This window comes from Schistocerca cancellata, chromosome 9 (assembly GCF_023864275.1).
Source record: "Schistocerca cancellata isolate TAMUIC-IGC-003103 chromosome 9, iqSchCanc2.1, whole genome shotgun sequence".
Classification (NCBI taxonomy): domain Eukaryota; kingdom Metazoa; phylum Arthropoda; class Insecta; order Orthoptera; family Acrididae; genus Schistocerca; species Schistocerca cancellata.
The window spans coordinates 412,435,253-412,507,341 of record NC_064634.1 but is presented as its reverse complement, the minus strand read 5'-3'; the positions used below and the strand labels follow the sequence as shown (position 1 = coordinate 412,507,341).

General features: G+C 42.9%; 1 protein-coding gene and 1 pseudogene across 1 annotated transcript; one reads left to right on the top strand and one right to left on the bottom strand.

Annotated features, from left to right (window-relative positions):
- The first annotated feature begins 26,567 nt into the window (after positions 1-26,567).
- Positions 26,568-64,606, top strand: LOC126100893 (uncharacterized protein CG3556-like). The gene is made up of 5 exons (XM_049911560.1): positions 26,568-26,723; positions 33,658-33,727; positions 52,417-52,606; positions 55,370-55,524; positions 64,476-64,606. The coding sequence occupies exons 1-5, from the start codon at positions 26,652-26,654 to the stop codon at positions 64,535-64,537; spliced, it is 549 nt and encodes a 182-aa protein (XP_049767517.1). The 5' UTR covers positions 26,568-26,651; the 3' UTR covers positions 64,538-64,606.
- Positions 64,607-69,128: 4,522 nt separating this feature from the next.
- LOC126102451 (5S ribosomal RNA) lies at positions 69,129-69,246 on the bottom strand (annotated as a pseudogene).
- Positions 69,247-72,089: the final 2,843 nt, after the last annotated feature.

The following is a 72,089-nucleotide window of genomic DNA, read 5'->3' as shown; positions in this document are numbered from 1 at the left end:
AAGGGTTGTTGTTGTTGTGGTTGTGGTCTTCAGTCCTGAGACTGGTTTGATGCAGCTCTCCATGCTACTGTATCCTGTGCAAACTTCTTCATCTCCCAGTACCTACTGCAACCTACATCCTTCTGAATCTGCTTAGTGTATTCATCTCTTGGTCTCCCTCTACGATTTTTACCCTCCACACTGCCCTCCAGTGCTAAATTTGTGATTCCCTGATGCCTCAGAACGTGTCCTACCAACCGGTCCCTTCTTCTTGTCAAGTTGTGCCACAAACTCCTCTTCTTCCCAATTCTATTCAATACCTCCTCATTAGTTATGTGATCTACCCATCTAATCTTCAGCATTCTTCTGTAGCACCACATTTCGAAAGCTTCTATTCTCTTCTTGTCCAAACTATTTATCGTCCATGTTTCACTTCCATACATGGCTACACTCCATACAAATACTTTCAGAAACGACTTCCTGACACTTAAGTCTATACTCGATGTTAACAAATTTTTCTTCTTCAGAAACGCTTTCCTTGTCATTGCCAGTCTACATTTTATATCCTCTCTACTTCGACTATCATCAGTTATTTTGCTCCCCAAATAGCAAAACTCCTTTACTACTTTAAGTGTCTCATTTCCTAATCTAATTCCGTCAGCATCACCCGACTTAATTCGACTACATTCCATTATTCTCATTTTGCTTTTGTTGATGTTCATCTTATATCTTCCTTTCAAGACACTGACCATTCCGTTCAACTGCTCTCCCAAGTCCTTTGCTGTCTGTGACAGAATTACAATGTCATCAGCAAACCTCAAAGTTTTTATTTCTTCTCCATGGGTATTAATACCTACACCAAATTTTTCTTTGTTTCCTTTACTGCTTGCTGAATATACAGATTGAATAACATCGGGGAGAGGCTACAACCGTGTCTCACTCCCGTCCCAACCACTGTCCTTTTCGTGCCCCTCGACACTTATAACTGCCATCTGGTTTCTGTACAAATTGTAAATAGACTTTCGCTCCCTGTATTTTACCCCTGCCACCTTTAGAATTTGAAAGATAGTATTCCAGTCAACTTTGTCAAAAGCTTTCTCTAAGTCTACAAATGCTAGAAACGAAGGTTTGCCTTTCCTTAATCTTTCTTCTAAGATAAGTCGTAAGGTCAGTATTGCCTCACGTGTTCCAACATTTCTACGGAATCCAAACTGATCTTCCCCAAGGTCAGCTTCTACCAGTTTTTCCATTCGTCTGCAAAGAATTCGCGTTAGTAGTTTGCAGCTGTGACTTATTAAACTGATAGTTCGGTAATTTTCACATCTGTCAACACCTGCTTTCTTTGGGATTGGAATTCTTATATTCTTCTTGAAGTCTAAGAGTATTTCGCCTGTCTTGCTCACCAGATGGTAGAGTTTTGTCAGGACTGGCTCTCCCAAGGCCGTCAGTCGTTCTAATGGAATGTTGTCTACTCCCGGGGCCTTGTTTCGACTCAGGTCTTTCAGTGCTCTGTCAAACTCTTCACGCAGTATTGCATCTTCATCTACATCCTCTTCCATTTCTATAATATTGTCCTCAAGTACATCGCCCTTGTATAGACCTTCTATATACTCCTTCCACCTTTCTGCTTTCCCTTCTTTGCTTAGAACTGGGTTTCCACCTGAGCTCTTGATATTCATACAAGTGGTTCTCTTTTCTCCAAAGGTCTCTCTAATTTTCCTGTAGGCAGTATCTATCTTACCCCCAGTGAGAGAAGCCTCTACATCCTTACATTTGTCCTCTAGCCATCCCTGCTTAGCCTTTTGCACTTCCTGTCGATCTCATTTTTGAGACGTTTGTATTTCTTTTTGCCTGTTTCATTTACTGCATTTTTATATTTTCTCCTTTCATCAATTAAATTCAGTATATCTTCTGTTACCCAAGGATTTCTACTAGCCCTCGTCTTTTTACCTACTTTATCCTCTGTTGCCTTCACTACTTCATCCCTCAGAGCTACCTATTCTTCTTCTACTATATTTCTTTCCCCCATTCCTGTCAATTGTTCCCTTATGGTCTCCCTGAAACTCTGTACAACTTGTGGTTTAGTCAGTTTATCCAGGTCCCATCTCCTCAAATTCCCACCTTTTTGCAGTTTCTTCAGTTTTAATCTACAGTTCATAACCAATAGATTGTGATCAGAGTCCACATCTGCCCCTGGAAATGTCTTACAATTTAAAACCTGGTTCCTAAATCTCTGTCTTACCATTATATAATCTATCTGATACCTACTAGTATATCCAGGATTCTTCCATGTATACTACCTTCTTTCATGATTCTTGAACCAAGTGTTAGCTAAGATTAAGTTTGCTCTGTGCAAAATTCTACCAGGCGGCTTCCTCTTTCATTTCTTAACCCCAATCCATATTCACCTACTACGTTTCCTTCTCTCCCTTTTCCTACTCTCGAATTCCAGTCACCCATGACTATTAAATTTTCGTCTCCCTTCACTACCTGAATAATTTCTTTTATCTCATCATACATTTCATCAATTTCTTCATCCTCTGCAGAGCTAGTTGGCATATAAACTTGTACTGCTGTAGTATGAATGGGCTTCGTGTCTATTTTAGCCACAATAATGCGTTCACTATGCTGTTTGTAGTAGCTTACCCGCACTCCTAGTTTTTTTATTCATTATTAAACCTACTACTGCATTACCTCTATTTGATTTTGTATTTATAACTCTGTATTCCATGAACCATGAACCATGGACCTTGCCGCTGGTGGGGAGGCTTGCGTGCCTCAGCGATACAGATGTCCGTACCGTAGATGCAACCACAACGGAGGGGTATCTGTTGAGAGGCCAGACAAACATGTGGTTCCTGAAGAGGGGCAGCAGCCTTTTCAGTAGTTGCAGGGGCAACAGTCTGGATGATTGACTGATCTGGCCTTGTAACATTAACCAAAACGGCCTTGCTGTGCTGGTTCTGCAAATGGCTGAAAGCAAGGGGAAACTACAGCCGTAATTTTTCCCGAGGACATGCAGCTCTACTGTATGATTAAATGATGATGGCGTCCTCTTGGGTAAAATATTCCGGAGGTAAAATAGTCCCCCATTCGGATCTCCGGGCGGGGACTACTCAGGAGGACGTCGTTATCAGGAGAAAGAAAACTGGCGTTCTACGGATCGGAGCGTGGAATGTCAGATCCCTTAATCGGGCAGGTAGGTTAGAAAATTTAAAAAGGGAAATGGATAGGTTAAAGTTAGATATAGTGGGAATTAGTGAAGTTCGGTGGCAGGAGGAACAAGACTTTTGGTCGGGTGATTACAGGGTTATAAATACAAAATCAAATAGGGGTAATGCAGGAGTAGGTTTAATAATGAATAAAAAAATAGGAGTGCGGGTTAGCTACTACAAACAGCATAGTGAACGCATTATTGTGGCCAAGATAGACACAAAGCCCATGCCTACTACAGTAGTACAAGTTTATATGCCAACTACCTCTGCAGATGATGAAGAAATAGATGAAATGTATGACGAGATAAAAGAAATTATTCAGGTAGTGAAAGGAGACGAAAATTTAATAGTCATGGGTGACTGGAATTCGTCAGTAGGAAAAGGGAGAGAAGGAAACATAGTAGGTGAATATGGATTGGGGGGAAGGAATGAAAGAGGAAGCCGCCTTGTAGAATTTTGCACAGAGCCTAACTTAATCATAGCCAACACTTGGTTCAAGAATCATAAAAGAAGGTTGTATACCTGGAAGAATCCTGGAGATACTAGTAGGTATCAGATAGATTATATAATGGTAAGACAGAGATTTAGGAACCAGGTTTTAAATTGTAAGACATTTCCTGGGGCAGATGTGGATTCTGACCACAATCTATTGGTTATGAACTGCAGATTGAAACTGAAGAAACTGCAAAAAGGTGGGAATTTAAGGAGATGGGACCTGGATAAACTTAAAGAACCAGAGGTTGTAGAGAGTTTCAGGGAGAGCATAAGGGAACAATTGACAGGAATGGGGGAAAGAAATACAGTAGAAGAAGAATGGGTAGCTCTGAGGGATGAAGTAGTGAAGGCAGCAGAGGATCAAGTAGGTAAAAAGACGAGGGCTAATAGAAATCCTTGGGTAACAGAAGAAATATTGAATTTAATTGATGAAAGGAGAAAATACAAAAATGCAGTAAATGAAGCAGGCAAAAAGGAATACAGACGCCTCAAAAATGATATCGACAGGAAGTGCAAAATGGCTAAGCAGGGATGGCTAGAGGACAAATGTAAGGATGTAGAGGCTTGTCTCACTAGGGGTAAGATAGATATTGCCTACAGGAAAATTAAAGAGACCTTTGGAGAGAAGAGAACCACTTGTATGAATATCAAGAGCTCAGATGGCAACCCAGTTCTAAGCAAAGAAGGGAAGGCAGAAAGGTGGAAGGAGTATATAGAGGGTTTATACAAGGGCGATGTACTTGAGGACAATATTATGAAAATGGAAGAGGATGTAGATGAAGACGAAATGGGAGATAAGATACTGTGTGAAGAGTTTGACAGAGCACTGAAAGACCTGAGTCGAAACAAGGCCCCGGGAGTAGACAACATTCCATTTGAACTACTGATGGCCTCGGGAGAGCCAGTCATGACAAAACTCTACCATCTGGTGAGCACGATGTATGAGACAGGCGAAATACCCTCAGACTTCAAGAAGAATATAATAATTCCAATCCCAAAGAAAGCAGGTGTTGACAGATGTGAAAATTACCGAACTATCAGTTTAATAAGTCACAGCTGCAAAATACTAACGCGAATTCTTTACAGACGAATGGAAAAACTGGTAGAAGCCGACCTCGGGGAAGATCAGTTTGGATTCCGTAGAAATGTTGGAACACGTGAGGCAATACTGACCTTTCGACTTATCTTAGAAGAAAGATTAAGAAAAGGCAAACCTACGTTTCTAGCATTTGTAGACTTAGAGAAAGCTTTTGACAATGTTGACTGGAATACTCTCTTTCAAATTCTGAAGGTGGCAGGGGTAAAATACAGGGAACGAAAGGCTATTTACAGTTTGTACAGAAACCAGATGGCAGTTATAAGAGTCGAGGGACATGAAAGGGAAGCAGTGGTTGGGAAAGGAGTAAGGCAGGGTTGTAGCCTCTCCCCGATGTTATTCAATCTGTATATTGAGCAAGCAGTAAAGGAAACAAAAGAAAAATTCGGAGTAGGTATTAAAATTCATGGAGAAGAAGTAAAAACTTTGAGGTTCGCCGATGACATTGTAATTCTGTCAGAGACAGCAAAGGACTTGGAAGAGCAGTTGAACGGAATGGACAGTGTCTTGAAAGGAGGATATAAGATGAACATCAACAAAAGCAAAACGAGGATAATGGAATGTAGTCAAATTAAGTCGGGTGATGCTGAGGGAATTAGATTAGGAAATGAGACACTTAAAGTAGTAAAGGAGTTTTGCTATTTAGGGAGTAAAATAACCGATGATGGTCGAAGTAGAGAGGATATAAAATGTAGACTAGCAATGGCAAGGAAAGCGTTTCTCAAGAAGAGGAATTTGTTAACATCGAGTATAGATTTAAGTGTCAGGAAGTCGTTTCTGAAAGTATTTGTATGGAGTGTAGCCATGTATGGAAGTGAAACATGGACGATAACTAGTTTGGACAAGAAGAGAATAGAAGCTTTCGAAATGTGGTGCTACAGAAGAATGCTGAAGATAAGGTGGGTAGATCACGTAACTAATGAGGAGGTTTCCAGAATGAGATTTTCACTCTGCAGCGGAGTGTGCGCTGATATGAAACTTCCTGGCAGATTAAAACTGTGTGCCCGACCGAGACTCGAACTCGGGACCTTTGCCTTTCGCGGGCAAGTGCTCTACCAACTGAGCTACCGAAGCACGACTCACGCCCGGTACTCACAGCTTTACTTCTGCCAGTACCTCGTCTCCTACCTTCCAAACTTTACAGAAGCTCTCCTGTGAAACTTGCAGAACTAGCACTCCTGAAAGAAAGGATATTGCGGAGACATGGCTTAGCCACAGCCTAGGGGATGTTTCCAGAATGAGATTTTCACTCTGCAGCGGAGTGTGCGCTGATATGAAACTTCCTGGCAGATTAAAACTGTGTGCCCGACCGAGACTCGAACTCGGGACCTTTGCCTTTCGCGGGCAAGTGCTCTACCAACTGAGCTACCGAAGCACGACTCACGCCCGGTACTCACAGCTTTACTTCTGCCAGTACCTCGTCTCCTACCTTCCAAACTTTACAGAAGCTCTCCTGTGAAACTTGCAGAACTAGCACTCCTGAAAGAAAGGATATTGCGGAGACATGGCTTAGCCACAGCCTAGGGGATGTTTCCAGAGTGAGATTTTCACTCTGCAGCGGAGTGTGCGCTGATATGAAACTTCCTGGCAGATTAAAACTGTGTGCCCGACCGAGACTCGAACTCGGGACCTTTGCCTTTCGCGGGCAAGTGCTCTACCAACTGAGCTACCGAAGCACGACTCACGCCCGGTACTCACAGCTTTACTTCTGCCAGTACCTCGTCTCCTACCTTCCAAACTTTACAGAAGCTCTCCTGCGAAACTTGCAGAACTAGCACTCCTGAAAGAAAGGATATTGCGGACACATGGCTTAGCCACAGCCTAGGGGATGTTTCCAGAATGAGATTTTCACTCTGCAGCGGAGTGTGCGCTGATATGAAACTTCCTGGCAGATTAAAACTGTGTGCCCGACCGAGACTCGAACTCGGGACCTTTGCCTTTCGCGGGCAAGTGCTCTACCAACTGAGCTACCGAAGCACGACTCACGCCCGGTACTCACAGCTTTACTTCTGCCAGTACCTCGTCTCCTACCTTCCAAACTTTACAGAAGCTCTCCTGCGAAACTTGCAGAACTAGCACTCCTGAAAGAAAGGATATTGCGGAGACATGGCTTAGCCACAGCCTAGGGGATGTTTCCAGAATGAGATTTTCACTCTGCAGCGGAGTGTGCGCTGATATGAAACTTCCTGGCAGATTAAAACTGTGTGCCCGACCGAGACTCGAACTCGGGACCTTTGCCTTTCGCGGGCAAGTGCTCTACCAACTGAGCTACCGAAGCACGACTCACGCCCGGTACTCACAGCTTTACTTCTGCCAGTACCTCGTCTCCTACCTTCCAAACTTTACAGAAGCTCTCCTGCGAAACTTGCAGAACTAGCACTCCTGAAAGAAAGGATATTGCGGAGACATGGCTTAGCCACAGCCTAGGGGATGTTTCCAGAATGAGATTTTCACTCTGCAGCGGAGTGTGCGCTGATATGAAACTTCCTGGCAGATTAAAACTGTGTGCCCGACCGAGACTCGAACTCGGGACCTTTGCCTTTCGCGGGCAAGTGCTCTACCAACTGAGCTACCGAAGCACGACTCACGCCCGGTACTCACAGCTTTACACAGTTTTAAACTGCCAGGAAGTTTCATATCAGCGCACACTCCGCTGCAGAGTGAAAATCTCATTCTGGAAACATCCCCTAGGCTGTGGCTAAGCCATGTCTCCGCAATATCCTTTCTTTCAGGAGTGCTAGTTCTGCAAGTTTCGCAGGAGAGCTTCTGTAAAGTTTGGAAGGTAGGAGACGAGGTACTGGCAGAAGTAAAGCTGTGAGTACCGGGCGTGAGTCGTGCTTCGGTAGCTCAGTTGGTAGAGCACTAACCCGCGAAAGGCAAAGGTCCCGAGTTCGAGTCTCGGTCGGGCACACAGTTTTAATCTGCCAGGAAGTTTCATATCAGCGCACACTCCGCTGCAGAGTGAAAATCTCATTCTGGAAACATCCCCTAGGCTGTGGCTAAGCCATGTCTCCGCAATATCCTTTCTTTCAGGAGTGCTAGTTCTGCAAGTTTCGCAGGAGAGCTTCTGTAAAGTTTGGAAGGTAGGAGACGAGGTACTGGCAGAAGTAAAGCTGTGAGTACCGGGCGTGAGTCTTGCTTCGGTAGCTCAGTTGGTAGAGCACTTGCCCGCGAAAGGCAAAGGTCCCGAGTTCGAGTCTCGGTCGGGCACACAGTTTTAATCTGCCAGGAAGTTTCATATCAGCGCACACTCCGCTGCAGAGTGAAAATCTCATTCTGGAAACATCTCCTAGGCTGTGGCTAAGCCATGTCTCCGCAATATCCTTTCTTTCAGGAGTGCTAGTTCTGCAAGTTTCGCAGGAGAGCTTCTGTAAAGTTTGGAAGGTAGGAGACGAGGTACTGGCAGAAGTAAAGCTGTGAGTACCGGGCGTGAGTCGTGCTTCGGTAGCTCAGTTGGTAGAGCACTTGCCCGCGAAAGGCAAAGGTCCCGAGTTCGAGTCTCGGTCGGGCACACAGTTTTAATCTGCCAGGAAGTTTCATATCAGCGCACACTCCGCTGCAGAGTGAAAATCTCATTCTGGAAACATCCCCTAGGCTGTGGCTAAGCCATGTCTCCGCAATATCCTTTCTTTCAGGAGTGCTAGTTCTGCAAGTTTCGCAGGAGAGCTTCTGTAAAGTTTGGAAGGTAGGAGACGAGGTACTGGCAGAAGTAAAGCTGTGAGTACCGGGCGTGAGTCGTGCTTCGGTAGCTCAGTTGGTAGAGCACTTGCCCGCGAAAGGCAAAGGTCCCGAGTTCGAGTCTCGGTCGGGCACACAGTTTTAATCTGCCAGGAAGTTTCAATGAGGAGGTATTGAATAGGATTGGGGAGAAGAGAAGTTGTGGCACAACTTGACTAGAAGAAGGGATCGGTTGGTAGGACATATTTTGAGGCATCAAGGGATCACAAATTTAGCATTGGAGGGCAGTGTGGAGGGTAAAAATCGTAGAGGGAGACCAAGAGATGAATACACTAAGCAGATTCAGAAGGATGTAGGTTGCAGTAGATACTGGGAGATGAAGAAGCTTGCACAGGATAGAGTAGCATGGAGAGCTGCATCAAACCAGTCTCAGGACTGAAGACCACAACAACAACAACAAACTCTGTATTCATCTGACCAAAAGTCTTGCTCTTCCTGCCACCAAACTTCACTAATTCTCACTATATCTAACTTTAACCTATCCATTTCCCTTTTTAAATTTTCTAACCTACCTGCCCAATTAAGGGATCTGACATTCCACCCTCCGATCCGTAGAACGCCAGTTTTCTTTCTCCTGATAACGACGTCCTCTTGAGTAGTCCCCGCCCGGAGATCCAAATCGGGGACTATTTTACCTCTGGAATATTTTACCCAAGAGGACGCCATCATCATTTAATCATACAGTAAAGCTGCATGCCCTCGGGAAAAATTACGGCTGTAGTTTCCCCTTGCTTTCAGCCGTTCGCAGTACCAGCACAGCAAGGCCGTTTTGGTTAGTGTTGCAAGGCCAGATCAGTCAATCATCCAGACTGTTACCCCTGCAACTACTGAAAAGGCTGCTGCCCCTCTTGAGGAACCACACGTTTGTCTGGCCTCTGAACAGATGCCCCTCCGTTGTGGTTGCACCTACGGTACGGCCATCTGTATCGCTGAGGCACGCAAGCCTCCCCACCAACGGCAAGGTCCATAGTTCATGGGGGGAGGTATTCATGTATTTTCGGTCCTCCTATTTCACGCCCTCCTGTGGTGTGATCATAGCAAACGGGAGGGGGGCGGAGGTGGGGCTGCGACATTAGCACGTGCATGAATAAAACAGTAAAAGGTCCTCTAAGACTCTCCAGTCAGGCTACCCTTGATCCCTAGGCGCCTGCAGGCACCAAATTCCTTCGACACTACTCAAGTTCCACATGCCCAAGCGCTAGAACAGCGGCATAGTGTATCATGGGGGTGCTTGCCCAAAGGCGCCTAGAAATTGATCAATGGTTGTCTTGAACCGGTACATTTTTAAAGTGCTCAAAAAAGGTCTGGGTGGCACTGAGGGTGTTGTCGAACTGGTCGGTGGCAGGAAGATATTTTTGCGGTTTTATTCGATCATGTGTCAATGTAGCCTCCCCCCCCCCCTCCCGTCACAGGGCGATGTGAAACAGGAAAGCTGAAAAAGTAACAACAGTCTTTGCTGCTTCGAATCACGTTAAAATTCCGTCGAATGGATTTAAGCGGTCCCTAATGGTTCCACCCTGCATACCAGAGCAAAAACTGAGGTTGTGCTACAAACCAAACATACCGGATCATGCTCAGTCGGGTTGCAGCCCCACAATGTCGTTACAGAAGGCTTGAATCGTCAAGGAGGTGTCAGCAGTGTCATAGGTTGTCAAAGAATGTCGTACAGTTTCATATCACACTGCAAACTGTCGTTTTCGATCGCCAAATGTTTGTAACTTAATGCACCAATCGTCGGAGTTGTTTCAATGACACCAATTTATCCTGCATCCTGAGGCCATTTCCAGTCAATTCTGAGCGGTGGTGTGTCTGAAATGTTTTAGTCAGCCACCATTAAGAAAACTGCGGAATTTCAACAGTGGGCGTCACGGTTGTGACCTCTGTTGCAGAAGCAACCAGAGTGGGTTGAAATTTGGACCTAAGTGGCCGTGCGGTTCTAGGCGCTGCAGTCTGGAACCGCGAGACCGCTACGGTCGCAGGTTCGAATCCTGCCTCGGGCATGGATGTGTGTGATGTCCTTAGGTTAGTTAGGTTTAACTAGTTCTAAGTTCTAGGGGACTAATGGGCTCAGAAGTTGAGTCCCATAGTGCTCAGAGCCATTGGAACTATTTTTTTTTTTTTAATTCGGGCAACTTGGTGTAGGACGACATTCCCAAGGTGTGTCATGTTCACTGTGGTACTGGGATAAAGCGGGTTCTGGGGCTCGTCTTTGTATCAAATTGAAATGCTAATTAATGAAATTCGTTAATTAAACCACTCACTCCCATTCCCTTAACCTATTGTTATGCTAATTGATTTATGACCCCCTGAGGGTTGATTTACGACCCCCTGTGGATTATCCGTCCTTCTGACAAACCCAGTACCCCTGTTCCTCCCGCCATCCATCCCACCGTCCCAGGGAAAGGGACATTTTTTTAATCGCCTCCTCCTCTGTCCAGTTTTAAGTAACTTTTTCCCCTTCTTGGAAATCCCCCAGCCCTCCCCTCCCTTTCTCCACTCCCCTCTTCCCCTACCTCATCTGAAATTGGTGGGAAAAAGGCTCAGTCTCTGCTGGAGAGGAAGAATCTCACGACACGAAATTCGAATCAACGTCAATAATATATTGTTCAATTTGCATATTCTTTATTTAATCAGTTTGCAGGAGTCAGAGGTCACCCATTTGGCTAGGGGTCACAACTGCACCCTCTCACCCCCACTTCACACTATGTAACAACTGTAGGCACCGAGGAATGAAATGAAGTGCAGAATATTAGCCGCCGTTTTGTGTCGCTCGCGTGTGTGCCTGTGATTCAGGCACTGGCATCGAGATCGAAAACAGTCCAATGTCTTAATTACAGATCGCGATACTAAATACAGCTGACCACGGACTGGGGAAATCACTTCCACTCTCTATCAAGTGGCTACTTGCTGTTGAAACAGCTGGAGCTCAAACCCATAGATCGAGGTGATGAAACTGTGCTGTCAGAACACGAAGAGATTTCGCGAGAATTAACAAGTGAACATCTCTTACTCGTCTAGATCAGGTGGATTCAAATGCTGTGTATCAAGGACTGAAGGATTCGTGCGAGTACGGCAGGTAAGCGGTATTCTGACGAAAGGGGTGTCGGTTGGTTGGTTGTTTTCGGGGAAGGAGACCAGACAGCGAGGTCATCGGTCTCATCGGATTAGGGAAGGACGGGAAGGAAGTCGGCCGTGCCCTTTGAAAGGAACCATCCCGGCATTTGCCTGGAGCTATTTAGGGAAATCACGGAAAACCTAAATCAGGATGGCCGGACGCGGGATTGAACCGTCGTCCTCCCGAATGCGTGTCCAGTGTCTATCCACTGCGCCACCTCGCTCGGTAAAGGGGTGTCGGGAGATGAGCTTTATACCCTTTCTTCTAAGTACTGTGGACAGACATTTACAACCTCACACATACGTCTTGCAAAGTGACTGCAACGAGAAAATTAAAGGCTACAACGGAGGTTTTTACCAACAGACAATCAGCAGCAGAAGTTTTCTATAAATAAGAGACAACATTCAAAAAAATGGTTGAAATGGCTGTGAACACTATGGGACTTAACACTGTGGTCATCAGTCCCCTAGAACTTAGAACTACTTAAACCTAACTAACCTAAGGACATCACACACATCCATGCCCGAGGTAGGATTCGAACCTGCGACCGTAGCGGTCACGCGGTTCCAGACTGAAGCGCCTAGAACCGCACGGCCACACCGGCTGGCAGACAACATTCTTCCATGAGTTGTGTGTGTCTATAAATTGATGGACTGACGTCTTAATAGGTGAACTAAATTTACAATTACATCTGTATGCATTTCTCGTAAACCATCGCACGGTACGTGGCGGACGGTACCCTGTACCGCTACAAGGCGTTTCCTTTTGTATTCCACTCGCAAATAGAGCGAGGGAGAAATGGAGTGTCTATATGCCTCTGTATGAGCACAACTTTTCGTATCTTATCTTTGTGGTCCTCACACGAAACGTATGTTGGCGGCAGAAGAATCCATCCGCAGTGAGCTTCAAATGTCAGATCTCAATAGTTCTTCTTAAGGAGAGCACTACGTTTCCTATAGGGCGTTGGTGACTACTTTTCGTATGCAGGCTGATGGTGGTGGTAAACTGAAACTGGAATTTGTGGTAAAGTCTTATGGGACCAAACTGCTGAGGTCATCAGTCCCTAAGCCTTAATCTAACTTAAACTGACTTACACTATGGACAACACACACACCCATGCCCGAGGAAAGACTCGAGCCTCCAACAGGGGGAGCCACACGGACTGTGCGGTGGGGGTGGTGACAGGAACAGGTTTGGATATGAGGAGGATATTAGTGTTTAACGTTCCATCGACAACAAGGTCATTAGAGACGGAGCACAAGCACGGATTAGGGAAGGACAGGGAGGGAAATCGGCCGTGCCCTTTAGGGTCAGAGACGTCGCAGGAGTTGAGAAGGGTGTGACACATCCCACCACCCCATAGACCAACAAGTGGGAGGTGGCTCTGAGCACTATAGGACTTAACTTCTGAGGTCATCAGTCCCCTAGAACTTAGAACTCCTTAAACCTGACCAACCTAAGGAAATCACACACATCCATGCCCGAGGCAGGGTTCGAACCTGCGACCGTAGCGGTCGCGCGGTTCCAGACTGTAGCGCCTAGAACCGCTCGGCCACCCTCGCCGGCGACCAACAAGTCTCAGCTGGATTAGTCTGGGGGCAATATACAGGAATTCTAAGATATTTACTTCCACCACCTTGACAAGGCAACTGACAGACAGAACTCAATTGCAGCTGGATAGCTTCAGTTATTTGACAACAGTTAACACCCGTTTTGTCGTTGGAGGAAATAACTACTTAGCCTGTGGGAGGGCCCCAGAGATGTCACAGAATCATTTGTAAAGGTTACTTGGCGACTGTAATCCGACTGCAGGAAAAAAAATTACTCGCCATGTAAAGGGAATCTCATGATCAATTTAATAAATTAGTCAATCAATCTGATATCAATTATGTGCTGCCGAGCAGAGGGAAGGAAGAGCGAGGATGCTGCTACCTTTAGAGACTTCATAGGAGACGAAGCATTTGACTGACTTAAGAAAGTTCGAAAGTGAAGAGGCATTGTGACAGAGATAGAGCATGCTGTTAGGATGCAGGAAGTAACAGATATTAAGCTAATAAGAACATTTTATTTTCAGCAGATGAGGGAATACTTAGACGAAATGTAGCCGATGTCATATTGTTGTATAGGTTTTTCACATCAAGAACGATACTTTAGCGATGTGAAAAGGCATGTATACTCCCAATTCCCGCTGTCTTCGAAAACAACTTGTATAAAAAGGAGGGATTTAGATTTTACATGAGCAAAGCCAGATGTATCGATAACATCATACCCATTTTTGACTGAGTAAAGTGGATTTTTTTAATGTGGGGAGTCTATGTCGGGGGGTGGAGTTGCTGTTAGAACTGTGTCTCCAAGCCACGTCTGCTTGTCTCACTATGTGCTAGGAGCTGTTAACGCCACTCTGCGGTAGGCGCAGTCACGAGGGGTCAGCCAACTGGAAGTCATAAATAACATTGTGCAACCGGTGGGTACAAAGAATGACCAGATCTGTCAGCTGTTGTCCACATCTGAGTACCTGGTACAGTTGACGCGTGGGTACTAGGTGTGCGTGCAGCTACCGGTGTGACGGATCCGTGTGTGAGTCTCTAATCCTCTCCTGACTGGCACAGCCGTAGCTCCCCAGCAGCGGCTGGCGGAGCATGCTTCACGATTATGAATGTGAGCTGTTGGAAGGTTTCTTTCGCGAGATATATTTAGTGTAAGGTATAAATGTTGTGGTGGAAGAGGGTGCTTGTTTTCTCAAAGGTCGGTGCATACAGGACCTCAGATATACGAGGGTTGCAACTTTGATAGTGGCAACTATTTATTTACAGCTCGCACAGAATAGATACGTGTTTCAAAGTTTTACTTCAAAGTAGTCACTAGCATTGTGTATAACCCGTTCCAGCGATGTGGAAGTCGTAGGATATTCTTAGCAGTGGCAGTTCGAGCGGCGAGGTCTATTGCCCGACGAACTTGTAGCAGTTCTGAAGCGAATATCGTGGAGTGTTTCCTTTAGTTTAGAAATCGAGTTGAACTTATAAGGGCTTAAGTCAGGGGAGTGCAGTAGGTAATATAGCACTTAGCAGCCCCATCAGTCAAACAAATCAGGAACAGCATGCACTGTACATGCTTGAGCATTGTCCTGCAAAATGATGGTTAAGTCCTGCAGAAAGTGTCATCACTTCTGCCTCTATGCTGTTAGTTTTTGGAACACAACCTACGAAGAGCTAATGGACAACGAGTGTATACTGCTAATGGACGGCGAGTATATCCTGCCATTTTTGATATAGCAGTTGTGTTAGCTCTCCCTTTGTGTCCAGCGTTAATGAATAGGAACACAGTATTCTGAGGAGAGATAAAAACCTCCATCTGCGTGTTTGGACAGATCAGTTCGTACATGTATTTACACAAACAGGAAGTAAGCACTTGAGAGAGAGAGAAAAAAGGAAGCGAGTCTGTAATTTCCCGATCACAGGAATGCCACCACATGATGTTTTTTGGGGCCGCAAAAACAAATGGAGGTTCCTTGGATGGGTGGGCATGTCACTATGTTCTACAGGTTTGAGGCATAGGTGTCACAACAGGAAGTAGCCATTTGAGAGAGAGTGGAGGTGGTTTCCCCAGTATAGAATATCAAAGGATGCCGACTTCCACGCCGAGGTCGCTGGTATTTAGTATCGTGATCTGTAATTAAGAGCCGGCCGGAGTGGCCGAGAGGTTCTAGACGTTATAGTCTGGAACTGCGCGACCGCTACGGTCGCAGGTTCGAATCCTGCCTCGGGCATGTATGTGTGTGATGTCCTTAGGTTAGTTAGGTTTAAGTAGTTCTAAGTTCTAGGGAACTGATGACATCAGAAGTTAAGACCCATAGTGCTCAGAGCCATTTGAACCATTTTGTAATTAAGACATTGGAAGGTTTTCGACCTCTGTGACGGCGCCTGGACGACAGACACACGTGCGCAAGACCCAAAATGGCGGCTAATATACCGCATTACATTCTATTCCTTGGTGCTTGCAGTTGTTACGTCATGGGAAGTGGAGGCAGGGGGCGCAGCTGTACCCCTCTGAAGTGGATCTCTGGCAAAATGATTAAATAAAGAATATGCAAATTGAATTGAACAATACATTATTGACATTGTTCAAATAACTTACGGGTTTGCAGCCGGGTGACGTCGTCGACCGCCGCCGATATTTCGACAGGAGCACACCCTGCCATTCTCAAGGCACAACTGCAAGGAGGAAGCAATGTGCAAGGGAATTTAATACCTCGGTTCACAGAACAAGTAACCGCAGAGTCAACATACAACCAAAGATAACCAACATCAGAAATATCGATAGTGACTATTAACCAACAGGTGAGGTAGCACTAATTCTGTCCCTCTGTTTTTTGATGAGAGACAGAGCCGGATTCCAAGCAGCATTTAAACAAAATCCACCATCTCTGTTCATAAAGTTGCTTGATAGTTTGATTTCAACCGCTTCCTTATTAACGCTATCCCAATAGGTGCACGTGCAAGCTAGAATCTCCGTGTTGTTGTATTCCATAGGATGACTGGTGTCAAGGCAATGTTCTGCAATAGCGGATTTGCTCGGCAGTTGTAAGCGTGTGTGACGCTTATGTTCAGTACACCGGTCTTCCACAGTCCTGATTGTTTGACCAATATATGACAAGCCACAACTGCAAGGAATACAATAGACACCAGCCTTACGGACGCCATCAGGGCCTTAATCTTAGAAGGTGGTCGAAAAACACATTTCACATCATATTTCCGCAAAATACTGCCAATCCTGTTGGAAATGCTTCCTGCATAAGGCAAAAAGGCCGTAGACTTAGGTGCCACTTCGTTGCTATCGTCACTTACCCGTTGCACAGATGGCTGATAGCGCAACGCACGTTTGATCTGCCTCTCACTATAACCATTCTGACGGAAGGTGACTTCGAGATGTGATAGCTCAGCTGCCAAACTTTCAGGGTCTGAGATAACGTGGGCCCTGTGAACCAAGGTACAAAGTACTCCTTCACGCTGAGCTGGATGATGACAACTATCAGCTTGCAGCTACAAGTCAGTGTGAGTAGGCTTCCTATAAATAGAATGTCCCAACGTACCATCAGTCTTGGGTTTGGGATTTCTCAGGAGGACGGATTACTCCCAAGGGGTCATAAATCAACCCCCAGGATTGCCTAACAGTATGTTAGGTTGAGGGGCAGAGGGTGGTTTAATTAATCAATTTCATTAATTAGCATATTAATTTGATATCAAAAGAGTTCCAAAACCCGTTTTATCCCTATATTCACGGTGGCATTGGGCAGAATTGTGGTGAAATTTGATGCCAATGATATATCATTATGCACTACACAAAGGAAGCGGCTACTCGGGTAGCAGAGTACTTGTGGCGTGCACATGGGGGTTTTTAGGCTAGGCAGTAGTGCGAGGTGTCCTGATGAACACTCACCAGTCGACGTGCAGGCAGGGAAATCAGGACGCGCTCAGTGTAAAGACACTTCAGCTATCAAGATATTAGAAGTAAATTTTCAGAGTGGTCGGAATAAAGTTCCTGAATTTACTGCCCTCCAGAAAGCGTGTGGCGTGCAAATTATTCTCGGACTGAGACCTGGCTGAACCCTGAGATAGCATGTTCTGAAATATTTAGTGAGGGTTGGAACGTGTATCGGAAAGACAGATTAGACACCGTAGGAGGTGGTGTCTTCATTGCAGTTGACAAAAATATTGTGTCTACTGAGGTCGAAGTAGAGTGTGATTGTGACGTTATCTGGACACGTTTAACAGGGCTAGGAGAAATAAAATTAATTGTTGGGTGTTATTATCGGCCACCAGGTTCCACCGTGACAGTTCTAGAATCTTTCAAAGGGAGTCTACACTCTGCATCGCCGAAGTACCCGGATCATGCTGTATTAGTCGGAGGCGACTTCAACCTACCTAGTATAGACTGGGATGTCTACGGATTCGTTACAGGTGGTTCAGACAAGCCGACGTGTGAATTACTTTTGAACACATTATCCGAAAACTGTCTTGAGCAGCTAAATCGACTGCCAACGCGTAATGGAAATATTTTAGATCTGGTAGCCACGAACAGACCAGACCTCATCGACGGTGTCAGTGTTGAGACAGGGATTAGTGATCATGATGTTGTCAGTACGACTTTGCAAAGGTACAGATAAAAACGTGAAAGTATTCACATCGCTAAATTCCTACTAAGGCTTTTTTTGTGAAATCAAATTACTTTTCAATCCCAAATCATTCACGCTCGTCCAGATTTTCAGATTTAAGAGCAAGTTAGCTAGGTACCTAACTACGTAGGTTGTCAGGTATGTTATTAATTTAATTACTGAAGTAGCTAATTTATTGTTTTTTTGTGTTAATTACTTGTGTTTATGATAATCATACGAAGATTATCTAACAAAAGGAAAGGAAGCGTGGAAAATTTCCAGGGAAAAACTTAAAGGACTTGCACACCCTGAGGAAGAACCATGTAGTGCCCACCAACGCGTCACCTCAGACGTTATGGACCCCAATGACACACCCGATAAGATAGCAGACGCAGGAGGAAGTTCACTGTGCCTTTGTACACGGGTGCCAGCTGCAAACATTTGCAGGAAAATCGTCTGCAGCTGCTCCACACAGCTTCATCGAAAAATAATAACTTCAGCTTGGCATGTTTGCCTCCCACCGAAGCCGCTGCTCGCCAGCAAGCCCTCAGTGTTTACTTACAGGTTCAGATCTGGAGCAACAATCAGCTGAATTTACTGAAACAGAAATGGAAGACTACAGAAAACGGTCTGATCCCCATAGCAAGTACACAGGCACGGCTCAATACAATATCCCGTGCGTGCAAAAAGGGAAGCCAAGCAGCTTGTTCCTGCAGAAATGCGTCTGTCAAGCTCACGGCTATATGCAGCGATTCCGAGGGGCTTCATGCTTTTACTCTCTAACAAAAGAGGACATCTTCCTTGATTAGACGCAGATCAACGATGAGATTTATATGGTCGAGGAGGAAATCAATTTAGATCCCATGCCAAAAGTAGACGCAGAATTAGACAGCGAAGTTTTCTCTCTGGGGCCATCTTCACCGTTATGCAGAAAAATAAATTAAAAAATAAATTTTAAGTGAAAGTAAATATAGAACAATAATTGCTTAAATAATGTTTGTAAAAAATTTATCTCTCGTAAGTTTTATATGGTAACTGAGGTACTTTCCCTTACATTTGACATGTCTTTTTTTGTTTCATTTTTAAACCAGTTTAACGTCAGCTTGGACTGGAACTGGAATTAATTAATTTTAATACATAGAGCTAACTATCTGCGTAGGTGGGTACCGAACTAAATTGCTCTTGAAACTGAATATTTGGGCGAATGTGGATGATTTGAAGTTCAAATGTAATTTTAGATCACAAAAAAAGTCCTATACCCAAACCTCTAGATGCCAGTCAGATCGGCACTAAACGTTGCATATCGATAGTGTATCAACCAAAGCATATATACATATCAAAACAAGTTTTGCATCACCCCGGTCCCCAGAACTCCTGAAGATAGACGTCGAACTTAATATCACAGACGCAGTCCCTGTGGCTCTTCAGAGATGTCACTGAACCCGCCCAAAGATGTAAACAACCATGCATGAGCAGCGCCTATTAGACAGAGGGTGTCCGACAGCCGATCAGTTCCAGTCATTCCACCAGGAAGGAAGTACACTGCTCGTGTTGTCTGTAGTTCAACCATGCCTAGACGGTCAATACCGCGGTTCGATCGCGTCCGCATTGTTACTTTGTGCCAGGAAGGGATCTCAACAAGGGAAGTGTCCAGGCGTCTCGGAGTGAACCAAAGCGATGTTGGTCGTAGATGGAGGAGATACAGAGAGACAGGAACTGTCGATGGCGTGCGTCGCTGAGCCCGCCCAAGGGCTACTACACAGGACGTCGTGTTACGACTTAAACTGTGCGCAAAAGGCTGCATGATATGCAACTTCACTCCCGACGTTCATGGCGAGGTCCATCTTCGCAACCATGACACCATGCAGCACGGTACAGATGGGCCCAACAACATGCCGAATGGGCCGCTCAGGATTGGCATCACATTCTCTTCACCGATGAGTGTGGCATATGCTTTCAACCAGACAATCGTCGGAGACGTGTTTGGAAGCAACCCGGTGAGGCTGAACGCCTTAGACACATTGTCCAGCGAATGCAGCAAGATGGAGGCTCCCTGCTGTTTTAGGGTGGCATTATGTGGTGCCGACATACGCCGCTGGTGGTCATGGAAGGCTCCGTACCGGCAAAACGATATGTGAGTGCCATCCTCCGACCGATAGTGCAATTGTATCGACAGCATATTGGCGAGGCATTCATCTTCATGGGTGACAAATTCGCACCCCCATCATTCACATCTTGTGAATGACTTTCTTCAGGATAACGCTAGACTAGAGTGGCCAGCGTGTTCTCCAGACATGAACCCTATCGAACATGCGTGTGATAGATTGAAAAGGGCTGTTTATGGACGACGTGGCCCACCAACCACTCTGAGGGATCTACGCCGAATCGCACTTGAGGCGTGGGACAATCTGGACCAACAGAGCCTTGATGAACTTGTGGATAGTATGCCACGACGAATACAGGCATGCATCATTGTAAGAGGACGGGTTACGGAGTATTAGAGGTACCGGTGTGTACAGCAATCTGGACCATCACCTTTGAAGGTCCCACTGTATGGTGGTACAAGATGCAGTGTGTGGTTTTCATGAGCAATAAAAAGGGCGGAAATGATGTTTATGTTGATCTCTATTCCAATTTTCTGTACAGGTTCCGGAATTCTCGGAACCGAGGTGATGCAAAACTTTTTTTTTGATGTGTGTGTATAGTTTGTGGCAACGGCCTTGCCGCAGTGGATACACCGGTTCCCGTGAAATTACCGAAGTTAAGCGCTGTCGGGCGTGGTCGGCACTTGGATGGGAGACTATCCAGGCCGCCATGCGCTGTTGCAATTTTTCGAGGTGCACTCAGCCTCGTGATGCCAGTTGAGGAGCTACTCGACCGAATAGTAGCGGCTCCGGTCAAGAATACCATCATAACGAGCAGGAGAGCGTTGTGCTGACCCCACACCCCTCCTATCCGCATACTCCACTGAGGATGACACGGCGGTCGGATGGTCCCGGTAGGCCACTAGTGAAGACGGAGTGCTTAGAGTATGTAGTTTGTACTATGCGCTGTTTTCCAGGAGTTTATTTGAAGGTAGCAAACCTATTAAGGATACATGTATTTTCAAAAGAGTAAACATAAGCAATAGGAACAGAAGGATGAAGAAGGAATTGCGTCACACTTAACGGAAATATTAACAGTGATAATAACAATAGCAACAACAACAATGATAATAATAATAATTTACTCATAGATAGCAGCACTTCCGTTCATCAGACGTACGTGCACACACGAACAAGTGGGTCTTAAATTGCTGCCCAGACCGCACACTACTGCTGCTTCTGCAGCTGACAGTGCTGTTCTGCGATATGAATCTGTGGAACGTGACTGATATTCTTGTTGAACTGTTACGTACTGTTGTGTACCTACGAGTGAAGATTAGAGAAATTGTGCGGCATTCCTACTGGACATAACTGATCAGTGGGAGACGTCGAACGTCACATTAAATACCGACGAGCACGCTCCATATGAAGCGGAATCGTTCGCTCGTGACCATCTGCATGAACAAAGACCAACGTCTTCGATTTCGTCGACAGAAGAGTCGTCAACTGATGGAAATGACAAAGTACCACGAAAGGAGAAAAAGGTGATGTTTTACCCAATTAACGAGAAAATCTAAATGCTCAAACATTGCTTTACGGTAAAGAAGCAGCCGAAGTCAGCCCAAACACTTGCACATCGCACGATGTCTGCAATGAAAAACAGATTTCACTCTAGATGATATCAACGATGTACGAGGGTGGTTTAAAAAGTTGTCAGTTGCAACTCAACTTTTATAGTTAAAATAAAATGTGGTTCACAAAGAAAAATTTATGTTCTGCTGTATATGGTCGGGAAAACGAAAGATGGATGGAATAGCATCATCTTTCAGCTTTCTGCGATTTACGTAATTTTCAAGGAAACAACTTTCTTCGAAATGATCGAAATATATAAAATGGTATTCTGTCGGTCGGAAATCTTGCCTCCTGACAGCGTGTAACCATTTTTGTAACAGCTGTGGTTTTGAGAAAGGAAACCTGCAAATATATGCACAGACATTATGCTAATACCGTGTTACAAAAACATTTACTAAGCATGTGCACTGACATACAAAACAACTTAAAATATCCACATACCTGTGAAATGTAATATTCGCTCCTTTCTCGAATTTATTTGTACAATTAATCGCTGCACAACTCTTCACCATAGTACTTCTTTTGATTGGAACGTACAGACAGTAGAATTACGAGTAACAAATACTGTATGTATGCCCCAACAAATATACAACGTTGAATCAGGGTCTTCATAAACCACAGTACTACACAACACATCAGACTACAACCACTATAACGGCGTCCAGCCGAAGGTTCAAATTATCCCGCGACTGCAGCGCCATCAGTGAGTCTAGTTATTTTTTACAAGGTCTTTGGTATCACCACAAGAGGCCAGCACTAACGCGAGTTGTTCACGTGATATTCATTGACTGTTGCCTGTGAACGAGTGCCACGTCAGTGCTCTTTGAAGAACGCTGTGGTGGTGACGTGGCTCCGTTGTTCTTCCCACGTAGTGCTTTGCGAAGATGGAAAAAATCGAGATTCGAGCAGTGATTAAGTATTCCGTAAAGAAAGGTATGAAAGCAATGGACATTCTTGCCGATTTCCAGAACACACTGGGGAACTCTGTTCCTTCATATTCAGCTGTTACCAAGTGAACAAATGAATTTAAATTTGTTCGGGAGAGTTTAAATGATGATCCGCGCAGCGGTCGGCCAAGATGTTTTACGACTCCAGAAGACATTGCAAAAGTGCACAAAATAATCATGGAGGATTGCCGACTGGAAGTGCGTGAAATTGCTCACGCTTGCCAGATGTCAAATGAAAGGGTATGTCACATTTTAACTGAAGAATTAGAAATGAAAAAATTATCTGTAAGATGGTAGCTGCGACTTTTGACGCTGGTCAATGCGCGCCCGCACACATGTGTCGTCGCCATGGCAAAATTACACGAACTTAGGTATGAATTGTTGCCACACCCGCCTTATTCACCTGATATGGCTCTGTCAGATTTCCATCTCTTCCGAAAACTGAAAATTTTTCTTATTGGACGAAGATTAACTTCAATTGATAGCCGGAGTTGACAACTATTTTGCAGGCCTGGAGGAAACTCATTTTCGAGATGGGATCAAGGCAATGGAACATTGTTGGACCAAGTGCATTAATCGACAACGAGACTACATTGAAAAATAAAAATAGTTTCAGTGATATAAGTACTTTTTTCTATTCTGTTCCGAGAACTTTTCAAACCGCCCTCGTATGTTGTATCAATGGAAACGGTGGTGGGAAAGTGGAGAGCTAATATGTATGAAAGAAAAGCACAAACAAATTACGATGGATGTGATGCAGGCCTCAACAGGAGGATTGCTGCGTCCACGATGTCGACATGAAAGTGTGGGCGAAAACAAAAGTAAGACACCTAAATTTTCCAAGCTTTGACACAAGTGACGGATGGGCCTTGCGCTGGAAGCGTGAAAACAATATTATAGGTCGTTAAGTCGTATCTTTTGTTACAGTACAGAAACAACATCCAAAAACCTTTAGAGCAGGGGTCTCCAAACTTTTTAGTCCGCGGGCCACTTTGACTCCTCCACGAAGTCATAAGGGCCAAGATCTACCTAGTGGGATTAAAGCACCCTAGCACTCCATGATCACCGTAATGTAAGGCTAAAGGAAAGATGAAATCGCAAAAATCTAAGGTTGTGGGAATAGCCAGCACTGAAACGAACTACGATTTTTATTTAATTACATAATTTTGATTGGTGGACGTACCTGACCGAAATTCTGGCGTATTTTATTCTAGCGAATTTCACCGACAAAAAAGTATGTCACTGGACATTCTTCATGAAAGCGCCCTGCAAAGTTAACGAAATCTCAAAATCATTGTTAACATCACTATTACTGCAAGACGTAACAGAGGTAGAGTATCTCAACGCATTGTTATTTCAAGCGGCGCAACAATAAGTTAGTTATGTAGTCTTGTAGCGAGTAGCAGAGCCAATGTCGCGGTGTATTGGTCGCGATAGGCCTCGAAACTCAATTGTTGGCAGTATAGGTACCACCTCAAATATTTGGCGGGCCGGATACCAGGGGATGTCCGGCCAGCTAACGCGGGGCGGTTTCGGCGGGCCGTAGTTTGGAGACCCCCTGCTTTAGAGGACTGGTAAGAAGCAGCTCGTGTACTCATGACACCCAACACAGATGCGAATATCTATAACGCGAACTAAAGTGGATTCAACGAGGAGGCGACTGTGGGCCGCACTATTGCAGCTAGAGGCTATACAGATATTACAGGGATTGTATGTTCAAGCTACAACCCATACGTATACAATTATTCCATTGCTTCCACAGACATGCAAACGCGCTCCAAAGCCGTTTGTAGTTCTTCTTTAAGTGCTCGTATACGTCAGTCCATGTTCGCAGCACCAAATTTGATTCTCCATTTTCACTCCTCCGGCAAAGTGGGCAAAGGACAGTTCAGAATACTCCTACAAGAAGCGGTAGTGGAACAAGTCAATGGAGAGAAACTTCTGTCAGTACTGCATTCTCAAGGGCCCCACGAAGACACCAGAGTTCTTCGTGACCTGCATGTACAAAATAGCCCACTAGAAAACAAACTCACTTTCACATATTTCCAGCAAACACAGCCTCCATTTGCCAAACGCTTGATCATTTCTTCAGACTGTACGAGCATGAGATTCGAATAAATCTACAATGCTGCTCGAGATTCTTCGTAAGAGATTTATCTGCAACAACGGATTAATCTTCTTAAGTTGCAGTCCTCACATACAATCAACTGCGTTCTCTACTTTTCTGTAATTCTTACCATCATGGTTAGATAATAGCTGAAGCTGCTGATGAACCCAGACCCTTTGAAACTTCGACACACGTCTGGTTCAGACACAAGCTTCCATTCTGCAATCCAGAGGTTGGATGGGCAAATATGGGATTCATCCTCTGTGCTTGGTGTGCGAAAGAAATTTGCTTCACACAATTCTTTGTACGGAACCACTGTTGTGAAACCTTTGTTCATGAATGAAGGATACTGTGTGCGTGTGGTGGTGTTTGTATTGATTCCTGAATGTTATGTACTTATTAATCTTATTGTTTTGTCTATTACTAGTATTATTATTTTATCATGCTTGTTATTATTATTGCTGCTGTTGTTATTACTATTATCACTTCCGCACTGTGATGCAACTGTTTCTTTATTCTTCCGTTCCAGTTGTTTATGTACAAAAACTGACATGACGAAGGCTCGAACTCGGGACTCTCGGTACAAGAAACGAAACCCTACCGACTTCCACGCTCAAGTTGTATACGAGGGTCATTCACAGTTATGCTTTTCCTATGCTCCGTACTTACTGTTTACGCACTTTGTCTTGGGCGATAGCGCATAGCACAAATTATATCGGAGTTTTGGTCGATACTCTGCCATGTACAACGTTTGGTGCCGATCTGTCTGACGTTTGGAGGTTTGGCTGTTTGCAGGAATTTAGCGCTACGAATACTTTCAAGTTTTTATTAATATATTTGCAAATTAGTGAGTCAGTTTTTAAATTTAGGAGCTCTTTCTCGATGGTCCCCAAATTTCATAAGTGACACATTTCATTTGGAGCATCCGTTTTTAAGTTACAGACATTGGAACATGAGCATAACTCCCTTTTCCGGCGAGTTGGTAAAAATTGTGGCTGTTTGGCGATCGATTGAGGCTAAACAGCTGAAGCGCTTTTAACTTCTAAATAGGGCACTCTACGCGTAATTTTATGCTCTTTCGTTGCGGTATTTTGAGAATTTTCTGTATGACGTATCGTTTTTGATGCATAAGCAAAAAATTGAAAAAGGTCCAAAGATTTCGTAGTTTCTCGTTCCACAAATGTTTAGCATAAGCCAGAAATCGTCGTAAACTCATCTATCTCTTATTTGGATCCATAACATCGACTGAAATTATTAATAAAAATGGCTCTGAGCACTATGGGACTTAACTTCTGAGGTCATCAGTCACCTAGAACTTAGAACTACTTAAACCTAACTAACCTAAGGACATCACACACATCCATGCCCGAGGCAGGACTGGAACCTGCGACCGTAGCGGTCGCGCGGTTCCAAACTGTAGCGCCTAGAAATTATTTCCAGTTTGTGCATATTTGTTGACCAGCAAAAGTCTAATTTGCCTACACTGCAGGGGTGTAGTACTCTTTTCATCAGAGAGTGTTGCGTTACCGTAACACTACCAGGCAGCACTATATCTCGCACTGAACAGTGCTCATAATGTTTTGTTTGATCAGTGTATTTCAAGCATACCCGACGTTGGGGTTGCAGTCTGTACTTTCTTCTGGTGGTATAACTAAGTCAGGTGCCTTGACAGCGTATTATAAGTGAAAAAATTCGTTTTACTTGTGATACTAAACGTCAGTCTTTGTATTTATTTCCTCAGAAATCGCCGAAATATGGACAGATAATCCGAAAACCACATAATCTGCAATTGGATAATCTACAGTACGAGTTAAACATTATTGTGCTACAAAGCTTAAAGCCACAGAAATGCGTTTACTGCGCAGCAAGAAAAGCACTGTAATATCTTGCAGCATAACAAGATGCGTGACAGATATAATACCAATAAACAGGAGTGACGCAGTATGGCTTTCACTCTGCTACGACGTTGCGACACGCGATCTTTATTTGTCTGAACTTCCTGTTCCACACTCCTTCACGTGCGCGGCTCCAGCCGCTGCGGTACCAGTTATCTGCGTGGTAGCGAAGCACACAGCTGCAGTAGTCGCAGATCATGTTGCTGGCGTCGATTTTGGTAATCAGCAGTTGCCTTCTCTCTGTCCGCGCCGGTCCGCCGGCAACAGAGGTGAGAAAGTCGCCGTCTTCTGGAAAATTCTCACACAGACTAGGCACACCGGGACACTCTTGTAAAATTTTTACTATTCGCATCCGTCTAGGATCGCAAAATTGGCATCATTATCGGTTTCGCCTCGTCGCCAGGAGATGATCTGTTTGAAAAGGAGGAAATGGGAGGAAGTAAAATATTAGGAAACTAAATTACCAATCAGACCTTCTATAAGCTACCATACATACGCAGGGACTTTGGAATGTAAGTTACACATGTCGTCCCACACTAACTAGGGGACCATCAGACCTGTTAATTACGGATCGGATCAGTCTAAGGTATGTTGTAAAGGGACCTGTACTGCGCATAAGGCAAACGGCTTTTCATTCGATTGCCCGTGGTTCCCCCTGCCGGCCGGAGTAGCCGAGCGGTTCTAGGCGCTACAGTCTGGAACCGCGCGACCGCTATGGTCGCAGGTTCGAATCCTCGGGCATGGATGTGTTGATGTCCTTAGGTTAGTTAGGTTTAAGTAGTTCTAAGGTCAAGGGGACTGATGACCTCAGAAGTGTGTGGCCGTGCGGTTAAAGGCACTTCAGTCTGGGACCGCGTGACCGCTACGGTCGCAGGTTCGAATCCTGCCTCGGGCATGGATGTGTGTGATGTCCTTAGGTTAGTTAGGTTTAATTAGTTCTAAGTTCTAGGCGACTGATGACCTCAGAAGTTGAGTCGCATAGTGCTCAGAGCCATTTGACCTCAGAAGTTAAGTCCCATAGTGCTCAGGGCCATTAGAACCAACCCGTAGTTCCCGACAGTATCAGTGTTGAAGTTTAATGCGTATCTCCTCTATCCGTAATTATAATTGTACTTCGAGCGACCGAGTGTGATGCAGGAGCTAAGGTTCACGGCAACGACCATTGGGTACGGTTTCAAACACTGCCCGTGGACCCTTTCACTTTCACTTTCATCGTACAGAATATCATTAAGTAGCATGCGGCATGCAAAATTATTTGAAAGTAGTACGTATTAAAAATTCCAAATAATTGTATAGCTGCCGGCCGCGGTGGCCGAGCGGTTCTAGGTGCTTCAGTTCGGAACCGCGCGACTGCTACGGTCGCAGGTTCGAATCCTGCCTCGGGCATGGATGTGTGTGATGTCCTTAGGTTAGTTAGGTTTAAGTAGTTCTGAGTTCTAGGGGACTGATGACCTCAGATGTGGTCAGAGCCATTTTGAACTGTATAGCTACGGAATGATTCCAAATACAGACGAAAGTACTCACCCCTAATTTTCACGTCGATTATGTAATCACTATCAATCAGTCCCTCTGCAAGTACCAGTCAACCTACAGAACAAGGAGCGAAAATAGATTTGAACAAGATCAGTCATTTCTTCACAGCACACCACACTGTAACTGTATCAGGAAAACACTCCAATACGTTCTCTTACGTATGCAGGAATCATTCGGAAAATTAAGTCGGATTGTTCAAAAAAGAGTTAACGACTTGGCTCATAAATTGAAAAAATGTAATTGTGACTTGTGCAAAATGAAGGAAGTTCACGAAAGTACTGCTGGAATAGTTTTTAAAGGCTGCAATTTTGTGTCAGATGGTCATTGTATTGGAGGCATCAATGAAACCTCTTTGTTTGGGTAATGGATTGAGAAACTTCTACAGGAAGCTTCCTGCAATAAATCAAGGCCCCACATTTGATAAATGTGTCAATGGTGTCAGGTGATACTCAGAACACTTTTATTTAGAAGCGAGGTCCATTATCTCTTTGAATATGGAGTGCCTGGCGCACATTGTTTCCTGGTTTCGAGTTGAGTTCGCTTTCGATCTCCTCGTCGGTGTATTCTAAGTTGATCTTTTTGATCACTGCTGTTGATGTGGGGGGGGGGGGGGGGGGTCGGCATGGAGGCTGGGATTGTTTAGGTGGAGAGTTTGTAAGGGTTGTAATGATAGAATTCCCTCCAAAAGAGGGAATAATTTCGACGATGGGTGAATGGGAATGAGGATCGTTAGTTTTAATGATGGAATTTCTCATAGGGATGAGTTGCTGTACTTGCATTGTTAGTATGTAGCGCTGAATGTGAGTTAGTAGGAGTGTCTTTGGATTGAGAAATTTGGGGTCAAATCTGCTCACCAAAAGCGGAAAGGAAGGTACTAGGTGTTGCTGTTGTGAGATGATTTCGACCTGCATGCCATCAGTACCTGGGAGTTTGACGTCCGCATCTCGTGGTCGTGCGGTAGCGTTCTCGCTTCCCACGCCCGGGTTCCCGGGTTCGATTCCCGGCGGGGTCAGGGATTTTCGCTACCTCGTGATGACTGGGTGTTGTGTGATGTCCTTTGGTTAGTTAGGTTTAAGTAGTTCTAAGTTCTAGGGCACTGATGACCATAGATGTTAAGTCCCATAGTGCTCAGAGCCATTTGAAACAATTTGGGAGTTTGACACTGATGATCGCTGGCACTCGGCCTTTTGTTAGTTTTAGTGCCAGTGTGAGGCTGGATGTGGAAGGGAGATTGCGGGATGACTGGGTGTAGGGTATGTTTACCTGCTGGTATCGGTATCTGCGGCGTTGCTAATGTTGTGGCCGGCAGTGTCGGGGCTGCTCCAGGTGATGCTGTGGCTGTGGCTGCTGCTCTTGCTGGTGTGCTGCGACTGATGGCGCTGCTGGCGATGATGTGGCTGGTGTTGCAGTGTTATTAACAGACTCTGCGTATGTTCGCAAGGTAGTTGTTGCCCATGTTGCTGACCAGGTAGCAGATGGTGTTGTGTAGACTGCGGCTGTTTTTGTTGTGACAGTGGTTACGGACCGGGTCATTCTGAAGCCTTGGTCGTCATATAGTAATCCGGGTATGGCGGTAGGGTCCGTCTGCGACAGAACAAGCTGACCTCACAGCCACACTGCTGGCAATCGGTGTCATGGTGGTGGTGACAGTCCAATGCGACAACAGAGCCGTTTTGACTAACAGATTCCAAATCTAGAACAGTAGCTTCTAGCGAGTCAGTTACTGCGAGTTAAGTGACTCCAACCCTTACTGTGAATGAGAAGAGCTTTGATTCCTGTACACTAGTGGAAGAAGCTGTTTTCGTGATCTGTTAGGGTATTGAGGATGAGGAGGAGGGCGTTAGACAACCTTTATTAGTGTTTGCTTTATTTCTTGTCATTTGTGAAGCTAGGCAAATGAGAAACGGGCAGCAGTTGTGACATAGCGCTGTTTACCTGATGTCTTATGGCGACTGAGGTGTGCCAGTACTCTGTGTACGTGCGACTGCTGTGGCCTCCAGGGCGCCTATAAGTCTTGCTATGTGAAAGCTGCTGTCCCATAGCACAATTAGAACCCTACCACACTGAGACGCCACGGCAGGTCTGCTGGTCGTTCTGCTGGTAGCGCTCAACACCTGGCAGCCAAGACGATGGAAGCCTGTAACCATCTTCTCTATTCAAGGTAGCAGGTCGCTTCGCTATTTATATAGCCTTTCTAATTTTCCTCGTCAATGTAAGTGGCTGTGTCACCAGTGTGCGGGGTTCTTGAAATACCTGTACTGTTTGTTTACTACACTGATCCTTGTGTTTCTCCACGGCTGGCTTGGGGAGTTGTCTTAGACGAATGTATTTTCATGTTCATCTGAACATGAAAATCCGTGTACTAGTCGGTCGCCCATCTTGCTTACACACACTAGTCCACACTCGCAGACGATTTCGTAGACTCCAGCAGTACAGGGTTTGTATAAAAAGTCATGAGACTGATTTTCTACTGACGTGACTGTACTTCGCAGTGCGCGCTCGCCTGGAGGGATTGATTGGAGATGGTGGAGGGGGGGGGGGGGGTGTCTGGCCGAAAACGAGCGCCTTGCCACTCGCCTGCGGGCTCTTGTCTCGGCAGCATCGTGTGTTGAGTGGACACGGCGCAAAGTTGTCGGTCATGGCGCAACATGCAGCATACGATCGAGCAACGTTACGCTATCAAGTTATGTGTGAAACTAGGAAAATCGGTTATGGAAACGTTGGATATGTGTGGGCAAGCCTACAGCGATGATTGCCTGTCAAAAGCCTAGGTTTTCAGATGAGTGAAGAGCTATTATTGTTATTGAACACCGACCGTGGGATGAGTGTCAGGATGATAAAAGACGACCTTAGACTTGATGAAATGACAATGCACAACATCATCACCAAAGAATTATCGATGAGGAAGATCTGCGCTAAGATGGTCCCGAAGATTTTGTCAGACGTTCAAAAACAAACACGTGTGGACGCATGCCAAGACCATCTCCAGAGCCTTGAAGCTGACCCGGAATTTTTAGATAATGTTATCACTGGACATGAAGCCTGGGTGTTTCAGTACGACCCGGAGACAAAAAGCATGAGTGCCTAATGGCCACTGCAGCATCCCCATGTCCAAAAAGGCTCACATAAGCAAATCGAAGGTGAAAGCCATGCTGATTGTGTTTTTCGACGTCAGGGGCGTACCCCATGGCCAAACTGTCAACGGTGCTTTTTATTGTGAGATGCTCAAGAGACTGAAAGCCAGCCATCGCCGATGATTGGAAGCTGCATCGTGACAACGCGCTGAGTCACACCTGCTTCATGGTGGCCAGTTACCTGGCCAAGAAAGGGATTCCAACGATTCCCCAGCCCCCCTACAGTCCCGATGTGGCTCCGCCAGCCTTTTTTTTTTTTTTTTTCGTTCCCCAAACTAGAAACTTCCTTAAGAGGACATAGTCATGGAACACTGGAGAACGTCCAAGCCGCCATAATGAGAGCTTTGTAGGCCATCCAGGACTCAGCGTTCGTAGCAGCGTTGGAAGCATGGAAATCTCGCATGCAGCGGGTTGTTGACTCTTAAGGGTGATACATTGAATACTAAGTTTGGAAATTTGTGTTAAGGTCTCATGGGACCAAACTGCTGAGGTCATCGGTCCCTAAGCTTACGCATTTCTTAATCTAACTTACGCTAAGGATAACACAAACGCACACACCCGTGCCCGAGGGAGGACTCGAACCTCTGACGGAGGGAGCCGTGCGGACCGTGACATGGCGCCTTAGACGGCTCGGCTACCCTGCGCGGCAGTATTAAGTGGGTGTAGCGATAGCTGCAATAAATTTTGATTCACAAGCTTAATCTCATTACTTTTTATACAAACCCTGTATGTAACATACCGATTGAATCTTTCGTTGAGCCAACAACATATTTTATTTTGTTGCTGTCTTGTAGAATTGCCTCGACTGTCATTATTATTCAGACTCACTTGAAAGTAGAAACACTACCGTACTGAGAAAACATTGTCTTTTGTAGAACACTAAGTTGCAAGGTAGAGCAAATAAACAGTAGCTCTGTAGTATCTTGTAGAATCTCTGCTACGACGTGTCATTGCAGTCGTCGGCGTGAAATACACTACTGGCCATTAAAATTGCTACACTACGAAGATGACGTGCTACAGACGCAAAATTTAACCGACAGGAAGAAGATGCTGTGATATGCAAATCAGAACATTCACACAAAGTTGGCGCCGGTGGCGACACCTACAACGTGCTGACATGAGGAAAGTTTCCAATCGATTCCTCACACACAAACAGTAGCTGACCGGTGTTGCCTGTTGAAACGTTGTTGTGATGCCTCGTGTAAGGAGGAGAAATGCGTACCATCACGTTTCCGACTTTGATAAAGGTCGGATTGTAGCCTATCGCGATTGCGGTTTATCGTACCGCGACATTGCTGCTCGCGTTGGTCGAGATCCAATGACTGTTAGCAGAATATGGAATCGGTGGGTTCAGGAGGGTAATACGGAACGCCGTGGTGGATCCCAACGGCCTCGTATCACTAGCAGTCGAGATGAAAGGGCATCTTATCCGCATGGCTGTAACGGATCGTGCAGCCACGTCTCGATCCCTGAGTCAACAGATGGGGACGTTTGCAAGACAACCACCATCTGCACGAACAATTCGACGACATTTGCAGCAGCATGGACTATCAGCTCGGAGACCAGGGCTGCGGTTACCCTTGACGCTGCGTCACAGACAGGAACACCTGCGATGGTGTACTCAACGACGAACCTGGGTGCACGAATGGCAAAACGTCATTTTTTCGGATGAATCCAGGTTCTGTTTACAGCATCATGATGGTCGCATCCGTGTTTGGCGACATCGCGGTGAACGCACATTGGAAGCGTGTATTCTTCATCGCCATACTGGCGTATCACCCGGCGTATAGGGTGCCACGGTTACACGTCTCGGTCACCTCTTGTTCGTATTGACGGCACTTTGAACAGTGGACGTTACATTTCAGATGTGTTACGACCCGTGGCTCTACCCTTCATTCGATCCCTTCGAAACCCTACATTTCAGCAGGATAATGCACGACCGCATGTTTCAGGTCCGGGCCTTTCTGGATACAGAAAATGTTCGACTGCTGCCCTAGCCAACACATTCTCCAGATCTCTCACCAATTGGAAACGTCTGGTCAATGGTGGCCGAGTAACTGGTCGTCACAATACGCCAGTCACTACTCTTGATCAACTGTGGTATCGTGTTGAAGCTGCATGGGCAGCTGTACCTGTACACACCACCCAAGGTCTGTTTGACTCAATGCCCAGGCGTATCAGGGCCGTTATTACTGCCGGAGATGGTTGTTCTGGGTGCTGATTTCTCAGGATCTATGCACCCAAATTACGTGAAAATGTAATCACATGTCAGTTCTAGTATATTATATTTGTCCAATGAATACCCGTTTATCATCCGCATTTCTTCTTGGTGTAACAGTTTTAATGGCCAGCAGTGTAGATCCTATACACATGAAAAGCAGGTAACACAGTGCTGGATACTTCTCATGGATGCAAAATTCATCAGTAGTTTATGTAGAAGAGTATTCATTCCACATAACGTGCTTTGAAGCAAATGTATTGCCAGGAGATATATGTTATGTGGTATAATGGAGATTTACATTGTGGTTGTCCACAGGTGCAGGGTAATGATAAGGGATCCGCAAAATCGACGGGACTGTCTGATGTGACAGCAGAGGTGCACACAGGTAGGTTTACTGTCTCGGCTATCATATTTGTTCTTAATACACAATTCGTGCAAAATGGCTTTATTCACGAAGGAAAAAAGGTCTTATTGACCAACTATACAGAATGATTCTTATTAATATTTTTAAAAAAATAACGAAGCGACGTATATGATACTGAGACAAGTAATTTAACACTAGACACATGGGACCGCAAACGTCAGGAAATACCCCTAAAGCGGACGACAAATACTGAACGTGGTACTTCACATCCAAGATACCGAGGATATTTTCGAGCGTATACGTTAACGGACGATTCAGCGATGCATTTCTTGCAGTCAAGCAAACGGTGCAGATTTCGAACATCTTTTGTGAATGTGACCTGCTGTGAACGTAGAAGTTATAAAAATACTATCCTCGCTGTAACAAAACAAAAGCTGTTCTTATTTTTGTTTGTGTCCTGTTTTTTTATTTTTTTTATTTTTTTACAGACGTTATTCAGCAAGGAAAACGTAGGTCGTTTACTGGTTAACGACACAATTCTAAAGCGTATACTCATTTACTTATGACGCAGTACGGTAGTTGTTTGTTTTGCTATACTTTGCAATAAACCAACAGAGAAAGCGCAACTGATAAATAATTTAACAAATCAGTACCATAATGTAAACACATAACTGTCTCACGCAATGAAACAAATTCTTCCTGTCAGGCGCAAGACTCGGATCCTGAGCCCCACGGGCTAAATCGCGCATGTAGGCGCACGCCACACCGACGTGAACACCTCAATTATACAGCATTTGGATAATGAGGTGCGACAGACCGATGGATTCAACCGCTGCCCGTGCGGCGAATTACGTCATCTGGTGACGTCACATACTGAAAACTAGTCATCCGCTTTTGCGATACTTCTCGACATTTACAGCCCCGCGTGTCTTGTATTAAATTACTTGTCTCAGCGTCATCTACGTCCCTTTAGAGGTTTTCAAACGTTAACGAGAATCACCCTGTATGTTAAAGAAGTAACACATTATAATGTAAGGAGATAGAAATGTCTCCACATTGGGTTCCAAAAATGTAATAAAATGGATAAGGAAATCGACATGCAATTGCAAATGGGATGTCCCCACGCTTACCACCAACATTTAGTAAAATTCAAATTAATAAATGTCAAGCAAATGGAATAAATGGAAATTAATAAAGCAGGGGCATATGTATACAAATTATAGTCCTGTACAAATAATCAATACAGCTATCAGAGGGCACTGACAAGACACAGTGATTGGGTATCTACGGGGGAAAGGGAACAAACTACTTTATTTCACCATATGATGGAATCAGTGACACATGTAGGCGTGGGCGACTGGTGTGATGTCGGTGCTACGAGTTGATCTCCCTGCAAGTCTCTCGTGGTGTCACGTAACCGTAGACTGACAATAGGCAGCAGGGTGGCGTTGTCCAGAAGGCGTGACATTCCAAAAAGCCGTCTTTTTGCCATTTTCAGGCAATTCTAGTGTCAATGAGGAAACTTAGTACGCAGCACAGACTGTGTTGGGTGACTATTAACATGCACTCTAAGGGCATTTCTGGTGATGTAACTGATGAGAGTAACTAAATCGATAAAAATCGAATTGTTGTTGTTGTTGTGGTCTTCAGTCCTGAGACTGGTTTGATGCAGCTCTCCATGCTACTCTATCCTGTGCAAGCTTCTTCACCTCCCAGTACCTACTGCATCCTACATCCTTCTGAATCTGCTTAGTGTATTCATCTCTTGGTCTCCCCCTACGATTTTTACCCTCCACGCTACCCTCTAATACTAAATTTAGAGACAGCATAAACTGCTCTCTGTGTGTTACTAACTTCAGCAGTGCATCCACATATATGAAAACGGAAGAGGCAAAAAGAGTTAATTATCACGGGTATGCTACGTGTACCTGAGTTTAAATTTACTGCGAGATAGATGCATGAAACACGACATACGCAGCCAGCTAAAGCTTGTGCGATTTTTCACTTCCAGCCCTGTTCACGCACTCCCTCATAGGATTCGTGATTAATAATATGCACTCATTGCAAAGAAATTGCCACATTCACTCTCTGAACACTAGACGTAAAAATGATTTGCACTTGGGTAACATTTCTGTAACCGTTGTAGATACAGATATGCGCTGTTCTACAGGCGAATATTTTATTTTCAATGGACTTCCTGCAGAACTGAAAACAATGATACACTACAAATTTTCAAATTTAGCTATGTCGGCTTCCTACCGGAATACCGCTTTTATTCCATACAGAAGTTGCAGTGGTTTAGAGTCTTGCACTTCAGATATTATTTGTTATTTTCTGGTCTATTACAAATCTTCCTCTGTATCTACATCTACATGGATACTCTGCAAATCGCATTTAAGTGCCTGGCGGAGGGTTCATCGAACCGCCTTCACAATCCTCAGTATTCCAATCTCGTACAGCCCGCGTAAAGAATGAATGCCTATATCTTTCCGTACGAGCTCTGATTTCCCTTATTTTATCGCGGTGATCGTTTCTCCCTATGTAGGTCAGTGTCAACAAAATATTTTCGCATTCGGAGGAGAAAGTTGGTGATCGGAATTTCGTGAGAAGATTCCGTCGCAACGAAAAACGCCTTTCTTTTAATGATGTCCAGCCCAAATCCTGTATCATTTCAGTGACACTCTCTCTCATATTTCGCGAAAATACAAAATGTGCTGCTCTTCTTTGAACTTTTTAATGTACTCTGTCAATCCTACCTGGTAAGGTAGGATTACTGCTGCTACACCGTGCAGCAGTATTCTAAAAAGAGGACGGACAAGCGTAGTGGAGGCAGTCTCCTTAGTAGATCTCTTGCATTTTCTAAGTGTCCTGACAATAAAACGCAGTCTTTGGTTTGCCTTCCCTACAACATTTTCTATGTGTTCCTTTCAATTTAATTGTAATTCCTAAGTATTTAGTTGAATTTACGGCCTTTAGATTTGACTGATTTATCGGGTAACCGAAATATAACGGATTCCTTTTGCGCTCATGTGGATAACCTCACACTTTCGTTATTTAGGGTCAACTGCCAACTTTTGCACCATACAGATATCTTTTCTAAATTGTTTTGCAATTTATTTTGATGTTCTGATGACTTTACTAGTCGATAAACGACAGCGTCATCTGCAAACAATCTAAAACGGCTGCTTAGATTGTCCCCCAAATCGTTTGTATGGATAAGGAGCAGCAAAAGGCCTATAGCACTATCTTTGGGAACGCCAGAAATCACTTCTATTTTACTCGATGACTTTCTGTCATTTACAATGAACTGTGACCTCTCTGGCAGGATATCACAAATCCAGTCACATAACTGAGACGATATTCCATAAGCACGCAATTGAACTACAAGTCGCTTGTGTGGTATAGTGTCAAAAGCCTTCTGGAAATCCAGAAATACGGAATCAATCTGAAATCCCTTGTCAATAGCACTAAACACTTCATGCGAATAGAGAGCTAGTTGTGTTTCACATGAACGATGTTTTCTAAATTCATGTTGACTGTGTGTCAACAGACTGTTTTCTTCGACAGAATTCATATATTTCGAACACAATATATGTTCCAAAGTCCTGCAGAATATCTATGTTAATGATATAGGCTTGTAATTTAGTGGATTACTCCTACTACCTTTCTTGAATATTGGTGTGACCTGTGCAACTTTCCAGTCTTTGGGTACGGATCTTTCGTCGAGCGAACGGTTGTATATGATTGCTAAGTATGGAGCTAATACATCAGCATACTCTGAAAGGAACCTAATTGGTTACAATCTGGACCAGAAGACTTGCTATTATTAAGTGATTTAAGTCACTTCATTACTCCGAAGATATTTACTTCTACATTATTCATATTGGCAGCTGTTCTTGATTCGAATTCTGGAATATTTACTTCGTCTTCTCTTGTGAAGGCATTTCGGAAGGCTGTGTTTAGTAACTCTGCTTTGACAGCACTGTCTTCGATAGTATCTCCATTACTATCGCGCAGAGAAGGCATTGATTGTTTCTTGACGCTAACATACTTCACATACGACCAGAATCTCTTGGGATTTTCTGCCAGGTTTCGAGACAAAGTTTCGTTGTGGAAACTATTACAAGCATCTCAAATTGAAGTCCGCACTAAATTTCGAGCATCTGTAAAAGTTCGCCAATCTTGGGCATTTTGCGTCTGTTTACATTTGGCATGTTTGTTTCATTGCTTCTGCAACAGTGTTCTGACTCGTTTTGTGTACCAAGGAGGATCAGCTCCGTCGTTTGTTAATTTATTTGGTTTAAATCTCTCAATTGCTACCAATACTATTTCTTTGAATTCAACCACATCTAGTCTAAATTTATAGTATTAATCTGGAAGAAATGGAGATTGTCTCTCAGGTAGGCGTCAAGTGAATTTTTATCTGCTTTTTTGAATAGGTACATTTTTCGTTTATTTTTGGAGAATTTGGGGTTATAATATTCAATCTCGCTACGAAAACCCTGTGTTCACTGATCCCTGTATCCGTTTTGTTGCTTGTTATTAACTCAGGATTATTTGTTGCTAAGAGGTCACGTGTGTTTTAACAACTGTTTACTATTCGCTTGGGCTCATGAACTGACTGCTGGAAATAATTTTCAGAGAATGCGTTTTGCACAATTTCGGATGATGTTTAATGCGTACCTCCGGAATTAAACATATATTTTCGCCAACATATCGAGGGTAAATTAAAGTCACCACCAACTATAATCGTTTGAGTCGGGTACGTGTTTGAAATCAAACTCAAGTTTTCTTTGAACCTTTCAGCGACTGTATCATCTGAATTGGGATGTTGGTAAAAGGACCAAGTATTGGTTTTATTCCGGTTGCCAGCAATGACCTCTGCCCATGCTAACTCACAGGAACTATCTACTTCAATTTCGCCACAAGATAAACTACTTATAACAGCAAGAAACACGCCACGTCCAACCGTGTTTAGCCTGTCCTTTCGGAACACCGTTAGGTTCTTCGCAAAAATTTCGGCTGAGCTTATCTCCGGCTTTAGCCAGCTTTCAGTGCCTATAACGATTTGAACATCAGTGCTTTCTATTAGCGCTTGGAGCTCTGGTACTTTTCCCAACACAGCTACAACAATTTACAACTGTTATACCGATGGTTCCTGTATCTACGTTCTTCCTGTGTTCGGCCTGCACCCTTTGTGACTGAAGCCCTTCTTGTGTTTTCCCGAAATCCTCTAACCTAAAAAAAAAAAAAACGCCCAGTCCACGCCACGCAGCCCCTGCTACCCGTGTAGCCGCCTCATGCGTATAGTGGACACCTAACTTATTCAGTGGAACCCGAAACCCAACCACCCTTTGGTGCAAGTTGAGGAAGCTGCAGCATACATGGTCGCAGAACCGTCTGAGCCTCAGATTCAGATCTTCCACTCGGCTCTGTACAGAGGTCCGCAGTCGGTCCTGTCCACTATGCTGCAAATGGTCAGCTATGGTTTCGTCTTGCAAGCAATACTGGCAGCCTTTACCACTTCTCTTAGCTGCTCGAAACCAGAGAGAATCTTTTCTGATTCAAAGTGACACACATCATTGGTGATCCACCACCTGCAGTTGGCTGCACCCTGTGCTATTCATGGCAATCGGGAGAACCTGTTCTACATCTGGAATTACCCCACCTGGTATGCACACGGAATGCACATTGATTTTCTTTCCATTCTCGGCAGCCATATCACTAAGGGGCGCCATAATGCGCCTAACGTTGGAGCTCCCAACTATCAATAATCCCACACTCTGTGATTGTCCAGATATTGCAGGCTGAGAGGTTTCCTCTGAAACACAACAGGCGATGGCATCTGGCTCAGCAATAGTGTCAGCCACAGACAGCACCCGGAACCTGTTTGTCAGACAAACCGGGGAGGACATGTGGGGCAGCCTGGGAAGCCTTTCGCTGCCTTGCTACGCCCCAGGGAGACCTCCCACTACACCACAGGTGAGGGGTCAACTTCAGTGCAAGCAGTAACATGGCTGGCCTTTGGTGAAGACTGTTTGGAGGACTCGGACATGCTGGACATCCATCGGATTCCCACGGCTGACCCACAACCTTGGTGGCCATCCACCACAGCCTCAAGCTGTATAACCGAAGCCATCACAGCCTGGAGCTGAGAGCGAAGTGTCACCAACTCGACTCGCATCTGCACACAACAATCGCACTCTCTGTCCATAATAAAGATCGTGGAAAAGTAAACTATGCAGAGAAACAGACTGTCAGCACATGCTGTGCAACTCTACTCTAGACACTGATGAAAATGCAGGAGCTGTATCTAATAAATTAGAATAATATGCAGTGATTCAAACACCTAACTACCGAAGCACTCACATGAAACTAAATAATTCGCATCTGATTAGAAACAGGTAATATGTCACAAACTCGGTTTACTTTCTGACGCAAACGAAAACGCGAGAACTGTGGCTATTAGATATTAAATTAACACGCAGAAACTCAAGAAACTAAACTATTAAAGGTCACAGACGATATTATAAAATTCGCTCCTGGTTAGGAATTCGTAAAAGTCACAAAATCAGTTACTGCCCTGTTGCTTCGTCTGTCTCAGACGGCTGCTGCTGTCTGAATCCTTTATGTTCATTTAATTGATTACTGCGCTTCTTCTTTATTTTTAAATATATTATCAATTTTTCATAAACCATGTAATGACTTATTCGTGACCAAGAGACTTTGTCTCACATGGACATAGATATCCCGACGAATAAAATTAAAATTAAATTAAATCAATTTTCTTCATGTACATCCAACTTGAAGTTGCCTTATGAGAATGAGTTACAAAACAGCTCAATATAGATGCCATTCGTCAAAAAGAAACAAAACATCTAAAATTCCGCCACATTCTCAATTTTATTCGTATATGTGATAAGAATGGCAACAGGCATTCGAAAACAAAATTTGGACAATAGCTGTTCCACAGCAGATGGAGCCTCAGACTATGGAAGATGAAGGCAACGCCCCTCTGACGTCACAATCCAAGATGCCGGAAAGCTACGCCACAAACATCATTTGACAAACCACGCCCCCCTTATTTGTGACATCATCATCATCATTGACAGTTCACGAAAACCCCTTTCCCCTCTGTCTCTCCTCCCCACCCCTTTCCAGCCCAGACTCTCTCCAGGCATAACAGAATACTATTAAAACAGTGCATCACAGATTAGTATTTTAAGGGTCGTTAAAACGAAACAGCCGGTCACAATGTAGCCCCAGAGGCGCCATCTTAGCCACGCTCAAAAGTATCCGCACATCGCTTGTTTTGATGAGATTTTGGTTCCATTTAGCGCTTGATTATGGGAAAAACGATCTGTAAACGTTTTAGAAAGTCTTGACAGCATTGTTCCGGTTTGTGAATATTGCAGCCTTCCTCAAAAGTTCTTTTTGCGCATAACCTCGAGTGACATGAACCCTTTCTAATATAAGCAATAAGTGTCAATCAGCATAGTCGATTATGTTTTCCTAGTGAAGAACATGATGCATTGTATTCTTCTCCCCCTCCTTTGCCCTCCTAATATTGTCGTTGTTAATGTGAAGCGTATCTAAAAAAACTTCTAAAAACTTCCAAGTACGTAGCAACACACTCAAATGCCGACACCATTTGCATGTTTTAGACGTGCAGATACCATTGTAACACTTGACAAGCATCATAGAACAATTTAGGTATCCATTGCAGCTCATGACAGCTGACAGTAATCCACAGTGCCCATTTGTTTGTGGACTTACCTGCTTAGCATAATATTTTAACCAACATGTTTCTGCAGTTACATACGTGGTCTGGTTAGTTTTCCTGTATAGCTTAGTTCAGGCCTAACAGGAAGTACTAGCTGCCTGTTTTGCACGTTATTTTTAGTCACCGGCGCTTTGAAACTACACTCCTGGAAATGGAAAAAAGAACACATTGACACCGGTGTGTCAGACCCACCATACTTGCTCCGGACACTGCGAGAGGGCTGTACAAGCAATGATCACACGCACGGCACAGCGGACACACCAGGAACCGCGGTGTTGGCCGTCGAATGGCGCTAGCTGCGCAGCATTTGTGCACCGCCGCCGTCAGTGTCACCCAGTTTGCCGTGGCATACGGAGCTCCATCGCAGTCTTTAACACTGGTAGCATGCCGCGACAGCGTGGACGTGAACCGTATGTGCAGTTGACAGACTTTGAGCGAGGGCGTATAGTGGCCATGCGGGAGGCCGGGTGGACGTACCGCCGAATTGCTCAACACGTGGGGCGTGAGGTCTCCACAGTACATCGATGTTGTCGCCAGTGGTCGGCGGAAGGTGCACGTGCCCGTCGACCTGGGACCGGACCGCAGCGACGCACGGATGCACGCCAAGACCGTAGGATCCTACGCAGTGCCGTAGGGGACCGCACCGCCACTTCCCAGCAAATTAGGGACACTGTTGCTCCTGGGGTATCGGCGAGGACCATTCGCAACCGTCTCCATGAAGCTGGGCTACGGTCCCGCACACCGTTAGGCCGTCTTTCGCTCACGCCCCAACATCGTGCAGCCCGCCTCCAGTGGTGTCACGACAGGCGTGAATGGAGGGACGAATGGAGACGTGTCGTCTTCAGCGATGAGCGTCGCTTCTGCCTTGGTGCCAATGATGGTCGTATGCGTGTTTGGCGCCGTGCAGGTGAGCGCCACAATCAGGACTGCATACGACCGAGGCACACAGGATCAACACCCGGTATCATGGTGTGGGGAGCGATCTCCTACACTGGCCGTACACCACTGGTGATCGTCAAGGGGACACTGAATAGTGCACGGTACATCCAAACCGTCATCGAACCCATCGTTCTACCATTCCTAGACCGGCAAGGGAACTTGCTGTTCCAACAGGACAATGCACGTCCGCATGTATCCCGTGCCACCCAACGTGCTCTAGAAGGTGTAAGTCAACTACCCTGGCCAGCAAGATCTCCGGATCTGTCCCCCATTGAGCATGTTTGGGACTGGATGAAGCGTCGTCTCACGCGGTCTGCACGTCCAGCACGAACGCTGGTCCAACTGAGGCGCCAGGTGGAAATGGCATGGCAAGCCGTTCCACAGGACTACATCCAGCATCTCTACGATCGTCTCCATGGGAGAATAGCAGCCTGCATTGCTGCGAAAGGTGGATATACACTGTACTAGTGCCGACATTGTGCATGCTCTGTTGCCTGTGTCTATGTGCCTGTGGTTCTGTCAGTGTGATCATGTGATGTATCTGACCCCAGGAATGTGTCAATAAAGTTTCCCCTTCCTGGGACAATGAATTCACGGTGTTCTTATTTCAATTTCCAGGAGTGTATTAAGCATAAAACTGCATTGGGGCACTTAATGTGAGAGTTCGCAATGATATTTTACGCACCAAACTAACAGGTATTTACGAGGTGTGTTCAAAAAATTCCGGAACATTCGTAAATTCGCGCCAGCGGTGTGTTGGAGCGAAACGTGATTGGCATCCCTGGACACACCTGTGTTTAATGTGTAACTGTCGGGAGTTTCAATGCTGTATGTGTGTTAGTTATTGGTCAGTGCTGTATTGAGCAGAACGTTCTGCCGCACAGTTTGCGAATTTCGAGGTAGCGGAGTTAGAGGAGCAACGCATCTGCATTAAATTTTGCGTAAACTCCAGAAAACCTTTACAGAGACACGCCAAATGATGCAGGAAGCCTATGGTGATGTATGCTTAAGCCGTAGTCGGTGTTACATTTGATTCACACGGTTTAAAAATGACCGAACGGAAGGTAAAGACGACCCTCGTTCAGGACGCCCTTCGATGTCTACCGACGACGCTCAAGTCAGGAACGTCAACGAAATTGTGCGTGCCAATAGAAGACTGACTGTCCGAGAGACTGCAGAAGTATGTAACATTTCAGTTGCATATCATATCATGAAATCCTGATGCGGCATCTGGAATGCATCTTGTTGCCCTCAAGTTCGTCCCACGGCTCATGAGTCAAGACCAGAAAGACGTTCGCCTCGCAATCTGTGAAGAGCTTTTGGATCGTCCAAATGAGAACGAAATGTACTTTAAGAGAATCATAATTGGTGAGGAGATGGGTGTCTAAGGGTTTTGATATTGAGACCAGGGTTCAATCTTTATAATGGGCCAAGCAATGTTCTCCAAAGACAATAAAAGCTCGTTAGGTCATGTCAAATGTCCGAACATGCTGATAGTTTTCTTGGACTTTGAAGGATTATTTCATCCTGAATTCGTGCCACCGGGACAAACTGTTAATCGATGGTGCTGTCGGGAAGTGTTGCGATGCCTGCGAGAAAATGTGAGAAGGAAACGGCCTAAAATGTATCCATACATTTCATGGGTCTTGCGTCACGATGACCCGCACATTCATCCCTGTTAGTGCGTGACTATTGCACAAGAAACGAAATCACTACGCCGCTTCACCTGACCCCTGCTGACTTTTTTTTTATTTCTAAAGTTGAAAACCCCGTTGAAAGGACAAAGATCTGCAACGATAGACGAGATAAAAGAAATTTCTTAGACGGCGCTTCGAGCGATGCAGCAAGAGGCATGCCAAAACTGCTTATTTCGAAGGAGACCACGCACAATAACTAAAACGTAAGGGTAGATAAATTTTTTTGTGGACAAAGTTCCGGAATTTTTTGAGCAGGCCTCATATATATATATATATATATATATATATATATATATATATATATATATATATATATATATATATATATACGAGGGTGAGTTAAATGAAGACCTTAAATATTTTTTTTAAATATTATTAATTGCGCAGACGTGGTACAAAGCTGTATCACTTTTCAACATAATCTCCCCCACGCTCAATGCAAGTCCTCCAGCGCTTACAAAGTGCATAAATCCCTTCAGAAGAAAGTTCTTTTGGTAGTCTGCGCAACCACTCATGCACCACGTGGCGTACCTCTTTATCAGAGCGGAACTTCTTTCCTCCCACTGCTTCTTTGAGTGGTCCAAACACATGGAAAGCACTTGGGGCAAGGTCTGGTGAGTATGGTGGATGAGGAAGACATTGAAAATGAAGGTCTGTCATTGTTGCAACTGTTGTACAGGCAGTGTTGGGCCTTGCATTGTCATGTTGGAAAATGACACCTGCTGACAGCAATCCACGTCGCTTTGATTTGATTGTAGGCTGCATGTGATTTTTTAGGAGATCTGTGTATTATGCACTAGTGACAGTGCTCCCTCTAGGCATGTAGTGCTCAAAACGATGCCTTTTTCGTCCCAAAAGAGAGTCGGCATAACCTTCCCTGCTGATGGTTCTGTTCGAAACTTCTTTGGTTTTGGTGATGAGGAATGGCGCCATTCCTTGCTCGCTCTCTTCGTTTCCGGTTGGTGGAAGTAAACCTAGGTTTCGTCACTAGTAACGATTCTTGCAAGGAAGCCACCACCGTCTCGTTCAAAGCGCCAAAGAAGTTCTTCACAAGCATCAACACGTCGTTCTCTCATTTCAGAAGTCATCTGCCGTGGCACCCATCTTGCAGACACTTTGTGAAACTGGAGCACATCATGCACAGTGTGGTGTGCTGACCCATGACTAATCTGTAAACATGCTGCAATATCATTCAGTGTCACTCGGCGGTTTTCCTTTACTATGGCTTCAACTGCTGCAATGTTCTGTGGAGTCACAACTCGTCGTGCCTGACCTGGAAGAGGAGCATCTTCCACTGAAGTCACACCATTTGCGTAGTTCCTACGCCATTCGTAGACTTGCTGCTGTAACAAACATGCATCACCGTACTGGACCTTCATTCGTCGATGAATTTCAATAGGTTTCACACCTTCACTATGAAAAAACCGAATAACAGAACGCTGTTCTTCCCTGGTGCAAGTCGCAAGTGGGGCGGCCATCTTTATACTGTCACTGCGACGGTATGTGTGCATCTGCACTATGCTGCCACCTACAGGCCATTCTGCACCCTGTTTGTAGCACGCTTACCAACTTAACGGCGCGAAATTTCGATTTGTTATAACAAATTTAAAGTTTTCGTTTGACTCACCTTCGTGTATATATTGCAGGAGACACCATTTATACGGTTTTTTTAACTTACTGTTGTAAATGACGCGAAAAGATTCTGATCATGCGAATACGTCTGAGAATGGACAAGGTGGCAGCTCTGAGGCTGCTTTGTGATTGGCTGCTTCATTGTCATGACCTCTAAAATTCTAAGCTGTGATCGGCTGTTTCATATTAATAGCATGCTGTTATTGGCTGTAGAGGGGTGGGGAAGGAGAGGTACAGTGTAGGAGAAGGGGAGGGGAGGGGCATTTTGTGAAGGGCCACATGATGATGATCATGTCACTGACAAGGAAGGCGTGGCTTGTCAGTCACTGATAAGAGTGGCGTGGCTTGCCTCCATCTTGGATTGTGCATGTCAGGTTGATAATAGGGAAGACGAATACTCGATTTCGTTTTATTGGGAAAATTTTGGGGAAGTGTGGTTCATCCATGGAGGAGATTGCGTATGGAATGCTAGTGCGATCCATTCTTGAGTACGTTTCGAGTGTTTGATATTCCCACCAGGCTAGATTAAAGAAAGACGTTGAAGCAACTCGGAGATGGGATGCTAGATTTATTACCAGTAGGTTCAATCAGCATGCAAATATTATGGAAATGCCTCGGGAACTGAAATGCAAATCCCTGGAAGAAAGACGATGCTATTTTGCGCAGTTCTGCGAGACACTATTACACAGATTTAGAGAACGGGCGTTTGAGTCCGACATTTTGCATAAGGACCACGAAGATAAGATGCGGGAAATTTGGGCTCATAGTGAGGCTTTTAGACAGTCGTTTTTCCCTCGTTCTACTTGCGAGTGGAACAGGGGAGGAAATAACTAGTAGTGGTACAAGATACCCGTCGCCGTGCAACGTATGGTGGTTTGCGTACTATGTATCTACACTCCTGGAAATGGAAAAAAGAACACATTGACACCGGTGTGTCAGACCCACCATACTTGCTCCGGACACTGCGAGAGGGCTGTACAAGCAATGATCACACGCACGGCACAGCGGACACAATGGAACCGCGGTGTTGGCCGTCGAATGGCGCTAGCTGCGCAGCATTTGTGCACCGCCGCCGTCAGTGTCAGCCAGTTTGCCGTGGCATACGGAGCTCCATCGCAGTCTTTAACACTGGTAGCATGCCGCGACAGCGTGGACGTGAACCGTATGTGCAGTTGACGGACTTTGAGCGAGGGCGTGTAGTGGGCATGCGGGAGGCCGGGTGGACGTACCGCCGAATCGCTCAACACGTGGGGCGTGAGGTCTCCACAGTACATCGATGTTGTCGCCAGTGGTCGGCGGAAGGTGCACGTGCCCGTCGACCTGGGACCGGACCGCAGCGACGCACGGATGCACGCCAAGACCGTAGGATCCTACGCAGTGCCGTAGGGGACCGCACCGCCACTTCCCAGCAAATTAGGGACACTGTTGCTCCTGGGGTATCGGCGAGGACCATTCGCAACCGTCTCCATGAAGCTGGGCTACGGTCCCGCACACCGTTAGGCCGTCTTCCGCTCACGCCCCAACATCGTGCAGCCCGCCTCCAGTGGTGTCGCGACAGGCGTGAATGGAGGGACGAATGGAGACGTGTCGTCTTCAGCGATGAGAGTCGCTTCTGTCTTGGTGCCAATGATGGTCGTATGCGTGTTTGGCGCCGTGCAGGTGAGCGCCACAATCAGGACTGCATACGACCGAGGCACACAGGGCCAACAACAGGCATCATGGTGTGGGGAGCGATCTCCTACACTGGCCGTACACCACTGGCGATCGTCGAGGGGACACTGAATAGTGCACGGTACATCCAAACCGTCATCGAACCCATCGTTCTACCATTCCTAGACCGGCAAGGGAACTTGCTGTTCCAACAGGACAATGCACGTCCGCATGTATCCCATGCCACCCAACGTGCTCTAGAAGGTGTAAGTCAACTACCCTGGCCAGCAAGATCTCCGGATCTGTCCCCCACTGAGCATGTTTGGGACTGGATGAAGCGTCGTCTCACGCAGTCTGCACGTCCAGCACGAACGCTGGTCCAACTGAGGCGCCAGGTGGAAATGGCATGGCAAGCCGTTCCACAGGACTACATCCAGCATCTCTACGATCGTCTCCATGGGAGAATAGCAGCCTGCATTGCTGCGAAAGGTGGATATACACTGTACTAGTGCCGACATTGTGCATGCTCTGTTGCCTGTGTCTATGTGCCTGTGGTTCTGTCAGTGTGATCATGTGATGTATCTGACCCCAGGAATGTGTCAATAAAGTTTCCCCTTCCTGGGACAATGAATTCACTGTGTTCTTATTTCAATTTCCAGGAGTGTAGTTGTAGATACACTATGTGATCAAAAGTACGCAGACACCCCCCAAAACAAACGTTTTTCATATTAGGTGCATTTTGCAGCCACCTACTGCCAGGTGCTCCGTATCAGCGACCCCAGTACCTATTAGACATCGTGAGAGAACAGAATGGGGCGCTCCGCGGAACTCACGGACTTCGAACGTGGTCAGGTGATTGGGTGTCACTTGTGTCATACGTCTGTACGCGAGATTTCTACACTCCTAAGCGTCCATAGGTTCACTGTTTCCTATGTGGTAGTGAAGTGGAAAGTGAAGGGACACGTACAGCACAAAAGCGTACAGGCCGACCTCGTCTGTTGACTGACAGAGACTGCCGACAGTTATAGGGGGTCGTAATGTGTAATAGGCAGACATCTATTCAGACCATCACGCAAGAGTTCCAAACTGCATCAGGATCCACTGCAAGTACTATGACTGTTAGTTGGGAGGTGAGAAAACTTGGATTTTATGATCGAGCTGCTGGTCATAAGCCACACATCACGTCGGTAAATGCCAAACGTCGGCTAGCTTGGTGAAAGGAGCGTAAACATTGGACGATTAAACTGTGGAAAAACGTTGTTTGGAGTGACGAATCACGGTACACGATGTGACGATCTGATAACAGGGTGTGGGTATGGCGAATGCCCAGTGAACGTCATCTGCCAGCGTGTGTAATACCAACAGTAATAATCGGAGACGCAGGTGTTAGGTGTGGTCGTGTTTTTCATGGAGGGGGCTTGCACCCCTTGTTGTTTTGCGTGGCACTATCACAGCACATGCCTACATTAATGTTTTAAGCGCCTCCTTGCTTCCCTGTTGAAGGGCAATTCGGGGATGGTGACGCATCTTTCAATATGATCGAGCACCTGTTCATAATGTACGGCCTGTGGTGGAGTGGTTACAATACAATAACATCCCTGTAATGACTGGCCTGCACAGAGTCCTGACCTAAATCCTAAGAACACCTTTGGGATGTTTTGGAGCACCGACTTCGTGCCAGGCCTCACCGACGGACATCGATACCTCTCCTCAGTGCAGCACTCCGTGATGAATGGGCTGCCATTCCTCAAAAAACCTTCCAGCGCCTGATTGAACATATGCCTGCGAGAGTGGAAGCTGTCATCAAGGCTAAAGGTGGGCCAACACCGTATTGAATTCCAGCATTACCGATGTAGGGCACCACGAATTTGTAAATCATTTTCAGCCAGGTGTCCTGATACTTTTGATCACATATTGTATCAAAGGGGCGTGGCCACCAAAATCAGAGCCTCCACTTGGCACAATAGGACGATCATCCAGTGTGCATATTTGTTTTCTAATTCTTAGTGCCTTCATAGATGTGTGGAAATAATAAATTAATGTTTGAGTGATCTATGGAGAATGGAGAAGTAGTTTCACATTTATGTGTATAGATGTTTAGAAAATGTAGTAGTTCTTTCTTATGATTATTTAGCGTGAGACAAAAAATTAGATCAATCAGATATGCAACCTCAGTTGTTATTGCAGAATAGTATTTTAGTATATTAGTAGTAATAATCTGACTTATTTAGCGATCAGTTTTTCAAAGCTATTGGACAAGGTATGGTATTACAGCTGAAAAATGAGAAAACATAATTCTTTTAAACAGTAAATTAGATATCCCATGGAGTACTTAATTCAGAATGACCAGATGGGGAGAACAAACTCCGTGCTTCTGAATATAAGGCCAGTAAATAAAAATAAAAACGCAATCTCCTGTGATGAATCATTAGTGTACAGGAATGTATTGTTTATACATGCTTACAAAGAAATTATTTCATAAAGTGAAATGGACTTGTTTTCCGTTTTGTACAGCGCAGCCTCTTATATGCTAACTTGTAACAATGAGTCATTGTTCCTCCACAATAGTGCGTATTCGATTTCAGAAAGATTGCATAGTGTTGGCATTACCTCTTGCATAGCTTTGATATAAGGTGCTACAGAAAGGTAGCTATTATACTACGAAAGTGAGTTGTGAAATTAGAAAGATGTTTTATTACTATCTCTTTTACTATACAACTAATCCGACTCATGTTTTATGGTCCATGGTCTCAGTTGCCAGCTGCCTGTCTAGCACTATCCAGGGATAACAAATATTTGATTTTCAGTATTTCCTGTAATTATTCACCGAATTTAAAAATTTTAAATGCTGTTATATTCTACTGTTTGAGAGGTAAAATCTTATGTTAAAAGTATAATACAGTAAGCTAAGTATTACAGTTAGAAACTATGTAGGCCTATATGTATTGAGGCAGTGTAACTTATGGTGTAACAATTACCCACAATATATCCTCCAATATTTGTGAATGAGAGCATTTAGCGACTTCCAACAAGCGCTTTTTCTTGCTGACACCCTGACAAAAGGATGAACAGAGAAGAGACCATAATTTACTATATTTTTGCTGTTCATGCAATGAAACTTGAACATCAGACACACCATTTTAATTTATTATGTCCTCACTACTAATTCCGAATGCAATACATATACCAATGAATGTATCTGCAAAATTCTTTTATGATTCACAGATCAAAAGTTATGACATCATAAACATTGAGATGTCTGAAAACATAGATATTGCTCAAAATGGAGTGCTTTTACCCACGCTATACTCATCCAGTGTTTGATAATGACAGCGCTCAGCGACTTCCAATAAGCTTTAAAATCTTTCCTAAACTTTTTTCTCGCTTATGTGCTTCGCATTAAAATTTCACTCATTAACTGATTTGTAAGGCAGTCAGATGTCTGAAGCTGTTTTATACATGGCAGTTCGATTCTATAAAGAATCGTGAGTTTAGTGGTTTACTTATATTACATTTTTTTTACCATATCCGTATTTTATGAAATGTAATTGACATTTCATTTTATTGAATGTTTTGCGTAATGAATACTTTTTAGCAGCTTTTTAAATGTGTTCCTTTTAGTAATGAATTTGAGCAATTTATTCTGCAATTTTGTTCTTTGGTAGAAAACGCTGTTTTCAACTTGTTCTTTTGTGGTAAGTGCAAGTTAAATTTAGATCTCGTTTTTAGGTAATGGGAAAGAGTTGTTTGGCAATAATTATCGAGGTCTTTTTGTGTGTGTAACTAATTGGTAAATAATATATTCAAATGGTGTAAAATCCTCAATATTTTGAGCAGCTTTTTTACAGTGGACCACATTACTATTTTTGTTGCTATCCTTGTAGCCCTTTTTTTGTAGTTTGAAAGGTGCTTTCATGTTTTGTGCATTTGTTTCCCAGGATTCCTCAATTAAGAATTTAATTTTCATATGAATAGCTTGTAACTAAAAGACGCTGGCTATTCCACATTTATATAATCTATATGATTACTCTACAATTCACACTTAAGTAGGGCACAGGGATCATAGAATCACCTTCAAATTATTTCCCTACTCTTGAATACATGTGGTTAAAATGACACTAGTTTCTCTTATTTCATGTGGGAGTCAACAATAGATTTTATCTTCGTTGATCCGTTATGGACTGTGGGATGACGGCTGGCATGAACTTCTTGATGCAATAATTTACCAACAGCCGTATGTATTGTAGCAATTTATTTTATTTTATGAACTTCTATGTGCTATCGGTTTCGGTATTACATTGATGCCATCTTCAGGCCCCACTCGCCTGGCCACCAAGAGCTGTTGCAGGACGATTTGATTAAAAGATCCAGTTATATGGCTTCCTCCGTGTATAGCGATTTTGCGTCTATGACGAGTGGGGCCTGAAGTTGGCATCAATGTAATGCCGAAATTGATAGCACATAGAAGTTCATAAAATAAAATAAATTTCTACAATACATATGGCTGTTGGTAAATTATTGCATCAAGAAGAAACAACAGATTTTGGCATTCAGAGGAGAAAGTTATTGATTGTAATTTTGTGAAAAGAACTCGTAACAACAAAAAGCATTTTTCTTTTAATGATTGTCACATGAACTCACTTACCATAACCGTGACACTAAATGATAATGCAAAGCAAGTTGCCCTTTCTTTAACGTTTCTGTTGTTCTCTGGTAGTCCCATCTGGTAAGGGTCCCATAACGTGCAGCAGTACTCCACAAGAGAACGAACAAGTGTAGTATAGACAATTTCTTTTGTGGATTTGTTGCACCTTCTAAATTTTCTCAGAATAAAACGCAGTACTTGGTTCAGATCCTTGTTAACATTTCATATGCAATGGTTCCATATTAAGTTGTCCATAATTGTATCTCTAAGTATTTAGTTAGATCGACAATCTTTTACTCTGTGTGATCACACAAAACTATAATGGCGTAGAGAGATTTATACCTGACTTAATTTCGTTAAACAGTTGCAGATCGCCTCAGAGTGGCAGACATCACTGGCGTGGACCATCGTAAGGACCCGCACGTGACCATCACATATTCCATCTGGGTGGGAACGAACATATCGGAGAAGTACACCCTTTTACTTCACCCTGTGCGCAACACGTCCTTCTATGACGTTATGATCCTCGCCGCTTCGATAGACGAGCATTATCAGTGAGTCTTCAGAAAAGGCACGCAGAGAATACGTCGTATGTTTCTTAGACGTTTTAACAGCTTGTAATATTAGTTTTATAAATTGAAACGCCTTTTTTTGCGACAATAAAAGGTGTTTCAATTTATAAAACGCATATTTATATACTTGCTGTGGGTAGTGGCCAAACAAACTAATTGCACTGGTTAATGATTGAATCAGAAATTTCGCCAAAGTGATTTTTGATTTGATGATGTCACTATCTCGTCGTGACACGGTATTCAGAAGAATAAGTGTTGGGGGCAGTGCAAGCGAATGTCCCCTCAGCAACTTCCTGTAATGAGCAACACCTCTTAATTCTTTGATATGTATTAACGAAATCTCGTTACGCTTTGTTCAGAGAATGTACTGTTACCTGTTTTTTACATGTCGAAGATATTGACTGATTCCGTCAAATGGTGACGAGATCAACGTTTTGAAGTCGGGTGTAACTGACCGTGAGTGTATTGGAAAGTACTCGCTTACTACCACTGCAGAATACACCGTCTGTCCTAAAAGTTCCGAGACTGATTAATTTCTGACATATAAGCGATGCCAGCGCAGTAATTACGCTGGTAGCTTGAACTAACACCTGTAAACAACAGACGTGCATTCGACCAGTCAGTTGCGAGAAGGCTATGTCAAATACTGAACGTGTGGCTATAGTGTGTCAACTTTGTTGTGAAACAAATTGCAATGAAACATATATAAATAAAGTGTTCAATACAATCTATAGCATGATTTCAAGAAGAGAAAGAGGTGTGCAAATTATGTCCTGCACACTTTGACTTCCAAATAAAAACAAAGATGTGTGGACATATTCCAAGATATCCATATTCCTCACTTCAGGTGAGGAGACTTCGTGTTAACAGTACGAGTGTACCACAAAATGACGAAGTGCAGAAATTTACAAGAGAGGTCAATGCGTTAACAATATAACTGACATCCAAGCCAAAGTGATGTGTGGGTCGTACACTACCCTAAACAAGCATTTCTCAGACAGCTTTACATAGTTGTATGATCGACAATGTAAAATACCTAAACTACCATCTGACCTTGTCTCTATTTTTTATTAATCCAGTCTCGAAACTGTTTCGGCTTACGGGTACAACTATTGAGACAAGGGAATTGACTTACGGTATCTCTAAATGTATCGACATATCGATGCTGCACCTGAACATTCAAAGAGCCTGTATAAGCTGGATTGGTATAATACCGACGACTTCTACCACCCGAACACCCTTGCTACTTATCATTTACCACTGATATCTCATCACGGGGTATATACTGAATAAAAGAACAAATTTGTGTGTTTCACAGTCTTGTGCAAGCATTTCAATATGAAACCACTTGGGAGAGTTGCATATTGCGTGTGTTAAGTGTATCTGTCCAGTGTAAGTGGCTGCAGTGATTGTCTGTAGAGTGTTATATCATGTCTGAGTTGTTGATAACAATGAAAGAAGGGAAAGGCTAGAACCTGATACTATTTCACCCACTGCTTCTCTCAAATAGCACTAAGTGGGCTGTTGAACTTAACATCCCTACCATATGGACAGTTCACTATCAATAGTGCCATATACCTTCTCTCCATGAGGCACTGTGGAAAGATCTTGAATATAGCACAGAACACTTGCACAAATAATTCGCCTCCATTTCTGAGCTTGCTCATGTACCCCTAAGTAGGGGTGCTCGACTCAGAGTTTGTCAATTCGAATCCCGCTGGTAGAAGACATTTTGACCATCAGTACTTCGCTGGCGAAGAGAGGAGAGGATGTTGTCGCCAGACTTTGCCCCAATCCCCTTAGTTAAGCCAGCCGATGTGTCCAAGCGGTTCTAGGTGCTTAAGTCTGGAACCGCGCGACCGCTACAGTCGCAGGTTCGAATCCTGCTGCGAGCATGGATGTGTGTGATGTCCTTAGGTTTGTTAGGTTTAAGTAGTTCTAAGTTCTAGAGGGCTGATGACCTCAGATGTTAAGTCCCATAGTGCCCAGAGCCATTTTTGAACCCTTAGTTAAACTACAAATCTTTCCACTGTGTCTCATTTAATAAGGGCATATAACACTGTTAGTGATTAACAGTCCATCAAATGGGGATGTTAAGATCAGCGACCTTCCTGCTTCTAGTCAAAAGAAGTAGGCTATGTGCCATGACACCACACTATCCACACATCTGTTATAGTGACCTACTCTTACACATACACTCAAGACACAGTTTTCACACATTGCTAGAAAAGAAGCAAATATGCACAGAAGAACCAAAAGCCTTCCCAATTACCTGACTGAACCTACCTCACAGGATCTTCCAGCCAACAATCACATATGACTCTTTCATTCTTAATTGGCGCAATTCTGGCTGGCAAAAGCTTCATTCCTCCACCTCTGCTCCCCTTGTCACTCAAACACTTGCAGTGAAAGTTTTTTCTAGCACCAGGATATCATTCGAGAGTTGTTGCTCAAGTGTGTATTAGTGACCTCGACCATGAAGCTGAGTTGGGATATGCATCTATCCTTAAATAAATGCCTCGCTTGCACACCACAGTTAAATGTCTACATGATATGACATATTTTATAATATTATTTGTGGTATCATCTTGAAGATTAATTAATTATGTTAATGGAAAACCGACATATTTACCTAATATTAGATTCCAAAGAGGAAACATTCTTCTGATATCAAAACAATGAAAATATTCTTATGCTGTGAAGGAAACTTGGAAACAGGACTGTGGCAGTGGAATTAATTCACAGGTTTGAGGCGACAGAGTGGCCCTATGGGCACTACATCACGATGCTGGCTGGCCACAGGGAGGACCCTGCCAATTACCTGTTCTGGCTGATCTACCAAACACCACAGCTGCCCGACCCGGCCAGCCCACCTGGCAATGAACTCCTCACTCCTGTTGGTATGTCCACTGCACCTGCAATATTCTTACTTACTTTACCAACTGTGTGAATTATTTAGTTAATTTGAAGTCTGTCAAAGGCACTGTAATGTCAGAGGACATCTGATACCCTTGGAATACTGTACAGCTGGCTGTTCCATCGCAAAGGTAGGTAAAGAGCACACATGTGGGCGTTGGCACCCGTGTCTCATAGAGAAATGTTGGAGCACTCTGCTGCATAGTATTCCCTATCTCTTCAAAATGTGCGTCTTTTGGAAGTGGCGTGTTCCCTGCTGTATGGCTGAAGTTATGTCCAGCGGCAGTGGTGATACAGGCAAACAACTTCATGGTCATACAAAGTGAATTTCTTTAGGCATACATTGTACTGTAAGCAAAGTCTTTTGGGACAATGTCTACCCATTTCTGTACCCATATCAATCACTGAAAGTAGTCACGACGTTATTTGATAATACATGAAAATTCCATCTCCTCACTAGTACGTGGAGAACTATCATTATTGGAAATCTATGGTACATGAAATCCATGCAGTGATTTACTTCCTGAAGCTACAGAACACAATCTCCTCGTTTCCAAGGAAATGGCTGTTTATCAGCTATGACTTTTTCAAACAATCCATCCCAGCACTTGGCTTACATAATTCAGGGAAAACAAGGAACCTAAATCTGGACGACTGGATAGTTTTGAACCACTGCATCTTGTCACCCAGTATGCTGATTGAAATGGAAGGACGTAGGGTTTATGTCACGGTGACAAGGCTCATTGGAAACGGTAACAGAAACAGAAAGCATTATGCCACGAAACACCAGTTAATTATTTATGAACTCAGTGGTGGTAACCCACACATAACAAATATTAAGTGATTAAACTTTCATTTTGTTTAAAACTGATCTCCGCCATCAACATCAGTATGAGTTGCTACCTGCTAAGGGCATGAATACACTCTTGTATTCCATCATTTTTCGTGAGTGCATCCAGGATATTATTAATTCTTGTGTCGATATTTCGGCTGACAACCTTTCATCCATTCTGAATGTGAGACACTTGCAAGATTTTTAAAACACTGAACTGTGGAGTAAACACGCATGTGTCAAAGATAAAACTGTTGGCAACAAGAGCATCAATCATAGATAAAACATTACACCTTTAAGAGAAAGCACAGAGTCAGCCAATTCATAGTGCTTACAAAGTATTTAGCTGATTATTATGGATGGCATATATTTGAATGCCAGGTAGTGACAACTTAGAAGAATTTCCCTCTGAGAGTGCAGACATAAAATGATGGGTTTCAATGATTTGTCGAGCTGGAAACCCTCATCCCAACTGAACAAGTTGTCTGCTAATCGACTTTCCAAGCTTCCTTGACCTCTGAATCAAAATAGGTCGACACTGTGGTCAGTATCTTAACTTTTTCGTGATTTTTGGAATGACCAATGGAAATACAATTAGCCAATAACCTGCTCAAGCAAGATGAGGATTTCCAGCTTGACAAATTATGGAAGCCCCTCATTTCACATCTGTGCTCCGAAAGGTGCTGTAGGTCTTCATAGCCTGGAATTCCAACATGTGCCACCCACAACTTAACAAATACTTAGTAAGTACTGTGGATTTGCTGACTCTGTTGTTGTTTTGCGTTTCTCTTAGGGACGTTAAGTTATATCTGTGACCGACGCTATTGTTGCTAACAGTGTTATATTTTACACATGTGTGTTTACTCCTCAATGTAAAGCGCTTTCAAAATCTTGCAAGCGGCTCACTTAGAGAGTGGCTGAAAGGTTGTCAGCCAAAATATTGGAACAAGGGTTAATAAAATCCTGGGTGCACTCCCAAAAAATGATGGAATATTCGATCAGCCAGGAAAACTTCAACACTCTTGTATTGCTTGTGGCACAGAAGTAAACAGCCACCGAATGTCATCTTGAGAAATTTCTTGCCATGGGTGAAACATATGCTTTGGCAGTCCATTAATATTGCATTCTGCAGGCTGGCATGAATATATACATCTATCTGTCACATCAAATTCGTCAAGGCATCTGTAATGTGAACTGCACTTTTTGGTCTTGCATAATTCTGCTGGAATACTGGTATCTTCTTCGACCTATCTAAGGCTTTTTACTGTGTGAAGCACAATATTCTCCTGGATAAATTATGGGATTGAAGGTATAGTCAACCAATGGATAATGTCATATCTAAACAAAGGAATGCAGAAAGTTGAATTTAGCAATTCAACCAATTTAGTCTGGGGATGTTATTCTGATTGGAGAGGAATCACGTTTGGGGTTCTCTAAGGCTGAATTATAGGTTCACTATGGTTTGTCATATATATGAAACCATCATCTGTTTAATGTATAACAAGCAGAATTAGTTATTTTTGCAAATGACACTAGTTTTGTAATTACTCTAAGCATAAATACAGAAATAGAAAGAATGATAAACAATGTTCTAAAAGTATTATTGACTGATTTTCTGTGAAATGTCTCTTTCTCAATTTTAAAAATACACAATATATTCAGTTCTGCAAATCCTTGTGTACTACACCAATGATAAGCGTAACACATAGTGAAGAAATAATAAACAGGGTGGAAAGATAAAAAATTTAAGGACTCCATATATATGAGAATTTAAACTACGAAATGCACATTTTGGGACTTCTAAAACAACTTTGTTCAGCCACATTTATACTTAGAATCACTATAAATCTAGGGAAGAGAGACAGATCATTACATTGATATATTTTGCATATTTTTATCCTATAATATCATATGAATTAATTATCTGGGGTAACTCATCCTTAAGAAAGTGTTAATAGTTCAAAAACGTGCTGCAAGAATAATATGTGGTGTTCACTCACGATCATCTCGTAAACATCTGCTTAAGGATTTAGATATTCTGATTACTACTTCACAATATATTTATTCCCTCATGAAGTTAGTTGTAACTAAGCCACAGCGGTTCAAACGGAACAATGGTGTACCTAATTACAATATCAAAAGGGAAAATGACATCCATTCCTTCAGATAAATGTTGTCTTTTCCATAAAAATGGGTGCACAATGCTGCAACTAAAATATTTAATCGCTTACCCAGTGGTATAAGATGTCCGACAGACAGCAAAGTACAATTTGAAAACAAAGTGAAAAAGTTTCTCGTTGACAACTTCCTTCTTTTCTAAAGAAGAATTTCTACGATTGTAATGTGTAAAAGGTAGTGGGTAGGAATTAATAACTCTCATCTGTATGTTCCTTATTTTTAAAAAAACTTAATAATGTTCAGCATGTAGTCATATTTACAAATTAATTTGCAACATGAATGTGAAATGACCAGTTCCACATAATTACAAATTATCATGCAATACGATCCATGTAACATGAAATTAATTAACTAATTATGATATTTGGTGACCTGGCCATGAGAGCCACTCTTGTCATGGTGCAATCCTTTTGGAAGTGGAGTCTCCTTGCCATACTGCTCTTCTGAGTCCATGATGTCACCACACGTTCTGCATTCATTGCAGTTCAGCCAACTGTCTCCAGGATCTGTCAGTATGATACTACCATCTCGCTCACGCCAATGATTCTTTCTTAATGTGTGAGAGTTGGCGATAGTCTCTATGTGCACATCAACTGGGTAAAATGGGTTGTAATCTCTACCTGATAAGTTCAATAACGATGGACACATTCACAAGCCTTCATGTAATTACTCCAACATTAATCTGTAAGAAAAACTTTTTTCTGTACTGGAAATACTAAATGTAAGCTATTCTAAAGATGAAATTTTAATCAACCTAGCCCACAGATATTAAAATTCTGCAGTATCAGTTTTGTAACATCCAGTCAAGTTGTTCATAGTGTTCACTGAATTTATCATATGACCTACTCAATACATCTGGTGACAGTATGAAAGACTGGAAAGTTCCTTGCAGTAGCACAACCATTGGAACCACCTAATACATCATCTTGTCTTATCATTTATGTCTGCACAGAGCTACAATCAAGTCTTTCCAACAGATTGAACAATCTGCAGAATCTTAACCCTCTGCTGAACCTTATCATGAAACTAACATATTTTAGGTAATCGACTTCATTTGCAGCATCTGCCACTCAAGACTTCATGTGACTCTGCATCACATACAGTAAATTCGTGGTAAACCATTGAGCAGCTGGTTAGACCCATATCTTTAGATATGGGTGTAGAGTTGTGGTGCTTAACTAAGATTTAAATCGAATTAAAAACGTGTGCAAGTGTGCAGTGTCTCATGTATTTTACTACATCTAAAATTATGCTTGACCTCTTCATTAGCTCAAAAAGCGGGTCAGTGTTGGTATTTGAACCACACCAAGTGATACAAGGCTACAACATGCGCAAATAGACAAAAGTACTACATATTCATTGATTACAAAATCGTCAAGCAACTACTGGAATCAATCACGACAGTCAAATGTCTAGGAAAATCAACTCAGAAGAATTTATGGTGCCATGGAATTCTATTTATTTGAAAAAAGAAACTGTCAGGCTGAATTTCTTTGGCGTATACTAACAAGGGAACCTCCCCATTGCACCCCTCTCAGATTTAGTTATAAGTAGGCACAGTGGATAGGCCTTGAAAAACTGAACACAAATCAATCGAGAAAACAGGAAGAAGTTGTGTGGGACTATGAAAAAAATAAGCAAAATATACAAACTGAGTAGTCCATGCGTACGATAGGCAACATCAAGAGTAGTGTGAGCTCAGGAGCGCTGCGATCCCATGGTTAGCATGAACAGCTGAGGAACGATAGGTCCTTGGTTCAAGTCTTCCCTCGAGTGAAAAGTTTACTTTTTTTATTTTCGCAAAGTTATGATTTGTCCGTTCGTTCATTGACGTCTCTGTTCACTGTAATAAGTTTAGCGTTTGTATTTTGCGACCGCACCACAAAACCGAGCGATTAGTAGACGAAAGGACGTGCCTCTCCAATGAGAACCCAAAACATTTGATCGCAAGGTCATAGGTCAACCGATTCCTCCACAGGAAAACGCGTCTGATATATTCTATACGACACTGGTGACGGCATGTGCGTCACATGACAGGAATATGTTGTCGGCCCACCTAACTTGTACACTTGGCGAATGGGCAAAAAGGTTCTTCTACCTTGCCCGATTTAGGTTTTCTTGTGGATGTTATTATCACTCCCAAAAAAGTGATGAAAACATAAGAGTTTGTCACATAAACTGCAACAAATGAATGCAACAGTTTCACAGTCGCACAGTTTTCCCTCTGCTCTGTCAAAACATATGTTTTTAAAGTTTTCAACTTTTTCCATTACGGTGTATCGTCTCCATTCTACAGCGCAGTTACCTCGCATCAGACAGACGGACAGACAGATAGTAATTGTCTGAAAATAAAAAATTAAACTTTTCACTTGAGGGAAGACTTGGACCAAGGACCTCTCGTTCTACAGCTGTTCACGCTAACCACGGGACCATGGCGTTCCTCAGCTAGTATTATCCTTCATGTTGCTTATCTTGTGCATGGACTACTCTGTATATTTTGCTTATTTTTTTCATATTTCCACACAACTTCTTCCTGTTTTCTCGATTGATCTGTGTTCAGTTTTTCAAGGCCTATCCACTGTGCCAACTTATAACTAAATCTGAGGGGGGGTGCGATGGGGAGGTTCCCTTGTAAGAAACTGTGGTTTATCACTTGAGGAAGTTGACAAAAGGACCAAAAATCAGAATGTTTTTCTGACGACTTTTCATGCTGATCACATTGTATTGATGGAAGAAAAGAAAAGGTCTACACAAAATGTTATCGAGTTTGCTTCATCGGCGTAAGGGTGCCAAAGGCACACATAACAGACGGCAGCTGGCGCCGCTTCAAGAATAAACACTGTTCGTTGTTCTAGAAATTCCGAGAGCGAACAGTGCGAGAGAGTTCTACAAATGTTACTGTAGCTAGTAAAAATGGACTACCAGTTGATGCAGGAGGGCCATATTGAAGGATCTATTCTGGTATTCACGTGACATAGCTAGAAGCTAAAAGATGATGGTCCACGCGATATTTCAACTCCACTCCTCGCATATGTTTGACACAGTCTCGCCCCATCTATTTCAGTCCAGTTATCGATTGCAACGACCACGACATCGACAAATTTACGTCGATAGCGCAGGGACTATTTAATAGACACATCACAATAAATCCACAGACTCTAAATATCAGACCCACATACACCAAAAATGTAAAGAATTTACATTAAATAATCAGTAAAAACAACACCTGGGCCATTAAGACCAAGCGATACTACAGTCACCTAGCCACAACTGTAGGTTCTTTGAGTGCCCTGGGAGATGGTTCATTTTTAACTACAACAGAGGAAATATCAGTTCACTTTATTACATGGATGAATAAAAAGATTTACTGAACTTGAGACTGTCCTTTGCAACAGGAGAGTGTAGAATATTTACAAATGTTATTGACTATGAAAGTATCACTTGATGCATACAATCACAAACTGTTCCCCTAGAGTACAATGTTCAACTTTAATTAAAGTACATGGCCTTCTGAATCTTCAAAGTCTCTGTTTATTCATGATGTTGTTGACCCTGAAGCTGAGCTAACAAACTGGGGCTTAGCTGTTGAATGCTTAACACTACACATACATTGACCTCAGTGTGAGGGCACTCCTTTGCTGAGAGGGAGGGTTGGTCTTTTGGAGCGCCTTTCATATGTCACTGCAGATTGCAGTGAGCCCTTGATAATGTCTGTGGTATTGATTTGCGCTGTTGACTTTGATGTAGTAGCGCGATCTCTAGATGATATCATACAGAAGTAGGTCGGTCATGTAGTTCTCATATACTGATGGCCTCCAAAATTGTAATATCATGAAGATACATGTAAAAAACGTCAAGCATCCATACAAAATGCTTGCAGCCATATAAAATAGCTAGCTGTAACATCATCTGCATTCTCTGTATAAGAAAATGTTACGCAACGATTTCCTCAGATTGTATTTGAGACTGTTTGTGATAAGATTGTGTTACATCTAGTGAAAGAACGAGAATGTCTATATCATGTGTTGGAATACAGAGTGATGGGACCACAGCCTATTAATAGTATAGTTTATTATTCTGTGATATTGCTGCTTGTGTTGGTCAGAAACCCATGAGTTTCATGAAAATGTGAAATTGATGGGTTAAGAAGACCCATACTCAACAGTCCCATGTGACTAGTGCCCAAGAAGAGAAATATATGGTTTGCTCAGCTGTGCAGGATTATACAGCCATATCACATTCTGTGAGCTAGGAAACTGGCTTGTTCACAGCAAGTCAAGTATTCACACAGACAGTACGACGACGTCTAGATCACCGTGGACTGTTGGCATGGTGACCATTGTCACAGTTTCCCTTGGCGAGACAGTAGAGGGAGGCATACTGACAGTGGTGTGCCCAACGAGTTCCAGTGCTGTGTAGAGGATTACATTGGATGCATCCATGTATAAAGGGTCTGAGGACAACTAAAATTACCAGACTGCATGCATTATCACATGTGGGGCCAACACTTCACATGATGGTATAAGATGCCACTGGATACGTAGTATGAGCATATCTCTTTCACGTAGTTGGTAATTTGGAGAACATGTGTTACATCTCATGCACATTACGTCTTTTGGCCATGGTCTGTCTTCGAGAGCACTATGATATTATTATTTAACAAAATAAAGCAAGACTGAATGTTGTCCATTCTGTCCTGTCCTACCATGAAAGACTATTCAACTGCTATCCTATCCAGCACTTTCTGCAAATCTCTCACTCACAAAAAAATCTGGCCATGGGTTGCTGACACGCTGACACTCTCCAGCCACTACCATTGATAAATTGATGAACTCTAGCACAAAGATGAAGCACATATCCATATCTGTCATTGGCCACTTATTCACCTGGAGGCCTAGTTAGGTTAGAGCCATTGTTGCTGTATATACCCAGCAGCAAAATCTGATTTCACATATGTACAGAGATATGTACTTTCGATTGTCTTTATTTTTATTACTGTTTCGTTTTTATTTCACAGTAATGTTATTTCATTTAGTTTTATTATGATTGTTATTTCGCTCTCTGCTTCCTTGGAGCTTGAGCTCAGTTATGTTCACAGTTAGTGCAACACTTGTATTGAGCAGTTTATTTAACTTGAGTTCTGGGTCTTTAACAATGTTTTAGGTAAATGAGCTTTTGCTAATATTTTGACATTTCTGCTGTTTTTCAAGGAAAGCAATCCGATTTCTATTCTTTTTGGTGGGGAAGCGAGAAGGTCGGATGTAAACAAGCACATAAACAAGACACAGAAGAGACTCATAAGCAAACAGACTTGCTATTTGATAGGAATATGTTTTAATTCCTAATAGGAAAACACCACTAGCTTCCAATCAAATGGTTTTATGCATTGAAAGCCAGAGATCATCACTGGGGAGACTGTAGTGATTTCTTACTGTCCATACAGGAATTGAGTGGAAAATGTAAACATGATCGTCAAACTGTGTTCTTCGTATTTTCCCCAGCTACTACTGCCATTCCACCAGTGTAACAGTTCTACTATCTCTATTCCCTTCTTCCGTTCACTTCTGAAATGAAACTCAGTGTGATGAATGCCCTGAAATAAAATGAGAACATGTCATCTGATAGTTTAATCTGTTCCTTTACTACGTTGTGAAAATCATGCCATTCATGTATATTTAATAGCACCATTTACTTTTATTACAGTTGTGTTACTTCTTTGTTTCATAAAACGAACAAATAATTCTGATTCTCTAAAGAAGTACCTCCAGTATGTTAAAGTCGCATGATATGGAAGAGTATGGAAAATCAAAGACACACCCAAGGGAAATGTTGAATCAGATGAATATATATTCCATTTGTATGCAATAAATAAGTCTTGCAAGTTCGAATCATAGAGTCTAACTTGTTGATTTTTTTCTTTTCTAGGTGTGGACAGCTTGTACGTTGATGAAGGGGACAACTATTTGTTCTGGCTCAGAAATCTGTAACTTTCCACAGAATGGCTATAAAATGTTGTATCCAGACAATCCCAAAAAATGCTTCTCCTGCAGTAATGACATGATTAGTATTATATTACGTAAAAACTTATGCATATATTATATCATGTAAATATTATATTATACAACATATTAAAGTCATTATTCCATTTTTTTAATTCATTCTTTAGCCTGAGTATCTTGATAGCAAAGTGTGTTAGTCCTTGCCTATAGACATGTAAAACTGCAAGCAGATCAAAGCTGAAAATTGTCCTAGCAAAAATAAATTATCTCTTTGTTACAACTGTTAAGAAACAGTAGCTGTTAGGACATCAATGTACTCAAAATAGTGGTAAAAAGTTAGATGTACTGTTAAACAGAGCACCAGTAATGTCCAAGGCGGCAAATAGATTCACATTGTATTCTTACAGATTTTAGCAATGGGTATAAGCATGCAGCTCCGACATAAAGAACGTTCTATTTGCAAGAGTAATGATGTTCTCGCTCTGTATTGCACAGTTAGATGTGGGAATACTTCTTGACAATGTCCTCAGTCACCTACCTATATTTCCATGGCGAGCTGCTTCCTCCTCTGTGGCACTATCGATGCTGGAAATACTATAATGTTCAGGTACAAGGCTACAATTCAATTGCAGAGGGTTGGCTGCTACTCTGCAGTTCAAAGTAACTCATTTCTGCCAGTGTACAATTTCGATTCTGAAATATTACTTTAGCTGACTGTACTTCTCATATACTAATATTTTAAACACATTAGAATCTCTTTTATAGCCATCTTACAAAATTCTAGCGACCAATTTTTCTCGACTATATTTATATCCTGCCTATTGTGATAATCAGTCACTTCAGTTTCAGATATTACGATAACATTTCTTTAGTCAGTACAGAATGATCAAGACAACACTTGTGAGATTAATCCTTGCAGTTCAGGTTCCAGTTCAATGCATATGGAATGGTCAATATGACATGACAGGCATTCACAAATATAAATCACTTCTGCCCTAACTGCTTTAAATAAACACGCAAGTGCATTGCCTGTCTCATTCCATGACATTCTTGTACACCCACTGACGATTAATTACTTCATCACCGCACTCAGCTCTATGCTCCAGTGAGTGAACTGACTACTATGGAACTTCCCAGCTACATTGAGTCAGTATATTCTATCACCACGTGAAAACAGAAAAATGTCACACTGGAGGTGAACTATCGATAGTGCTGTACACTAAACATAGTTTACAAGTTACACACTAACATTGCAACAGGTTAATGCCAATTTACACTGGATGTCAAGCCACATCACACTATGGCATCATCACATCAAGGTATATTAGCACTTTCCATTACATGTAGCTTAGCACTGTATCAGATGGTGAAAGCGATGTTATGAGACGCTATCTATGACGCAAAAAGTTGGAGTAGAGTATCGGAATTGAGGAACTATAAAGTTTATTAACGGCCACAGCAAACTTTCGAACGTATGTCCCTGATCTGTTACGTGAAGTAAAGTTCTGAGAAATGAAACAACATTTCAAAAAATCGACATTTATATGCTAGTGAAAATATATACACACAAATACATCAAACAATAGTTCTAAGGGAATAGACAGAGCACACCTTACCCATTACGTTTTTCCCTTATTTAACTATTTCTGTCATAAACAACGGTATTTTTCATCTTCATTAGAGCTGAAGTTCTCCTTTAAAAACGTTATACACTGAAAACTAATTCTTCAACGTAAGTTCTTGTTTATGTAACTGTGGGCATCAACTCTGTTCTGTTATTGTAAAAGGGAAATAATTTTCGGTTTTTAGGTACCTGAGCTCCCTTTTGGAAGAACACTCAATGCAAAAAGTATCCAAATCGTGGAACATTTCCGATTTGCCACAAAAACAAAGCACAATAATAAAATAAAAATTAAGAAGGAACAAAAGCACAAAATCCACTTCTATGTCAATAAGCCACGGCGAAAATATGTTAACTTCCGATGTTAGCAGATGTCGATACGGCCTTTGTTAAAGCAACCATTTTAAATGCGTTATGGAATGTTTTGACATAATGAGGCATGACAGCCAATGTGAATTCGACTTTATAATGTAATTGCTGCATGGGGAAAATCTATTCTGTCCACTCAAGAATTTGAATTCTGTTGCACGAAAACGTCTTGCAGCCTATAGAAATATAACTTGGTTTAACTAAAATTCCTTGTATTTTGCTCATATCAACAGTCTGACAGTACTCAATGAAGAATGTACATTAAGCTTAAAATGTTGTAAATCTCCTGATGTTCGAGTTCTTCAAGTATAACAATTTACAATAAACTTATTAGATTTATGGAGTGTTCAGTGATTATTAGTGGCTAATAATAATAATAATATAAATAATTGAGATTTACTTCAACATTAGTTTTTGCTTAGATAGTGCAACATGACACCATAGCCATCAAGTCCGTGTGTGAAAGGTAAGTTGGCACAGCAAGTACATTAAATGGTGAAGTGACAACATTAAAATACAGCGTGTTTCAAAAAGATTCATTCAAATTTTATATAATCCTTCTTGAAATATTGTGTTGGTATAGTGTATTAATTTCAGCAAATCGTCGAAGGATTGGCGTTGTATCGGTATCATAGTGGCTGGAGTTTTATTATTAGTGATCTGTACTGTCTTTGTAGTACCATTTTCGAGAATCATACTACTGAATAATGGTGTGAAGCTGCTTTAGGTGCATAGTATGCAACATATCCTCACGGAATTCATTAAAACTGTTACCTTTTTATCTTATTCTGACATCAGCGAGGATAAAAAAATCTTCATATTGAAATAGTACACTACTGTTTATCCACAGAAGTTGAACTGTCGTTTTTTCTCTGATAAAAACTTTATGTAACGAGTACTTCCTATATTAAGCGTTTCAAGTAGATCACAGTGGATATCATCTCCATTTGTATCACAATTTGAGAGGCTGTGTCGTGTCATACGTTTTCATTGCCTAATGGTAACTTTTACCCTCATTGGCTAACTACGTTTCAAGTAGATCACAGTGGATACCATCACTATTTGTGTCAGAATTTGAGAGGCTGTGTTGTGTCCTACGTTTTCATTGCCTGATGGTAACTTCCATCCTTGTTGGCTGGCTGCATTGTGTAGTTTTTATCTTTGAGAATAGAACGGATTTTTATGCAGCGAAAGAAATTGTCAGATCACGTAGCTGCTGTAAGTACCACTGGTGGTAGGATCATGGATACTATTGCTGGCTGTATGAGCCGATATCTGAAGTAACTACCCTTGCTATTCTCTTAACTCCTACTGTTGCGACAACAGTACAATGCGACTTGCTGCCAGACTCTGTCAATATGTCCCATCTTTCCTCCGTTTACAAGCATTACATGTTCATTCCGAGCACGATTCTTATCGTCTTTTCTTCGCAGACCATGAATTCATCTTCGAAATATAGCCTTCCTTGAAATCAAATCTTACCCTATACATGACATCCCAGGTACATGGCTCCAACACACTGTTTCCTTGCGAAATTGGCATCCCACTTATCTTCTAACTCTTACATCCTACCTATTACTTCTTTCCCATGGGCGCATTTCACATTATTTTCCACATATTTCCCATGCCCCCCTTCCTATACAATTACCAGGAGACACTAGTTATCTAGTGCTTATACCAAAGACAGTGTACAGTGCATAACCATCAAATTTTCGGAAATATTTTCAGTCATTTATAACTTCTTAAATTACTTTAGCTGTAAGTTTCACTACTAAAGACTACTATTTTGTAAGTTATGTTAACGACTTGATCATAAAGTTGGTATTACTTCCTTACAGAAAAGTGTGGAAAATGTGGAAATATTGCACTAAGAATGTAAGTGCCTACATTAGAATTAAGGGGAAACGATTTTCCAAATAACACATTGCTTTCATAAGTTACTCAATATACAAATGAAGATCACAGGGGTCGATTTACTATGCAATACATTATGCATGACACTCGTAAGCTTCCAACAGTTTTAAAAGTATGCCTTCAATCATGCTCTACAGAGTGTCACATGTTGACTTGACCTGCACGATCACCAGAACTGCCTCCAATCCGGAACATGATGGACATCATCAGATAACAACTCCAGCATCATGCACAAACAGCATCAACAGTCCGTGCATTGACCAACCAAGTACAACAGACATGGAACTCCATCCAGCATACTACATCTGGCACTTATACAACACAACACATGTAAGTTTGCGTGCTTGCAATTCAACGTTCTGGCAGTTAAACCAATGATTAATGTACCAGCATTTCACATTTACAATGGCTTATCCCACACTTACATTAAACTGTGATCTTACAATGTTAATAACTTAAATACATTATCTAGATAAATAACTAACTCCTCCTGAACAGGCCCAATGGTACTGACCAGCTGCCGTGTCATCCTCAGCGTCATTGGATGCAGATATGGAGGGGCATGTGATCAGCACACTGCTCTCCTGGCCGTATGTCATTTTCCGAGACCAGAGCCGATACTTCTCAATGAAGTAGCTCCTCAGTTTGCCTCACAAGGGCTGAGTGCACTCTGCTTGCCAACAGTGCTTGGCAGACCAGATGGTAGCCCATCCAAGTGCTAGCCCAGCCCAGTGGTGCTTAACTTTGGTGATCTGATGGGAACCGGTGTTACCACTGTGGCAAGGCTGTTGGCTACCTGGATAAATGTCTTCCTGAAATTTCATTATCCTGCATTAATTGTATTTCGGTGTTGTGATTTTTTTCCCATTGGTGTATAATAGTGATTAACTTTCACATCAACTTGTCCTTTCTTTGATTTAATTTTCATACATCCATGCATTGTCAGAGTGTCTCGAACAATATTGTCCGCTGATCTGTTCTGTCCTATGTGAAAGTTAAACATTTCAAAATGATTCAGCTAGGTATGACAAAAATGGAAACAGTTCTGTTTAGGGAATAGCTTCCGTGGCACTAGAGAGAGACGCAGAAGGTAAAAACTGTAGAGGATGACAGAGATGGGAATACATCCAACAAATGGTAGAGGATCTAAGTACTACTCTGTGATGAAGAGTTAGGCACGTGTGAAGAATTCCAGGCACCCCACACCAAACCAGTTCGAAGACCGATGACACCAAAAACTTGCAGAAACAATTGAGGATATATTTAACTACTTTCCTCTTTATTTAATAAAATAACCAGTGATGTCATGGCTTGCTCTGCTCTGTTTGGAATAAGAAAACGGCAAGGAATATCTTGTTTTGCATCATCAAGTGCAAGAAGTGTATTACTTCAAAACCATAATGATTGGTTCTGTCGATGTAAGTACAGCCACTGCAATACTTTTTCAGTATTTCATAGGGTGAGCCATTGCTAATAGTGAGAATAAAGTTTTCTTTTCTCAGGAGAGAATGCCTTTGGCTGTCTACATGTTGCTAAACAATGCACATCGGTTATTGCTGGTGTTAGTACACTTCTAAACTGTAGCATTGTCTTTGTATCCCATGATATATAAATGTAAATTATTGTATTGCTCAATGTAATATAAACCTTATTTGTCTTTGGATGGATTCATCCGAAATTGAAAGTAGCTAGAGCAATTCTTATTGCACAGAATGGAAATCTGTTTGTAATGTCAACAGATAGCATGTTTCTTTTTACTTCTGCTAAGCCACAATCACTTATAATATACACGAATTGTCACATATTAAAAATTTGCAGCTACCATTGCTAGTCTTGATACCTTACCATAGCTATTCACTCATGATATTTGCTATCAATAAGCCAACTGAGTTTCAGAATAACAGAGATATTGACAGGTAGAATAGTGGAAGGGAAAATAATCTGCATTACCTCTCAATGAATCTAAATTTGGTGCATAAAGTGTGAAATATGAAGCTATAAAACTATTAGACTCAGTACCCATGGAAATACATCCCACAAGAACCATGGACCTAGCCTTTGCTGGGGTGGCATGCTTGCCTCAGTGATACAGGTAGCAGTGTTATAGGTACATCCACAACGGAGAGGTATTTATGGAGAGGCCAGTGAAATGTGTGGTCATTGAATAGGGGCAGCAGTCTTTTTAGTGGCTGCAGGGACAACAGTCTGGATGATTGAGTGAACTAGCCTTATAACTTCAACCAAAATGGCCTTACTGTGCTGGTACTGTGAACGGCTGAAAACAAGGAGAAACTACAGTGATAATTCTTCCTCAGGGCATGCAACTCTGCTGTATTGTTAAATAATGATGGCGTCCTGTTGGGTAAAATATTCTCTCATTCAGGTCTCCAGGTGGAATCTATTCAGGAGGATGTCATCATCAGGAGAAACCAAACTGGCGTTCTAGAGTTTGGAGCATGGAATGTTAGATCCCTTAGTCGGGCAGCTAGGTTAGAAAATTTAAAAAGAGAAATGGATAAGTTGAAGTTAGACATGGTGTGAATTAGTGAAGTTCGGTGGCAGGAAGAACAGGACCTCTGGTAGGGTGAAGACAGGGTTATAAATTCCAAATTAGAGATAGGTAATGCAGGAGTGTGTTTAATAATGAATAAAAAATAGGAATGCAGACTAGCTACTATGAACAACATAGTGGACACATTATTGTAGGCAAGATATACATGAACTCCCCCCACCAACACCACCACAGTAGTACAAGTTTATATGCCAACTATCTCAGCAGATGATGAAGAGATGAAGAAATGTATAGTGGTATAAAACAAATTATTCCGATAGTTAAGGGAGACGAAAATTTAATATTGATTGGGGAGTGGTATTCTAAATCAGGTAAAGGAAGAGAAGGAAAAATAGTAGGTGAATATGGACTGGGGGAAAAGGCATGAAAGAGAAAGCCACCTGGTAGAGTTTTGCACAAAGCATAATTTAATCATCGCTAACATTTTGTTTAAGCATCTGTAGTGTCCCTTTTGCAATATTCACCATTATCGAGGTGAAACATAAATAAAAATGACTGTATGTGACTCAAAATGAATTACAAACATTGATTTATCTGCGAAAGGTAATAAAAGTAACTGTAAAAATATACAATATAGATCGATAAATGCAGAAAAGACATTATTTTTATTGTATGAGATTATAATGTGATTATCTTTGTAAGAGTATAAAATACAATGCAATGCTCGTTCTTCAGTCTAGTCTGTTTTGTTCTGTTCGTTCTGGTGTTAGCTGGAATAAGGTATGCAAGCTATTGTGCTGCGCTAGCATTTGTTTCTGTCGTAACGTAATTGCAAATATTTAATGGTGTAAACTGTGTCCTAGTAAGAATATAATAGTATAAAGTGATCTCCGTGTGTTATTTCAAGAACCTACGCCACATTTATCTTATGAAAAGAATATTTAATGAAAATTATTTAGCATGTTTCCAGCTGCTGCGGAGCGATTAACAGTGATCTCTGACTGTTAACAATTAGCCGCCATTACGCAGTACACTTAAAAATATTTTTTCACAGCACAATGTCTGGAAGAAATTATGTTAAAATATTCAGTGAGATTAATTGAAGGAACCAAGTGAAATAATTT

Coding starts and splice junctions, on each gene's coding strand:
- LOC126100893 (XM_049911560.1), top strand. CDS start 26,652: ATGTTGCTGGCGTCGATTTTGGTAATCAGCAGTTGCCTTCTCTCTGTC. Junction 33,728..52,416: donor GACAGCAGAGGTGCACACAG/GTAGGTTTACTG, acceptor TTCGTTAAACAG/TTGCAGATCGCCTCAGAGTG. Junction 52,607..55,369: donor TCGATAGACGAGCATTATCA/GTGAGTCTTCAG, acceptor ATTAATTCACAG/GTTTGAGGCGACAGAGTGGC.